A 71,723-nucleotide genomic window follows, 5' to 3' on the forward strand; every position below is an offset into this window, starting at 1 on the left:
AGCTTGACGTGGAACCAGGCATATTTCATTCTTCTCTGGAGAGAAACTGAACCTGTGGAGAGAGAGATGCCCGGTACGATCCTTGGTTTGTGCTCTAGAGAGAGGCAGAGAGGTAAAGGGAAGTGATCACTCTATAGCAAATCCAAGAAGGCTTCCCAGAAGAGGAAGAAGATGGATTTCAGGGGCTTGCTAAATAGAGGGCAAGATGCTGAGCAGTGGGCACAGGTGAGGTGGCATCAGCCCAGAGGGATGGAGTAGATTTGGGTGGGAGTAGATTTGACATGAGAGCATCAGGAGTCGTCAGACCTGCTGGAGCCCTCATTCTGCCATTTCCAGCCATTTAACCATGCCTTGCCTCAGTTTCCCCATTTTACAAATGGGGATAATAACACAAGTTCTCTTTCAGGGTGAGTAAAGAGAGAAGGAGACGGTGGCAGTGAACCAGCTTTTAAACTGGGAACTGCCACACAAACATAAATGACTTGGGTCTGGGGTTTCACAGACCAGAGTCTGAATTGCTGCTCTGACACTTGTTAGCTGTGCAGTCCAGAGACAAGTGGCTTGAGTGTTGTCACCTGTAAAATGAGGATAAAGAACCTCTGCGTCACAAGATGAATACAGGTTGCCAGCGAGAGAGCGTGTCCCTGGCACACAGCGGCTCAATTAATGCTAGGTGGGTAGTGCAGCCTGGTGGAAAATGACATCCAGATCTTGCCCCTCCTCCACTCAGCAGCCTGAGCTTGCCTGACCTCTGTGAGCCTCAGCTTCTGCAGGTAGGAAAGAGGATGCGAACCTCACTGGGCAGCCGTGAGAATGGAGAACCTTGAGCAGAGGACTAGCATAGAGGAGGCGGTCCATCAGAGATGGGACTGCCGTCAGCCAGAATGACCAGGAAAAGGCAGCGGAGAATCAACAGGCCAGAGAGCAGAGAGGAGCGAGTTTGGAGGAACAGGAGGCAGGAAGAGGAATGAGACGCCCAGGGTTAGAAGTAGCAACAAGCCCTCAGCGCCCTGCTGAGGACATTGAAGACTGCCAGGGCTGACGTTGACCCCGTTCCTCCTCACACCTTGGGGAACTGCTCTGAGCACCTTCTGGACCCAGCCCCAAGCCCAGTCTCCAGTCTGCACCACCTAGCACTGATGAATGCCCGGGCGAGGACTGCGAGGGCTGCAGCCACAATCAATACTCTAATCAACACCGCGCGGAAAGCGCCAGCGTTTTTCCCCCGCCCCGAACTTGTTGCAAGGAAGGGGAGGTTGGGAGTTGCTGAGAGGAAAGAGAGATTAACTCCAATGCTGAGAACTCAACTGGAGAAATAATTGAATCAGTGGGAGAGGAGGAGGGACGGCCAGGGAGACAACACAGCCAAGGATGCAGAGGAGACTCTGAGAGGGGGTCTGGAGGCAGGGGCCGTTTGGGCTTCACAGGCCAGCACAGGAGATTTGAGACAAGGATGCAGGCTCAGATGGCGGATGGCACCATCATCTACTTTGCAGTCCTGCCGAGACTTGAATCCCTGCTCGAGCCCACCCTTTGACCAGACAGCGTGTTATCCTCCCCCAACCCTTCCCTCCTCCTTCCAAGTCTTGCTCCAGATCCTGGATCTGAGGCTCCTACAAGGGCTCCAAAACCACCTTTCCTTCCACACAGCCCTGCAGGGTGAGATTAGGACCCAGTGAAGGGCATCTCTCTGAGTCCCCTTCTGCATGTGTGTGTGTGTGTGTGTGTGTGTGCGCGCTAAGTCGCTTCAGTTGTGTCCAGCTCATTGCGACCCTATGGACTGTAGCCTCCCAGGCTCCGCTGTCCGTAGGAGTCTCCAGGCAAGAATACTGGAGGGGGTTGCCATGTCCTCCTCCAAGGGATCCTCCTGACCCAGGGATCAAGCCCAAGTGTCTTAGTCTCCTGTATTGGCAGGTGGGTTCTTTACCATTAGTGCCACCTGGGAAGCCCTTCCTTTCTTCATCAGATCTCAGTTCTTCCTCCACGCTGGAGGCCAGAGCCTCTTGTCTGGGAGCCCAGAGCTCTATTCCAGGCCTTGCCTTGAGGGAGGGACTGGGTCACGCTGGCTCATGCTGGCTCAACTGCAACAGTGGCTTTTGTCCACCTCTGACCCGCTTACTAGGTGCCAATCACTCTCTTGAGTGGCAGCACAGTGCTGAGTGCCCAAGGATGGGTCCAGGTTTTTGCTGCCCCTTAAACCCCAGTGCTCTCTTGCCAATCTCAGGTTTGTGCCTCCACTGCCCTCCAGAAGGAAGCCTGGACATCTCCACCTGCCCCCAAGGCAGAGCTTTGCAGGCTGGGCAGCTGAACACCATGGGGGTCACAGCAGGGAGGAGACCTAGTCACAGGTATGGCTCTGCCAGGCTTGACCTTGGTGAGTTTGTTCATCTCACTGAGACTGCCCTCTCTCATCTTTACAAGGGGGATGCCTATCTCTGCCCTCCTGGCCCCTCGGAGTTTCTTATGGAGAGAAAATGTGATAATGCTTCCTGACGGCCTGGCAGAGTGGGGTGGGGCGGGTGGCAGAGTAGAGTGGGGCGGGGGGGGGGGCTCTGCCGGGAAGTGATGAACACGGTGGATATGGCTCAGGCTGCTGAGCCCAGACCACATGACATCCATCCGCTGACCACACGTGGACATAATACAGGAGCGAAACCATCAGATGCAAGCGAGGAGGCTTGTGACGAGTGGGGGATCGTGGACCCTCCTTGGACAGGACCCACACCTCATGGTTTGCTCCCTCTCACCCACTCTTGGGCATCAACCCCAGGTGTCTGTGCTTGAGCTCAGCATCAGGGCTTGGGGAGAAGGAAGTGTGATCCCAAAGCCTGGCTGATCCCACCCTGATCACATGACTTCTGCAGGGCCCTCATTCAGCAGTAGAGATTGTCCCTGGCCACCTTCCCTTATTCCCCTCCCCAGATCACCTAGAATGTCACAGCTGGGAGTGACCTTAGAGACTTCACAGTTAAAATGACATGAACTGACTTCTGGCCACTGCTCTTTACACAAAGACTGGGTAAAGTTTAGCTGACTGGGTTGTTGGGGGCCCAAAGGCCTAGAGGGACATCCTGGGGGTGACGGGGAGGGCAATGGGGGGCTGAGTGATCAAGTCTTTGCCTCCTCCTCCTCAGCTCCTTCTGAGTCAGGGCTACTCCCTCCTCTTTGATCTGTATTTTATTTCTGGGTAAAATATATGAAAATAGCATTCTGCTGCAACCCCCCACCCCGACCCCCACACACACAAAAAAACTGAAAATTGCTGCCCTGGACTCCACCACGTTCTCCCATCCTGAGCCCATCCCTGTGGCACTCAGCCTCTCCCCTGCAGACTGTTCTCATCTGTCCCTGGATGGTTCTGGGCTCTTCCTCCAGATCACACTCTCCTATGCTCCCCTGTATGCTTTTCTCTAAAATCAAAGTCAACCCTCCCACTGACCAAGCCTAATGACTAGTCTCGTTAAAGAGATAATGAGAGGGCCTTCCCAGGAATTGATGGGTATTTCAACAGGAATCTTCTGGAGACGGTGACCTAATTTACTTTAAAGGACTTGGGGGGCATCAGGGGAGATGTTTCTGGACAAGGAGGCCTTTGGGGGCTTCTTGTCCCTCTATACTGGAGCGCATGCTTAGCCTGTGTTCATGGTCACAGGCAGGGTAGAAGCAGAGCAGTTACAACTGCCCAACACAAGCCTTACACATCCAAGGTTCTTCCACATCCTATACTCCATCACTACAGTCATCTCTACAGTCATCCCATCAGATATCAACGGTCAGCATCCCCATTTTACAGATGGGGAAATGGAGGCTCAGAGCAGGTCTGTGACCCTTCTCCAGGGCCTCACATTCTGAAATGCTGACTCTCAACCTCATCTGCCTCCTTGAGCCATACCTACACGGCTGTAGGGCTGCCTGAGTCTGGCCTTTCTGATGTCAGATTCACACCCGGGGCTCTCTGTGGTGGGTGCTGCTGGCCCCGAGGCTGCCCCTCCTGCCTGCAGCCCACACCCTCCCTGTCCCATCTCCGTCTCTCCTCTATGTCCTCTTCTTCCAGGGCTCAGTCGGCTGAGCCACCACATCCCTCCATCTGTTCTGTTCATCCTCACTTTGGCTGGAGGGCCTGACCTAGTTTAGGGAAGGCTGAGTGTGTGTGTGTGTGTGTGTGTGTGTGTGTGTAGGCCCATGCTTATGTGAGAATGAGTGCACAGACAGGAATGTGCACACATGTTGGCATTTTGGAGTGTGTGAAACAGAGGCAGCTTGCAGTGGGGTGGAAAGATGACCAGATCCCAAGGGAGTGAGGCTGGGCTGGGGCACTTCAGTGGGCTCTGCCATGCATTCTCAAACTAGCATGGTATCTGGCAGGAATATGTGCTCAATAGATGCTCTCCGAGGGGATGCATTTGTCCCCATTACACACTCTGGGAAGCAGTGTCCTGGGCAGGGCTGGGGTGGGGCTTTTCCCTTCCCAGGGCAAAGTGTCCTGTTGGTTAGTTGTGTGGCAGGGGCTGTCTGAGGACAGTGTAGGGAGAGAGAGGGACCTCAGGCTTCCCTGGCCAATGTCTGGTGTGCAGAGCCTGTCCTGGACAGATAAGCGCCTCCCTCTGCCCTATCTCCTCAGGGGGAGCCGTAGAAACAGCCCAGGCCCTGGGCTCACACAGGCCAAGGATGGGTCCTGCATGGATCTGAACTTGTTGGTGCTGGGGGACCCTGGGTGAGTTGCATAACCTTTCTGAAGCTCACCATCCTCTTCAGCGAATGGAGGTGCCTCCTCTCTGCTGAAAGACCTCCAGGGGCTAAGAAGATGCAGTGAGACCATATGGGCCTTCGCACCTGGGGACTGTTGTCTGGCCTATAAAACAGGGATATTTCCCTTGAATTGGTAGAGCTTATGTGCACATTTGCAAGATGCCTCAGGTAGTCCCCCCTGCACAGTGCGTGGCACCCAACAGGAGTGCCCCAAGAGCAGCCACTTCAGTAACTAAATGGCCAGGCACCTGCTGCGCTGGTCAACTTGGTCGAGTGCTCCGTGGCCATCAGCCAAACCCACGGCTCTCTGAGGGTCTCGTCTTCCTGGGCCTCTTTGTTCCAGCTAGTTCAGCCACTGACAAACTTTACTCAGGAGTAATGTCAGCCTGCATCTGGGACAAAGTGGGCTCCAGGACTATGTCTAGGGCTGTGAGCCTGGACTGGGAGAGGGACCTTGTGACATCTGGAGGGTCTGAAGTCGACTCTTGTCTCCACCTGCTTCCTGGTGTGGAGGTGAGGAGCCAGAGTGCTGGACCAGGAGGCCAGTGGGGAAGCACATACCCCAATGACTGCTGGTCTGGGAGGTAGGGCGAGGTGAGGGACAGGCAGCTTGGCCTAAGTTGGGGACTGGAGCCTGGGGTGGGGCTGGGCTTGTGAGTCAGGAGACCCCAGCTCCACCCCTGACCTGCACTGATGTCCACAGGCAAGGCCTGCGGTTCATCTGGGCATGGGCTTCCCTGCCTATGAACTGGCGGGACCCTGCCCCTCCTCCCAGGATCCTCAAAATGCGGATGAGACATGAGAGACGGCAGATCCCTCTCCCAATGGCAGGTGCAACCTCGCTGGTCCTCTGGGCAGACTTCCAGACCTTGCCCTGACATCCTCTCACCCACGATTCCCTCCTTTGCCCTGACGACAGGGAGAACAAGAGGATTAGGTGGTCCCGGGCCCCAGACCATGGCAAGTGGCTGATGGACCGAGACCCTCCCAGTGCTCCCGGTGGCCGGGCGCTGGCCTCACTAGGAGAGCACATTTCTGCTCCATTAGGCCGGCCTGTGAAATGTGTGCCAATGTCCCTGATGGGAGCAGAAGCCGCCAGCACATAAAACATGCAGAAAAGGAAGCACTCGGTTTCCTCCTGGACCTGGTAATGGCCGTTCTGTTCCGTATCACCAGCCGTCAGAGCACGGGGCCTGGATGGAGCGGGACCCCGGTTCCCATCACTGCCCATGGAGAAACAGCCTGGCTTGTGGCGAATAAAACTGGGAAGTTGAAATACAGTTTAGGTGGTTTAGTTCAAGTTGGATATTAATAGCTCCAGGGACAGGCTCAGAAAGAAGGAGGGGAAGGGAAGGAGAAGGAAAAGAGAGAACTGTGAACACTATTAACATCCAATTTTCTCAGAGAAACGGATCTGGGAGGGAGGGGGCACTGGGGTGCTGCTGACACTGCAGGTTCCTGGGAAGCGGCTCCTGCTCCCAGGCGGTGGCAGCGGCGGGCTGGGTGGTGCTCTGGGAGGGGAGGCCTGGCAGTGTGGGGACCCCCACCTTGGGCCTTGCACCTTATAGGCCTGGGCGCATGTCTCCGGCTCAAGGCACTGCTGCTCCTCCCACATGCAATGAATGGTGCACTCGGCTCTCTGGTACCGCCCCCCACCATAGGTCTGTCCACTGTTTTGCTGTCTCTCTACTCCTCCTGCAGGAGAGGGGCCACGGCCAGACCTGTGTGGACACTATTGTGACTCGTTCATCTGCAGCTGCATGGGCGTGGGCCGCTGACTGCTCACAGCTGCCCTGTCTGCAGAGAGGGGGATGATCCCAGCCACTCCTCAGGACAAGCCATCAGCTGACCAATGACAAGTCAACGTGGGGTAAAAGGGCTGAGCCCTTTGCTGGGAGTGTGGTCTTTTTCTCGATTGATTTATGTTTCAGCACAATCCATGCATCAGGTCAAAGGTGGCCCTGCCCTGAGACCCCACCCTCCTCTATTCATTCCCTCCACTGCTTTCCTCACTCCTCTGGCTTAGCATGAAAAGCGCTCCCTCAGCAAGTCAGAAACCCGGACCTTTGCCTCAGGCTCTGCTTCTGAGGAGCCCAGACCCAAGGAAAGCTGGTGGTGTAGAGCCTGCGTGAGCCTCAGCACCCTCATCCACGAAAGTGGGGTCACGTCCGCTCATGGGGTTGCAGAGACCGCCACCGGCAGTGTTATGGGTGGACTCCTTGCCCTCTGTGAGGTACTTGGATGAGGGTCCTTGCTGTTGTCACAAACTGCCACACATTTAGTGGCTTTAAACAACACACATTCTTTATCTTAACAGTTCAGGAGGTCGCAAGTCCACCATGAGCCTCGCTGGGCTGAATTCGAGCTATTGGCTGGACTCTCTTCCTTTCTGGAGACTCCAGGAGGGTTGCATTTCCTTGCCTTTCCCAGATTTGGAGACCACTGCATTCCTTGCCTCTGTGGCCCCCTCTCCCCGTCTTCCAAGCCACCAAGGGCCAGTGAAGTCTTTCTCGCCCTGCATCACTCTGATTCCAGCTCTCCTGTCTCCCTTTTCATTTACAAGGACCCTCGTGATCACATTGGGCCTACCCGGATAATCCAGGATAATCTCCCCATCTCAAAATCCTTAACTTAATCACATCTGCAAAGTCCCTTTTGCCATGTAAGGGAACATATTTCACGGGTTTGGGGGATTAGAACGTGGACACCTGGGGGGCATTATTCTGTCTACTGCAGTCCCAGTGGACCCCGCTCAACATATATTTATTTTCTCTCCTTTAGGCATGTTATCTCATTCTTTTGAGACCCTTCCTGCCTCTTTAATTTAAAGATATTGTAGGATTAAATGGTATCATGAGGGTGAGGGAGATTTGCAAATGGGGCCTATGGAAGGAGAGAGTCTTATGGGCCCTTTTATCTCCCAATACGGTACCCCCTCTGGATTCCACAAACTGCCATCCTCTCTTCTCTTCTGAAGCCCTCCTCCCCATTCTCCTCTGTGAAAGTTTTCTGGAAATGCCTGTGTAGGAGAAGAATCTTGACCAGTTCTTGGGTGAAGATGTAGGAGCTTCTGAGGTTGTTGTGGGAGAGGGTGGGGTGAGAGGTCCGTTTATGATTAGACCCTTTTATTTCTGATAAAAGCCAGTTGCCCAGAGCATGCCAGCAGGAAGGGATGGGCGTCAGCGTGGAGAGGGAGGAATGGCTGCAATGCCTGAGATTCTGTGGGACAAGGAGTCACTTGGGATTGTGTTGCTGGCCATGATAGGATCAGAAACTTGTTCTGTGGCATCTAGCCTTCAGTGGGCTTCCCTGGTAGCTCAGATGGTAAAGAATCTGCAGACACAACTGAGTGACTAACACACACACCTAGCCCTCCAGTATTCTTTGTTCTCCTTAACTTACAGCAAAGTTGAAAAGGCAACCCGTGTCAGTTGCTCTGAGGAGAAGAGAGGCAAGGGATTTGGGTTGGAGGAACACTTGGGCCAGAAAGTGGGGTGGCCAGGAGAGGGGTGGGGGAGGGGGACAGCAGAAGTGACAGTGGGGCCTCTAAGGGTGAGATAAAGCCACGCGGGGTACTATATCCTCCTGGAAGCAGTGTCCAGTCTGAACTGAGCACCCCTACTTTTCCATCACTCCATTGCAGGGATCTGGTCGGGGTCCCTGCACTCCACTGGACTTAGAATTCCCAGAGGATGGGGTGATGCCCTTTTCTTCCTGCTTTTCAGCATCCAGCATGGTACTTGGCACACAGGTGCTGTCAGCACTTACCGAGGGAGGAAGCTGGATCGGGGAAGGGAGGCAGTGAGTTCACATGCCATCACCCTAATCGCCCCTTGGTGAGTCTGTCATGGAGAAGGAGCCAAGTCAAGGCCAATGCCAACAGCCTATATTCAGAATCTTATAATAAACTACAATAGAAAAGAATCTGAAAAAATAAATATATATGTATACATATATATATTCACTATGTATATGCATATAATTGAATCACTTTGCTGTATATCTGAAGTTCACATAATATTGTAGACAAAGTATACTTCAATTTAAGAAAAGAAAAAAGACAAACAACAACAAAAAATCTAACGCAGAGTCTCCATAGCTCTCTGGGGATAGAGCTCAGCCTTCTCTATGGCCAATTAACACGCCAAAAATCGAAGGTTCTTGAAGCTTTCCCTTTGGCTTGAAAACCACGATGTGGCTAGGGAGACAGGAGATTTGAGGTCAAGACTCTATTAGAATTCTCTGAGAGACCTTGGACAAGTCAGTTTCTTCTTCCGGACTTTCCCTTCTTTTTTCCCCCTCCAGCTTTGCTGAGGTACAATTGACAAAGAAACTTTTAAGATATTCAAAATGCACATCTTGGTGATGTGATATACACATAGATTGTGAAAGCATTCCCCCTCCTAGTTAATTATCACATCCATCACGTCCCATATTTATCTTCTTTTTGTGTATGAAGACATTTAAAATCTATTCTTTTAGCAAATTTCAATCACACAGTTCAATGTTATCAGCTGTGTGTGGGTGTGTGTATGCTCAGTTTTTCAGTCGTGTCCAACTCTTTGCAACCCCATGGACTGTAGCCTGCCAGTCTCCTCTGTCCATGGAATTCTCCAGGTAAGAATACTGGAGTGGTTTGCTATTTCCTTCTCCAGGGGATCTTCCCAACCCAGGGACGGAAACTGCATCTCCTGTATCTCCTTCATTGCAGGTGGATTCTTCATGGCTGAGCCACCAGGGAAGCCCATTATCAACTATAGTCACCAAGTTATACAATAAATCTTCAGAACTTATTCATCTTACACTGAAAGTGTATACACTGTTATCAGTCTCTCCCTATTTATTCCACTCCCCAACCTTTGGCAACCACTTTTCCACTCTGTTTCTATGAATGTGACTTTTCCCCTAGTTTTTATCAAAGATTCCACATATAAGTAATAATATGCAGGATCTGTCTTTCTCTGTCCGGCTTATTTCAGTTAGCATAATGTCTTCAAGTTTCATCTATGCTGTTGCAAATGTCAAGATTTCCTTCTTTCTCGTGGCTGAATGATATTCCTTTGTATATATGTACCACATCTTCTTTATCTGTTCATCTGATGATGGGCACTTGGGTTTCTTCCTTATCTTGGCTTCTGTAAATAATACTGCAATGAATGTGCATGTGTGCTCAGTTGCTTAGTCATGTCCTACTCTTTTCGACCCCAAGAATTATAGCCCACCAGGCCCCTCTGTCCATGGGATTTTCCAGGCAAGAATACTGGAGTGGGGTTGTCATTTCCTCCTCCAGGGGATCTTCCCAATCCAGGGATTGAACCCAAGTCTCCTGCATCTCCTGAATTTGCAGGTGGATTCTTTACCACCACACTACCGGGGAAGTCCCATATACTTCAATGAGTGTGAGAGTGCAAATATCTCTTAGATATCTTATTTTCATTTCATTTAGATATACACCCAGAAGTGAGATTGCTGGATCATATGGTAGTTCAACATGTCATACGGTAGTGACAAAATGTGGTCCACTGGGGAAGGGAATGGCAAACCACTTCAGTATTCTTGCCTTGAGAACTCCATGAACAGTATGAAAAGGCAAAAAGATAGGACACTGAAGGAAAAACTCCCCAGGTTAGTAGGTGCCCAATATACTACTGGCGATCAGTGGAGAAATAACTCCAGAAAGAATGAAGAGACGGAGCCAAAGCAAAAACAACACCCAGTTGTGGATGTGACTGGTGATAGAAGCAAGGTCCAATGCTGTAAAGAGCAATATTGCATAGGAACTTGGAAAGTTAGGTCCTTGAATCAAGGCAAATTGGAAGTGGTCAAACAGGAGATGGCAAGAGTGAACGTCGACATTTTAGGAATCAGCAAACTAAAATGGACTGGAATGGGTGAATTTAACTCAGATGACCATTATATCTACTACTGTGGGCAAGAATCCCTTGGAAGAAATGGAATAGCCATCATAGTAAACAAACGAGTCCAAAATGCAGTACTTGGATGCAATCTCAAAAACTACAGAATGATCTCTGTTCATTTCCAAGGCAAACCATTCAATATCACAGTAATCCAAGTCTATGCCCCGATCAGTAATGCTGAAGAAGCTGAAGTTGAATGGTTCTATGAAGACCTACAAGACCTTCTAGAACTAACACCCCCCAAAAGATGTCCTTTTCATTATATGGGACTGGAATGCAAAAGTAAAAAGTCAAGAAACATCTGGAGTATGTTTGGCCTTGGAGTACAGAATGAAGCAGGGCAAAGGCTAATAGAGTTTTTCCAAGAGAACACACTGGTCATAGCAAGCACCCTCTTCCAACAACACAATAGAAGACTCTACACATGGACATCACCAGATGGTCAACACCAATATCAGATTGATTATATTCTTTGCAGCCAAAGGTGGAGAAGCTGTATATAGTCAGCAAAACAAGACTGTGGCTAGACTGTGGCTCAGATCATGAACTCCTTATTGCCAAATTCAGACTTAAAATGAAGAAAGTAGGGAAAACCACTAGACTGTTTAAGTATGACCTAAATCAAATCCCTTACCATTATACAGTGGAAGTGAGAAATAGATTTAAGGGACTAGATCTGATAGAGTGCCTGATGAACTATGGACAGAGGTTCGTGACATTGTACAGGAGACAGGGATCAAGACCATCCCCAAGAAAAAGAAATGAAAAAAAGCAAAATGTCTGTCTGAGGAGGCCTTAAAAATAGCTGTGAAAGGAAGAGAAGTGAAAAGCAAAAGAGAAAGAAAAGACATACCCATTTGAACACAGAGTTCCAAAGAATATCAAGGAGAGATAAGAAAGACTTCCTCAGCGATCAGTGCAAAGAAATAGAGGAAAACAACAGAATGGGAAAGACTAGAGATCTCTTCAAGAAAATTAGAGATACCAAGGGAACATTTCATGCAAAGATGGGCTCAATAAAAGACAGAAATGGTATGGACCTAACAGAAGCAGAAGATATTAAGAAGAGGCGGCAAGAGTACACAGAAGTACTACACAAAAAAGATCTTCATGACTCAGATAATCATGATGGTGTGATCACTCACCTAGAGCCAGACATCCTGGAATGTGAAATCAAGTGGGCCTTAGGAAGCGCCACTACGAACAAAGCTAGTGGAGGTGATGGAATTCCAGTTGAGCTATTTCAAATCCTAAAAGATGATGTTGTGAAAGTGTTGCACTCAATATGCCAGCAAATTTGGAAAACTCAACAGTGGCCACAAGACTGGAAAAGGTCAGTTTTCATTCCAATCCCAAAGAAAGGCAATGCCAAAGAATGCTCAAACAACTGCACAATTGCACTCATCTCACACTCCAGTAAAGAAATGCTCAAAATTCTCCAAGCCAGACTTCAACGGTATGTGAACTGTGAACTTCCAGATGTTCAACCTGGTTTTAGAAAAGGCAGAGGAACCAGAGATCAGATTGCCAAAATCCATTGGATCATCGAAAAAGCAAGAGAGTTCCAAGAAAACATCTATTTCTGCTTTATTGACTATGCCAAAGCCTTTCACTGTGTGGATCACAACAAACTGTGGAAAATTCTGAAAGAAATGGGACTACCAGACCACCTGACCTGCCTCTTGAGAAATGTGTATGCAGGTCAGGAAGCAACAGTTAGAACTAGACATAGAACAACAGGCTGGTTCCAAATAGGAAAAGGGGTACGTCAAGGCTGTATATTGTCACCCTGCTTATTTAACTTATATGCAGAATACATCATGAGAAACACTGGGCAGGAGGAAGCACAAGCTGGAATCAAGATTACCAGGAGAAATATCAATAACCTCAGATATGGAGATGACAGAAAGTGAAGAAAGTGAACTAAAGAGCCTCTTGATGAAAGTGAAAGAAGAGAGTGAAAAAGTTGGCTTAAAGCTCAACATTCAGAAAACTAAGATTATAGCATCCAGTCCCATCACTTCATGGCAAATAGATGGGGAAACAGTGCAGACTTTATTTTGGGGGGCTTCAAAATCACTGCAGATGGTGATTGCAGCCATGAAATTAAAAGACGCTTACTTCTTGGAAGAAAAGTTATGACCAACCTAGACAGCATATTAAAAAGCAGAGACATTACTTTGCCAACAAAGGTCCGTCTAGTCAAGGTTATGGTTTTTCCAATAGTCACGTATGGATATGAGAGTTGGACCATGAAGAAAGATGAGTGCCGAAAACTGATGCTTTTGAACTGTGGTGTTGGAGAAGACTCTTGAAAGTCCCTTGGACTGCAAGGAGATCCATCCAGGCAATCCTAAAGGAAATCAGTCCTGAATATTCATTGGAAGGACTGAAGCTGAAACTCCAATGGCTACCTGATGCAAAGAGCTGACTCGTTGGAAAAGACCCTGATGCTGGGAAAGATTGAAGGCGGGAGGAGAAGGGGACGACAGAGGATGAGATGGTTGGATGGCATCACTGACTCAAAGGATGTGAGTTTGAGTAAACTCTGGGAGTTGGTGATGGACAGGGAGGCCTGTTAGTACAGGGAGGCATGCTGCAGTCCATGGAGTTGCAAAGAGTTTGACACTACTGAGCGACTGAACTGAGAACTGATGGTAGTTCTATTCTTAATTTTTAAAAGGATTCTCCATAGTGGCTACACTAGTTTACATTTCTACCAGTGGTGTAAAATGTTTCCCTTTCCTCTTACCTTTTTGATGATAGCCATGAAGCAATATCTCATTGTGGTTTTGATTCGCATTTCCCTGATGATCAGTGATGCTGAGCACCTTCTCATGTACTTGTTGGCCATTTGTATGTCTTCTTTGAAAAAAATCTCTATTCAGTTCCTCTGCTCATTTTTAATTGGATTTTTTACTTTTGAATTGTATGAGTTCTTTATATATACATTTTGGATATTAACCTCTTATCAGATTTATGATTTTCAAATATTTTCTACCATTCTGTTAGTTGCCTTTTTGATTTGTTGATGGTTTCCTTTGTTGCACATAAGTTTAAAAAATTTTTTTTAATTTATTTTTTAAAAGATTTTTTTGATATGGGCCAGTTTTATAGTTCTGAACTTGTTACATTATTGCTTCTGTTTTATATTTGGTTTTCTGACTGTGAGGCATGTGGGATCTTAGTTTCCTGACCGGGGGTTGAATCTGCACCCCTGTGTTAGAAGGCAAAGTCTTAACGGCTGAACCTCCAGAGAAGTCCCTGTACAGACACTTTTTAGTGTAATGCTTATTTTCACTTTTCCACTTGTTTATTTTTTGGACTCCAAAATCACTGCTAATGGTGATTGCAGCCATGAAATTAAAAGACACTTACTCCTTGGAAGGAAGGTTATGGCCAACCTAGATAGCATATTTAAAAGCAGAGACATTACTTTGCCAACAAAGGTCCATCTAGTCAAGGCTATGGTTTTTCCAGTGGTCATGTATGGATGTGAGAGTTGGACGGTGAAGAAAGCTGAGTGCCGAAGAATTGATTCTTTTGAACTGTGGTGTTGGAGAAGACTCTTGAGAGTCCCATGGACTGCAGGGAGATCCAACCAGTCCATCCTAAAGGAGATCAGTCCTGGGTGTTCATTGGAAGGACTGATGTTGAAACTGAAACTCCAATACTTTGGCCACCTCATGCAAAGAGTTGACTCATTGGAAAAGACCCTAGTGCTGGGAAGGATTGGGGGCAGGAGGAAAAGGAGACGACAGAGGATGAGATGGTTGGATGGCATCACTGACTCGATGGACATGGGTTTGGGTAAACTCTGGGAGTTGGTGATGGACAGGGAGGCCTGGCGTGCTGCAATTCATGGGGTCGCAAAGAGTCAGACACTACTGAGCGACTGAACTGAACTGATTTTCACTTTTGTTGCTTTCGTTTTTAGTGTCAAGTCCAAAAAGAATCATTGCCAAAAGGTCAAAGAGCTTGCTCCCTATGCTTTCGTCTATGAGTTTTATGGTTTCAGGTCCTGAATCAAAGTCTTTAATTCATTTTGAGTTGATTTTTGTGAATATGGGTCCAGTTTCACTCTTTTGCATGTGGCTGCCCAGGTTTCCCAACAGCAGTTACTGAAGAGACTAGTCTTTACCCATTGAGTATTCTTGGTTCCTTTGTTGTAAGTTAACTGACCATTTATGCATGAGTTTATTTCTGGGCTCTCTATTTTGTCTTATGGATCTACGTGTCTCTTTTTTTATGACAATAGCATACTGTTTTGATTCCTATAATGTTATAACATAGTTTCTAATCAGGAAAAGTGATTCCTCCAGTTTTGTTCTGTCTCAAGACTGCTTTGACTGTTCAGTCTTTTGTGGCTTCACACAAATTTTAGATTGTTTTCTTAAAAAAAATTCTTGTGAAAAATGCCATAGGGATTTGGATAGTATGGACATTTTACAATATCAATTCTTTCAATCCATGAGCATAGAATCTCTTTCCATTTATTTCTGCCTTCTTCAATTTCTTTCATCACTGTCTTATAGTTGTCAGTGTATAGCTCTTTTACCTCTTTGACTAATTTATTTCTATGTATTTTTTCTTTTTGATGCAACTGTAAATGGCATTATATTCTTAATTTCTCTTTTGAATAGTTTGTTAGTGTATAGAAATGCAATTGCTTTTTGTATATTGATTTTATATCCTGCAAATTTACTAAATTTCATTATTTCTCCTCCTCTTCCTTCTTTTTTTCCTTTTTCTTTTTTCAACAGTTTTATTGGGGTATAATTGACAGTAGGGCTTCCCCGATGACTGAGAGGTAAAGAATTCTCCTTCAATGCAGGAGATACAGAAGGCTAGAGTTCGATTCCTGGGTTGGGAAGAACACTTGGAGGAGGGCATGGCAATCCACTCCAGTATTCTTGCCTGGAGAATCCCATGGACAGAGGAGCCTGGCGGGCTACAGTCCATGCCATCACAAAGAGTCGGACACGACTAAAGTGAGTGAGAATGCACACAAACTGCACATATTTAGTGTGTTCAACTGGATAAATTTTGACATGTGTATACAATTGTGAACCATCGCCCCTGTCATCCCCACTGCAGATAGTTAGTTATGACAGCCTGAGCTAATGCAACTAATACAACAGCTAATACAACACCCTTGAGTGACCTCCTCCCTTTGGGTGGGGCTGAACTTATTGACTCACCTCTAACAATAGAATATGACAGAAGTATGGGAGGTCTGAGATTAGACCGTGAAAAGCCCTCAGCTCTGTCTTACATGCTTTCTCTTGTTCTCTTTCTTACTCTGAAGAAAGCTAGTTGCCATGTTGAGAGTTATCCCTTGAAGAGGCCCATGCAGCAGTGAACTGAGGGAGGCTTCTTGCCCAGCCAACAACAATAAATGTTTGCTGTTTTGAGCCGCTAAATTTTGGGTTAATTGGTTATATAGCAGTAGATAACTAATACACTACTAAGCTCTTTCCTAAAGGATTGTACTACTTTACATTCCCACTAGCAGTGACAAGAGTTTCAGTCACTCTACATCCTTGGCAACACTTGGTTTTGTCTTTCTTTTTTATTTTGGCCATTCTAGTGGATGGAGAAGGCAATGGCACCCCACTCCAGTACTCTTGCCTGGAAAATCCCATGGATGGAGGAGCCTGGTAGGCCACAGTCCATGGGGTCGCTAAGAGTCGGACACGACTGAGCGACTTCACTTTCACTTTTCCCTTTCATGCACTGGAGAAGGAAATGGCAACCCACTCCAGTGTTCTTGCCTGGAGAATCCCAGGGACGGGGGAGCCTGGTGGGCTGCCGTCTATGGGGTCGCACAGAGTAGGACACGACTGAAGCGACTTAGCAGTAGCAGCAGTGGATATGTGGCAATGTTATATTATAGTTTTAATTTGCATTTTTCTGATGACTAATGAAGTTGAGCACCTGAATATCATTTTGTGAAGTGCTTATCCAAGTCTTTTGCCCATTTTTCTAGTGGATAATTTACCTGTTTTTGATCTGTCTGGAGGGATTCTTTTTTATGCTCCTATATTGCAAATGACTTCTTCCATATTGTGACTTGCTGTTTCACTTTCTATTTTTAAATTTAAAGAATTTCTTTTTCAAATTTACAGAAAAGTTACAAGAATAAAATTAGTACAAAAAGTTCTAGTATAGCTTTTACTTGGATCCACCTTTGGTAGCATTTAACCTCATTTGTTTTATCATTTGTACTCTTCTTGCCGCATACCCTCTTTCTCTAGACACACACACATGCATACACACACACAATAATTTTCTGAACCATGTGAGAGCAAGTTACATATATGACAATCTTTACTCCCCAGTGGTTCAGTGTATAAGTGTATTTTTTTAGAATAGTCCCTTACCTGATCACTACAGCTGTTTCAACTTCAGTCAATTTAACATTGATGCACTATTTCTATCTACTCTACTATCCGTAGTCCATTTCTTTTCCAGTTGATCTACTGATGCCCTTTATAGCATCCCCCACCCTGAATACAGAATCTCATCCAGGTCAGGTATTGTTCTTAGTCGTCATGTCTCTTTAGTCCTCTTTAATCAGAAACATTTCCATAGCCTTTCTTTGTCTTTTGTGACATCGACATTTTGAAGAATACAGTTCCTCCCCTTCTCCCCTTTTAAATAGAATGTCCCTCATTGTGTTTGTCTGATATTTTCTTGTGATTAGAGGAAATACGGCACCACCGGCTGGAATAGTATATGAATGATGTTGTGTCCTTCTCCTAGTCTCACATCTGGAGCCTCACAATTTCCCTCTGCTCCTCGTTAATGATGTTAATTTTGATCATTTGGTCAAGGTGGTGTCTGGTTTCCCCACTGTATAGTTATGATACTTTTCTTTGAAACTAATGAGCAACCTATGGGGATATACTTTAAGACTATGCCAACTATTCTGCTTCTCATCAAAATTTCCCCTAGATTTAGCATCCACTGAAGATTCTTACCTGAACCAATCTTTACTATAATTGTTACAAAAGGGTGATTTTCCACCTCTGTCTCTCCCTCCACTTTTACAAGCCAGCCATCAGCATTATATTGTGAGCAGAAACTCTCCCTTTGAGGTACCTTGATTTAATGGAGTCTCACTTATTGGTTTTCTCCTTTATAGTGAATGCCTTTTGTGTATAGTTTTTTAAAAAATTGCCTACCTCAACCTCTTGAAGATATTCTCCTATGTTTTCTTCTAAAGGCTTTATTATTAGACCTTTGACATTTGGATCTTTGATCCATTTGGGATTGATTTTTGTGTGACTGATGTGAGCTAGGGGTCAAAATGGACATTTTTTCCATATGGAAATCCAATTAAGTGAAATGCTTTTATTAACAACTTTTACTTACAGAAGAAATGAATAAATACCTCCCCCCTTAAAAAATTCCAAGACATTACAGATAATGCTAAATTCTCATTTGACACTCCTTGCCTGTCTTAATCATTTCCCCAGGGCCCTGGAAGCAACCATTGTTATCAGTTTATTAGATTCTTGTGGACTTTTTTCCCTAAGCATTTACATAGATGCATATACCAGTTTCTGTTTTCTCCCCCTACCCCATAGTGTAAGCTTGTAGGAATCATTCTGCAACTTGCTTTTTTTCACTCAGCAATGTCTTGGATGTCCTTTTGTGTTGGTACATAGAGATCTCTACAGTTTTTTAAAACCATTGCACTGGATTCTATGTTGTGTATATCATATGTTACAGACTCTTACAGTACAGTTTGTTTTTATCACTCATGGATTTTTTAAGTTGATTCTAATTTTCAGGTTGGCTCTTTGGATGACTTTTATGCACACTGTATGAACCACTCACTGGGCAGCACCATGACAAAAATTAAGTCATCCCCAAAGGGAGCATCTGTGTCCAGAACCCCTGAGAAGCAGGTGCGGATGAGAACTGAAATCCCAGAGGCACTGGACTCTTCCTGGATTCAGGACAAACTAGAAAGCTCCGAGTCCGGGTGACATCCTGTGAGTTACAAAACCGGAAGTGAAACCCGTATCTTGGGAGGCTGAGCCTAGGACACAGCAGACCTCTCAGGCCACCCCTCGTCATCCTCCCTGCTTCCTGTCCCTCCAGAGCTGGACTCCGATAGGGGATATTATGAGATATAGATGGGGGTCTGCTCATGGCTCCTCCCACCCCCTCCCCCAAAGCTCTGTGGTCTTCCCAGAGGAGCCAGGCCTCCCTCCTCTCAACCTCCGATTGTTGAAAACTCCTCCGCCTTCCCAGGTGCCCCTGAGGGACAGATAAGAACAAATTTTGACGTGAGAAAAGCTGCAGCCCTTAAATCACATGTTGGGCAAAATAATCAAAGAATCTTCCCCAAATTTGTCAACGGCAGCACTGGGCCTAGCTGCTCGGTAATGACTCGCACTTGATGACAGATCTCAAGAAAATGCGTTTTGGAAGCAATCAGTATATGCTGAATAGGACCCTATTTTACAAGCATTTTATCTACTCTTAAGGACATGGGAGATGAGGAAAACAGATAAGCCTCTCTATTAATATTGATTAGACCATTATATATCTGAAAAAGAGATTTTAGTCAGAGATGATTGCACCTCACCAGCACAGCCTTCCTTCTTGAATTGAATCGTTTAATCTGCTATTCAGCACTGGGGGTGTGGGAGGGAGTATCTGCCAGCTTTGCCTCCCGCTGGGTGAGGAGGCAGAAGAGGGACTCAGGTGAGAGGAGTAAGAGGGCACCGACGTTCTTCCTTGCCCATCCACAGGGGCCCCGTAATAGGAAGGTAAAAGAGTTAGTAACAGCAGGAAGGATGGAGGTCAAGCATTTGGGAATGTCTGCTTATTTGAATGGGCCTTTTTATTATTGGGGGCTTTCCTGGTGGTTCAGATGGTAAAGAATCTGCCTGCAATGCAGAAGACCCGGGTTCGACCCCTGGGTCAAGAAGATCCCCTGGAGAAGGGAATGGCTACCCACTCCAGTATTTTTGCCTGGAGAAGTCCATGGACAGAGGAGACTGGCAGGCTACAGTCCACGGGCTTGCAAAGAGCTGGCCACGACTGAGACTAACACTTTCATTATTGATTACAAAAGACTGATAAAAAATTCAGCCCAGCTAGTAGTCAAGTTTAAACAATGAAATATTACTCATGCCATCAGATTAGCAAAAAAATATGTTTTTTTAAGAAAGCATAATACCTGATGCTGGTGAGGGTGTGGTGAAGCTGCACTCTCATGCATTACTGCATGATTGGCGGAAGTGCAGGTGAGTACCATCTTTTTGGAAGACAATTTCATGTCATTTACAGAGGACCTATTTTCTGTTCAGCACTGGGTTAAGACCTGTGTGTGCAGTAGTGAATGAAATTAAGTTCCTGCCCTCATAAAGCATACTGTTTAGTGGGAGAAACTGAAAATTCACAAGTGAACACACAATCAAATATTTACAAATTATGAAGGGCCTTGAAGAAAACAAACAGTGAGCCAGGGAGGAGGTGGGGGAGATCAATGAAGATTTTTCCAAAGAGGGGACTGTGAGCTGAATCATGAATGGTAAGAAGGAGTGAGCCACAGGAAGAGGGGAAATGATCCCAGCAAAGGAAGCAGCATATGCAAAGGTCCTGTGGTGGGAGAGATCTTTGATGAACTGAGAAGAGGCTGGGGAGGACACAGCAGATGAGAGGAACACAGCGAGGAGTCAGCTGGAGATGGGGTGAGTGAGTGACACACGAGAAGCCCTGCTGAGTTTTCAGCAGAAGTGATACAATCTGCTTGATGTTTGATGAAGAGGCTCTGGCTGCTCTGACAGTGGGTCGGGGTGAGTAACAGAGGAAGCAGAAAGGACACATAGGAGCCTATGGAAACAGTGTGGGTAGGAGATGATGGTGCTTGGGCGAGGGCCATGGCTGGAAGATTTATATCAAAACCTGACAAAGGTTTAAACTTTTAGACCCAGAACACCTTTACAGAATTTATCCCAAGGAGATAATCAGGCACACCCAGAGATTTACATATAAATATTAACACATTCATTGGGCTTCCCAGGTGGCGCAGTGTTAACAATCCGCCTACCAATGCAGGAGATGATGAAGGAGATGCGAGTTTGATCCCTGGATCAGAAAGATCCCCTGGAGGAGGAAACAGGAATCCCACTCTAGTATCCTTGCCTGGAAAATCCCATGGGCAGAGGAGCCTGGTGTGTTACATTCCATGGAGTCACAAAGAGTCGGACACGGCTGAACATGCACGCACGCATAATACATTCATTACGGCTTTAGTCAGAAAGACAAAAAAAATGAAAACAACATAAATGTTCACTCTGAGGGGGCTGGTGAAGTGACGGTACATCTAGACAAGAGCTGCCATACAGTTATGAAAATTATTGTTTTAGAAGAATGTTTAATGATACAGGAAAATACTTTATATTCTCTTAAGTGAAAAAAAATCAGGGTACCAAACTGAATGTACACTAGGATGCCAGTTTCACAAAACGTCGTGTCTGTCTTTCTTTTTATCTAAAATAAACACCAAAATGTTCATGGTAACTCTCTGGGTGACCTACGGATGAGTTTATTTTTTTCTACATTTCAGTGTTTCCTAAAATGTCTCACAATAAGCACATATTTTTGTAATTTAAAAAATACAAAAATCACTTGAAAATTATAAGCTATATCTCTCTAGAAGAGGCAAGGGGAGGGTGTGTGGGTGTGACAGGGAGTCGTGAGAGAGGGGCGGGAAGCAGCCCCTCATGTGATGCATGAGTGTAAATTCATGTCCGGCTGGAACATGTCAGCTACTCCCTTTTCTAGTCCGGGACCCTCTTGGCCTTGAAGACACCCCCTAAAGCCAGCTCAGCTCTTCCCCTCCCCTGTCCTCACCTCTGCAGGTCTCTCAAAGGCCTCATTAGTATGGCCACTGTGCTCAACCTGGCTGTGGTCAGGTCCTCTGGGGGGTGAAGAATGCAGATGCTGGGCTCCATCCACTGCCGGTTCCCATCCAGAGACATTCCCTGAGAGCCACCCCCTCCCACCTCCTAGTCTTCTCTATTCTCTAAATGGCTCAACTCTCCCCTCAATGAGGCCTCAAGTGTGGTCCCTAGGAGGGTGAATTCTGGAGCCAGACTGCTTGGGTGGGAACCAGGCTCCAGCCCTTCTCTGCTTAGTCTCCAGACCCTCAACTGTAAGTGGGGGAATAGAATAGTGCTGACTTTGCAGAGCTGAGGAGATTGGATGAGTGAAAATATGCATCACCTTTACAACAGGGTCCCCCACTTGTTGGATGGCTGCTATGGGAGTGAGGCCTGCTGTCATTCCTCCAGTTGCTCAGACCAAGAGCCCAGGGGTCTGCCTGGATTCCTCCTCCCCTCATCACAGCACCCAAGTAGTGGCAAATGCAGACCCTGTCTGTGCTTGCCCCCTGCTCTGCGCCCGTTCGTTCCATTCAGGAGCCTCTGCGGGGCCTCCCTGCTTCCATTCTTGCCTCCCTCTGATTCAGCATGCTCATGCCAGCCAGAGGGGCTTCCTCAAATGAAAATCTGGTTCTGCGACTCCTCTCAGGGGTTACAATGAAATCCAGACTCTTTATCACAGCCTGCAAGGCCCCAGAGAATCAGCCAACAGAAAAGAAATGGAAATTTAAATACTGAAACATTATTTTTACGATTACATTAGCAAAGATTTTAAAAACAGAAATAAAGCGCAGTGTTAGGTGAGGATGGAGTGAAACTGGGCTCTTAAGCAAGAACCTGCTCTCACTCCAGCATTTTGAGCTCAGGGAGGGAAGTCGAGGAGGAGACAGAGGACAAGGTCAGTGTGGCTGAGGGAAGACCAAGGAAGGAGGCGCTACAAGAAGGAAGGTGGTCTCGGGTAAAGGCTACTGAGAGCTCAGATAAGATAGCACAGAGAACTGACCATGGCTTTGGCCAGAGTGATTCCAGTGGAATGCTGGGGAAAGAAACCATATTGCAAAAAAGGGCAGAGGAAGGAGAATCCCATGAAGCAACAGTGCTTGTGTCTGTGTGTGGGGGGTGTGTATGGTGCGGTGTATGTATGTGTGCTTATATATATGTGTGATATGTGTGGTGTGGTGTATGGTATGTGGTGTGTGTGTATATGTATGTGTATGGTGTGTGTGGTATGTGTGGTATTCAGTGTGTGGTGTGTGTGGTATGGTGTGTGTGGTATGGTGTGTGTGTGTGTATTTATGATTGTGGTGTGTGTGGTATGTGTGGTGTGGTGTATGGTGTGTGGTGTAGTGTGTGTGTGGTGTGGTGTGTGTGTGTGTATGTATGTGTGTGGTGTGGTGTATGGTGTGTGGGGTGTGTGTGTGGTGTGGTGTATGGTGTGTGGGGTGTGTGTATGTGTGTGTGTGGTGTGTGGTGTGGTGTGTGTGTAGTATGGTGTGTGTGTGTATGTATGTGTGTGCTGTGTGTAAGGTATGGTGTATGTATGTGTATGTATATATGTGTGTGTGGTGTGTGTGGTATGTGTGGTGTGGTGCATGATATGTGGTATGTATGTGGTATGGTGCATGTGTCTGTACATGTGGTATGCTGTATGTATGTGTGTGTGTATGTGCACAGTGTGTATGTGGTATAGTGTATGTATGTGTGTGGTGTGTATGTGATGTGGTGTGTGTTCAATGTGTGTGTGGCATGGTGCATACATGTATGTGTGTGTGGTATGTGTGTGTGCATGTTTGTGTGTGGTATGTGTGGTGTGTGTGTGGTATATGTGGCGTGTGTGTGTGTGTGTGTGGTATTTATGTGATGTGATGTGTGCATGGTATGGTGTATACATGTATGTGTATGTGTGTGTGGTGTGTGTATGTGCATGTTTGTGTGTGGTATGTGTGGTGTGTGTGTGTGGTTTGCATATGGTGTGTGTGTATGTATATGTGTGTGGTATGTGTAGTGTGTATGTATGGTGTGTCCATGTGTGTGTGGTTTGATGTGGTATGGTGTGTACGTGTGTGTGTGTGTGTGTGTGGTGTGGGGTGCACATATGGTGTGTATGTATGTGCACAACGTATGTGTGGTATGGTGCATGTGTGTGTATATATGTGTGGTGTGTGTATGGTATGGTGTATGTATGTGTATGTACATGTGTGTGTGATGTGTGTGTGATGTATGGTGTGGTGCATGGTGTGTGGTGTGTATGTGGTGTGGTGTGTGTATGTGTGGTATAGTGTATGTATGTGTGTGTGTGTATGTGCACAGTGTGTGTGTGTGATATGATGTATGTATGTGTGCATGTATGGGTGTGGTGTGTGTGTGGTATGATGTATGTATGTGTGTCGTGTGTATGTGATGTGTGTGATGTGTGCTTGGTGTGGTGTATACATGTATGTGTATGTATGCGTGGTGTGTGCGCGTATGTGTGTGGTATGTGTGTTGTGTGTAGTGTGTGTGTGTTGTGTGTATGTATACGTGTGTGATGAATGTGTGTGGTATGTGTGGTGTGTATGTATGGAGTCTCCATGTGTGTGGTATGTGTGGTTTGATGTGGTGTGTCTATGTGTGTGCGTGTGTGTGTGTGGTGTGTGTTATGTGTATGGTGGAGAGCATGAGGAGACCAGCCTAAGGAGAACTCTAGAAGATGAGCAGGGCTCTCTGGGGTGGGAGTGGAGAGGGTTGGCTGGCAGGAAGGGTCCTAACAGCCCAGCTGAGGAGCCAGCAGGTGGGGGAATTTCAGGAAGCTGTGATGGCTGGTAAAGGCTCCGGGGGTGTGGGGCCCCAACACAGTTCATTAGAGAAGACAAAGGAAAGCGCCTGAGCCTGATGCGTTGATTCTAGATGCCAATTCCTGTCGGAGCCCTCTTCATTTCCTTGGTAAGTCAGATCACTTGGATCACTGTCATGGAGGAAATGTACTTCTGATAAGGGACATCTGTGTGATTGCGTATCTGTTCAGGGATTCTCCACAGGAGCAATGAACTGGAAATGTAAGGGCCCCAGAAAGGAGAAGACAGACACCTGTGTGTGTGCACCTGCATGTGCGTGTATGAGTGTATGCTTTTCCAGTTCCAGTTGGGAGGGCAGGAGTGGGGCCTAGGCCCTTGTGTTTGAGCCTACATGTTGAATTGTATACTCAGGTGAGGACAAGGTTGGGACTACTGTTTGGGGCTCAAAGACACTAAAAATACTTCCAGTTTCATCTTGAAGTGTGGGTATTCAGAGAGAATATGTAAGAAAACCCCCTCTTTCTACCATCCTGTGTTTCACTTTTCCTTCTAAATCCTCTTCAAGCCCACTGCCTCCAGGAAGCCTTCCTTCCCTCCCCTGCTCCTGTTGTGACCAGTTCCTTCTTTGAGCCTAAGTTGGCTTGGGCAGGTTTGTGTCACTGGAGAAAGGGTAGGGGCACACACTCCAGCATCTAGAGAAACCCTACCCTGGGCCTCTGTTTTATCATTGACACATCAGAGGTGATGAGGACTAGTCTGGTTCTGGGAGTCTCCAGTCCTAAGTATCCACAGGGAGCTTGAGAACAAGCAGACATCCTGATAGACTGTGAACATGTATCATAGATAGGATGTTATAATAGTCCCTCTTCATGCCTTGTCTAATTTCACAACAATCTCATGAGTCAGCAGGAACTGTCCCTATCCCGATTTTACAGGTAAGGCAATGGAGGATGAGCAATGTGAAATGAATTACCCAGTGTTGGCCCAGCAGGCAGTGGCCAATCTGTATTGAACATAATCATGTGACCTGAGCAGGGGGGCCTGGTCAGGAACCTGGGGTGGGCCCAGCTGGAACTGTGCCCAATCTCCCAGCATTTGAGGGGCCTCTGAGATCTCCCCTTGCCTTGCTAATTTCTCTGCTGCCTCTGTGCTCCCTAATTCTCCTAGTCTTGGAAACTCCCAGGGTCAGAATTACACACCATCATTTCTCAAGGTCAAGGACTGTAAAGGGCCAGGCAGTAATTACATGAAGAGGGACGTGGTCAGCCTTAAGGGCGGATGTTTGTTGCCAGAGTGGTGGAAGCTTCGGCTCCTGAAGAGCACTTGCTTCTTAGAGGCTGCTGCTCCTTGGCTCCAGCCAGTGGTCATCTCTTGGTGTTAGTGAGCAGAACCTCTGATCCAGCAAGAAAAGCTAAAATCTCTTGACTTTTAAAAGTTGGTCCGAATCTGTCCTGAGCAGTATTTTAAAACGGCAAGCAAATAGATGAGCAAAATACGTTAACAAAAGGAATGTACCTCTGTCAGGTGGCAAGTTTGTGATCTCTGATGTCTGTTCTCATGCTTGCCTTGCTCTAGGCATGCTCAGCTGAGATCTCCTCTGGCTACGGATGCGCGGAAAATGGTGCTGGACCCTTAGGTGGGCTCTGGGCTTGTTGAGTTTGTGATGGAGTAAGATCGACATCTCCTGAAAGAGACCACTCCCTTACGGCTTTCTCACTCCCTGGCCCCAGCACACTTCAGCACATTTTGGGGCTGGTGTGTGTGTGGGGGAGTGTCAGATATTTGTAGGAATGGGTCACATTTTCAGACCTTTCTGAGTAGTTTCATAACAGGACTTTGAAAATCAGTGTGAGATGGAACCCTGCTTGAATTAATGTCCTTCACCCTTAAATTTTTCTGAGAAGGCTGGAGGAATGGTAGTTGGCGTAGAGTGAATGTCCAACACATTAAAAGATGACCAACACACAAGGAAACAAGACACTGTGAACAAAACCCAGTAGAAACAACAGACAATAGAAGCAGAGTCCCACATGCTTCAGACAGCGGAATTATTAGACATAGACGACTGTGCTTCCTATGTTCAAAGAAATAAAGATCCAACTTGAACATTTCATGGAATTGGGAGCTATAAATACATAACATTTTTTTTAATAAATTTATTTATTTTAGTTGGGGGCTAATTACTTTACAATATTGTAATAGTTTTTGCCATACATTGACACGAATCAGCCATGGGTTTACATGTGTTCCCCTTCCTGGACCCCCCACCCACCTCCCTCCCCATTCCATCCCTCTGGGTCATCCCATTGCCCCGGCCCCGAGCCCTTGTCTCATGCATGGAACATGGAATGGTGTTCTGTTTCACATATGATAATATACATGCTTCAATGCTATTCTCCCAGAACGTCCCACCCTCACCTTCTCCCTCAGAGTCCATAAAATTGTTCTATGCATCTGTGTCTCTTATTCTGTCTCGCATAACATTTTTATATGTAATATTTTAAAAAGGGAATTCTAGAATTAAAATGGAAATAGCTGAAACTAAGAACGTGATAGATGGGTTTAATAACAGATTAGATATGGCTAAAGCAAAGGTTACTGAACTGGAATTGGAGCTAGAGGAAACTGTTTACAGTGTAGCACTGAGAAAAAGATGAAAATATGGAAAAGAGGGTGAAACAATAGAGGGAAAAATGAGGTCTGATGTATGATTCACTAGAATCCCAGAAGAAAAGGAGAAGAAGAGAGAGAGCAGGGCAGAAGAAATATCTGAATTTTCCATTACTGAGAAAAGATATCAATCTATAGATTCTAGAAGCCTCCAGAGGTGGGTTGATATGTACCAGACACAGGAAGTCTCAGCCACTCACTGACTCAGAGGGGTCAGAAACCAGTACTTCACAAATCATTCGTCCTCGATGGGAATGGAGCCAGAGGTCTCCAGCTTAGGAGAAGTGGAAACCAGAGGAGTCATGGAAGGAAAGTGTTTTGCTTAATTTACTTTATGAACTTGCTTATTTATTTATTCATCAATTCAACACAGATTAGTTGAGTACCTACTTGGCTTGAGACACTGTGATTGGCAGTTGGTCTGAAAATGGGGATAAGTCTTAGTTTAAAAGAAAAGATGTTTGTCCTCAAAGGAGGCAAGATGTTTGGGGGGTTTAGTGTCTGGGTGCCCAGAAGCAAGATGGCACCTGGAAGTGTATGATGCTGGGGCTTAGAGCCTGGTTGGGAAGAAAGGCCATTTGATAAGAGACCATCCAAACTGGTGCCTATAAGAGTTTTGGTTCATCTGTGAAGATACATATTATTTCAGGAGTCAATTTGGACTGTAAATAAGCTCTTTGGTGCTCTAAATGAAATTTGCAGGGTTTTAGAGACTCTGACTGGCTTAATATTATTTGTATTTTATTTATTTTTCTTCCTTTCTCAGGAAAATTTATTGCAATAAAAAGAGCCTGCCTAAACTCTACTAGAAGGAAAAGCCAGGGGTTTATGTGTTGACATGGGTTGCAGAGGAAGGAGGAGAGCAGCCCTGTGGAGGCCAGATGTGGTGGCCGTGGTCATTAGCGAGGCCACACTGAAGGTTTCTTCAGAGGATGAAGTCAGGACTCTAAACAGCTATCCCATCTGGAGGTTTGGTAAAGCCAGGAACACTTGAGGCACGTGCATGGTTGGACACCGGCCCCTGCTATGGCTCTCAACTTTCAGGGAAGTCACAGACCACCTTGAGAAGCCCATTACCAGAAACATACACCTACAAACCACATTCCCTGTGCAAATTCGGGGGCTTCATGGATCCTGATCTAAAAATTTTTGACCTATCCACCTCTTAGTTGTAATTTGGGGAAACTGAGGTCTACATGGGTGAAGGAATTATCCAAATTCATGCCGATAGTGGACTCTGTCCCAGGTTTCTTGATCTTTGGTCTGGGGCTTGTCCTCACACCTCCTGGCTCCCTTGGGAGCTGTCCAGCGCAGGATGGTGCTGTCTGTACGTGATGGAGCAACTCTCATATGGCGTGGTGTGGGGGAATCAAGTTCATGAGATGTGTGCTTGGGGGATTCTCAGTGGGTGGAGGATCCATGAAGAGGATCCCCTTCTGCAGGAAGGGATCTTCCTCCTGAAGGGCCTGGGAGGTCAAGTACTAACTGCTTTTCAACCCAAAAGCCACTGGGGAGTGAAAGCTCTTGAATAAAATAGGATGACAATAAAAGAGTCATTGGAGGAAGCTGATTCCTGCTGTCCTGACCTCTCATGTCAAACAGTCTCTAGAGCAGCCTGGGGCTCAGGAGACACCCCCAGATTCCCAGTGTGTCCTTAGCCTGGGCTCCTCTTTGCTGGAATCCACCAGAACAAAGTCTGGTGGCTAATCACCCTCTGGGTTTTCTCCCCTCTCTCTCCTCTCCCTCTTTCCCTTCCTCTCGCCTTCTCCTCTGCTGCAGGGACAGGGAGGAGGGAGTGTACACATGTCACACGCCAAACTCTTATTTTCTTTCAAGAAAAATTGTGATTATTAGAGATGTAATTTTTGAGTCTAAAAATATCATAGTGTAGATGCCTCTGTTCCCCCAGTCCTCTTCCCTCTCTGCTCATCATCATTCCCTTTCTTGATCAGCCCCCATGAGAACTGCACTGGGGGCAGGTATGGAAAACAGTGGCATCTTCAGCAGCTGGGATGAGAAGTGGGGGGTCTGGAGGAGTGTGGGGAGGTGCAGGCAGGGTTGGGTGAGGCTGAAGAAGAGAGAGGCTGGGGTGTGTAGGGTTCAATGTGTGCTCCGGGTGAGGTGCACTGTCAGGGAGGGCAGTGAGCAAGCCTCAGGCTCTTGATTTCAAATGGTGAGCAGTTTCCCAGCACTCTTAGCTGAAGGCAGACTTCCTCTTCTCAATGAATGTTTGATTTGGAGTTTATTGACTCCATTTGCCAGAGTATTTTCCTTAAATATTTTTTTAGTCTAATGCACACTGTATGCATCCATAATGGCTCTGGCTAATCCTGTTTTTCTGCAGAACCAATCAAGAAATTTGGATGAGATGGAATTCAACTCAGAGGCATCAGGAGAGGATGGGTGGAGATGTGGGCAGGGAGGGAGGAATGGACTTGAGAGAGAAGAGCCAGGAGGTGGGGAGAGGCAGTACTGAGGATGCACTGTGGATGCAGAGATGGAAAAGAGGAAAGACATTAGACAAGGAAGAGGATGAGAAAACATGGAAGGGTGAAGGAGAGAAAAAGGAAAAGGAGAGAAAGATGAAAGAATACATTTTGTCCAGCTTACAATTTTGTGTGGCCTTGGGAATATGGGTGAGTTAAGTCGATGGATGACTCTCAAATTACTTTGGCGTTTCCAATTCTAATCTCTTCTTGCTCTCACCCTACCTTTCATGAAAAAAGTAAAACAGTCATGTGTGTTGGACCGCACTGTCTGCTTCCCCAGCGTCCATTCAGCCCCTCTTATGCTGTTGCTGTGTTGTGCTCAGTCGTGTCGTGTTGTGACTGACTCTTTTGCGACCCCATGTACTGTAGCCCACAAGGCTCCTCTGCCCATGGGATTTTCCAGGTAAGAATACTGAAATGGTTTGCCATTTCCTCCTCCAAGGGAACTTTCTGACCCAGGGATCAAACCCATGTCTCCTACGTCTCCTGCATTGGCAGGTAGATTCTTTACCATGGAGTCACCTGGGAAGCCCTCTTCTGGTATAGCAGCTTGTTATTGAGTGAGACTGAACTCCTGGGCTGGCCTATCACTGGCCTAAGCCAATCATGGTATTCCTAGTACTCTAACCCCAGTGATTGATTGGTTGAGGAACAGAACCAAGCCAATCAATGCATAGGATTCTCCTGGCTGCTGTAATTGGTTCTCATTGAAGATTTCCAATCAGAGATAGTTGGGAATTTTGTTAAGAGGTGGGGGAAGAAAAGCTTTTTATGTCCTCCTGGTTATGAAAGAGGAAATATGGTGTCCCAGAGCTGCTGGCAATAATTTCATTACCATGAGGGAGTTCAGTTTGGGAATGAAACTGCTATATTAGGAGGGCAGAGTGGAGAGAATAACAAAGAATTGGAGCTGAGTCTTATGGTGGACGTCACAAACCTCGGGATCAAATTCATCCTGAAGCCAGCATTTCCTCTGGACATCCGAACTACACAAGCCAATAGATTCCTTATTGTTTAAGTGATTTTGAGTTGAATTGTCTATTATATATAGCTGAAAATGTACTAATTAATGAAATATCTTTGAATTTAATCTCTCCTGTTCTCCCAGCTACAGGCCTCGTGAAAACTCTGGCAGGATGTACCCACGGGCCCAGGCTGGGCAGGGCTTTTGATAGAGTTCTTTCCCCAAACTTAGCTCAGTCTTTGGAGGCAGGGATGTGGCTGGAAGGATGAGGAAAGAGGAAGGGGTGAAAGAACAGAGACTACATCTTGGAAGGTCAGACCACTCCCACTCAGCTGGGTGAGCACTTCCTCTCCCCAAGTCAACTCCAAGCCAGCCTGCAGGGCAGCTTTCAGCTCTAAGCACACATCACCCAGTCTGGTGTCCCAGGCTCACCTCCCACCTGCCTGCCAGGCTCAGCCCCTGGCCATTCTCTGAGGACACCCACACCTCTCTTTTGCCTACAACCCTAAACCTAACCACCCATAAAGCCTCCTTAGATTTAGGTCAACTTTGAACATCCTCCTTCTGCTGGGGCTTCAACAAGCTCTGCATGAAGTAGGGTGGGGGTGGCCAGGGAGGATGTGTAGTTCGAAAAGTCATAACCAGTACGTCCATTGTTTTTATGCATAAAACTGCTGAGAGTGAAGTTAACAGATTGTTCTTAACTAGTGGAATATAGTAGACAGTGAGAGAAAGCATTATTGGGGTCATGGGTGAAAAAAAAAGAAGTTGAGAACCAGCACTCTAATTGATGAGACCTCCTGCTGGATTGACCTTCCTAGGGCACTTGCCCCTTACTCATGGCATTTTCCAGGTCCCGCCTTAGGCTGCAGTTATTTGTGTATTGATCTTACTCCATCGCTAGATCATGGAACCTTGACTGCCTGCTGGAGTTGGGAGGGCCTTGAGGGATCAGTGGCTGTGGAATTTCCACCTCTTCTCCACCAAGATGCATGTGAGTGATGGGGTTCACCTTTGCAGTGTGCTCCTAAGGTTATTTAAAATCTGGGTCTGAAAGCTGTCACCCCTCACCTTTCTCTTATAGTCAAGAAAGCATAGGAAAAAGTGAATGACTCTGAAACAAGAGGTCACTGCTTGGCTTTTTAAAGACCTTAGTGAAACTGTGGTCTTGACAGCCTCATTTGTAGAGATAAATACATTTGATTCATTTACAAAGCAATGCTTTACATTGTAAGGGCAAAGCTTGGAGGTCTGAGCATAGAGTTGAACAGAGGGTGTGGGGAAGAGATACAGGAAAGGGTCCTTCCCACTCCACCGGAAACAGAGGAAGGAGGGAGCTCTCTGGTCACAGGAAGGGAGGGTGTGCACTTTGAACATCTTTGCTTCTCCACATCACCTTCCCTGGTGTCAAGTTCAGGGCAGAGTGCATGAGAGGGAGCTGCTCCCAGAGAGGTGTGGGGATCCTGAGAATATTGGCGCTCGTGTCCTGCTTTCCAAGTGTAGCCGGAGGAGAGGATGAGCTCCCAGTGGTGTGACACAGGTGAAACTGCAGCTTTGGTAGACGGAGGTATCTGGGGTGGGTCTGAGTTAGTGCTCCTGGCTGCTGTGCCCTGTATCCAATGAGGAGAGGGGGTTCCTGCGTGTCCCTGAGGGGGGCTGGCAGAAACACTGAAAGAACTGGTGGAGGAAAGAGTCCTGAGGTCGGAATGAGGCTGCCGCCTGATTGGACTTCACCTGGGGGTTTGACTGGGATGCCAGAATGGGTCAGGTGGGGCCAGAGGACATCAGGTTAGAACCGGGAACAAGGGGCCTGGCTCAAACAGCTGACGATAGCTCAGAGGGCATCGTGTGTGCTTCTTCACCCCCACCCTCACATGCCATCCAGGGAAGGAGAACGGGACAAGGAGCTTCCTTAAGGCAAAAGAAATGACAACCTAAGGGACTCTGATTCATTTTTTAAATTTTTTATTTATTAATTTTTGGCCATACTGGGTCTTTGTTGCTGTGCAGGCTTTTCTCTAGTTGCAACTCCCGGACTCTAGAGCGCAGGCTCAGTAGTTGTGGTGCATAGGTTTAGTTGCTCCTGGCATATGGGATCTTCCCAGATCAGGGATCAAACCTGTGTCTTCTGCATTGGCAGGCAGATTCTTTACCACCGAGCCATTAAGGAAGCCTGGGACTTTGATTCCTGATCGACTCTCCAAAAGAGAATGTTTTAAACTGAGTTACTATCTACTGAATTGATGCCTTTGAACTGTGGTGCTGGAGAAGACTCCTGAAAATTCCTTGGACAGCAAGGAGATCAAGCCAGTCAATCTTAAGGAAAATCAACACTGAACATTTATCGTAAGGGCTGATGCTGAAGCTGAAGCTCCAGTATTTTGATCATCTGATGTGAACAGATGACTCGTTGGAAAAGTCCCTGACGCTGGGAAAGATTGAGGGCAGAAGAAGAGGGCATTAGAGGATGACTGAATGGCATCACCGATGCAATGGACATGAACATGGGCAAACTTCGGGAGATGGTGAGGGACAGGGAGGCCTGGCGTGCTGCAGTCCATGGGGTCACAAAGAGTTGGACATGACTAGGTGACTGAACAACAACAACTATCTATTGGCAAATTGACCTCCTACCACAACCAACCCCATGGCCCCAACCATCAGCGAGAAGGGAGAACCTGGGAAGGAGGCAGCCAGTTGTGGAAAATTGTTACTTGTCTTACCTACTGAGCTGTTGAGTGTGAATTCTACCCTTTCCCAGAGTAATTATTTCAATGAGTGATATGAAAAAGAACCTCAGGGTACTATGGGAAGGGTATTGGGAGGTCTGACCTAGTTTGAGATATCAGGGAAGGCTGCCCAGAGGAAGTGATGTTTAAGTAGAATTCTGGAAGATGTGTAGGACTTAGTGGGGTGCAAAGGGTGGGCATCATTCTAAGGGGTAGGTGACCATTGCTTCTTCACCCCACGTGAGGATTCCTCAGAGTCCCAAGCGTGGGCTGCCCTCGTTGATTCCCCCCATCCCCTGGCCGGGGTCATGAGCAATGGGACGAACCCCGAAGCCCGGGGGGCTGCTCCGTGTGCCTTTTGCTTTTCTAGGTGGAGGTCCAGAGAGCCTGGGTTTGAGCCTCTGGCTAGGCAGCTTGATAACTGGTTCTCCTGGGGAGTTTGCCCTTGGGCCCAGCCAGAGCCCCCAGCACCTTGAATGCCTTTGCTGTCTGAGGAAGGCTGAGACAGAGTGGCTTCCAGCCCCGTGTTCCTTGCCAGTCCATGTGCTGTGCTGTCCAGCCAAGGGCTGGTGCGTGAAGTTGGCTGCTCCGCCTAATGGTTGGGAAAGGAGGCAATTGCATGCCTCCATCTGCCAGCTGAGAGCCTGTGCAGAGGGAGCCCATTAGCGGCCCCTCCCATGTGCCAGCCTCAATTAGCCCAGGCAGGAGCAGAGGGCAGCAGGTAATAGACTCTGCAGCCAGGTGGATGGAAGGAGGGCCTCTCCTTCCATGCCTGGGGGTCCTGGGGTGGGGATAGATGGCAATCTGCAGGACAAGGAGAAGGGCAGGTCTCCAGCTTTCTCCTTGCTGCCAGTTTGAAGGGAATGGTTTAGACTGGAATCAAAGTCACGGGATAGGACATCCCCTATCTCTCTGAAAGCATTTGGACCTGGTCTGAGTGACAGCAAGTTAAATGGCAGAGGAACATTTACAAGGAAGCTGACCTCAGAGAGGCAGGTAGGGGTCGGGGTAGGGGGATGGCAGAGATCTCGCTCAGCCTGCCAGCAAGCAGCTCTGCTGGTGACCACTGGGCCAACTGCTGGGTGATGCTTTGTGTAGAATGTGTGGGAACTGAGGTTGTGCCCAGGGTTTCCTGGGGGCTTAGGAACTCCCTTCACAGACCTCTTAGGCCCCGCAGTGGCTGCTGGGGAGTGGCCTTCCCTTTGTTCAGCCTCCTTTTCAGGGTGCCTGTGTTTCACAGAAGGTCCACAAAGAGGGCTGCCAGGAAAAATGTAGGATGCCTGGTTGAATGTGAATTTCAGATAAGTAACAGATAATTGTTTAGTACAAGCTTGTCCCAGTAATATTCAGGGCATACTTATATGAAATAATTATTCATTGTTTATCTGAAATTCAAGTTGAACCGGGCATTCTGTATTTTTTTAAGTTAATTAATTAATTGATTTCGGGTGCCCTGGGTCTTCACTGCAGCGCAAGGGCTTTCTCTAGTTGTGGCTAGCAGACCTACTCTTCATCACGGTGCGTGGGCTTCTCACTGCTGTGGCTTCTCTCATTGTGAACCATGGGCTCTGGGGCACACGGGCTTCGGTCGTTGCGGCTTGTGGGCTCTAGAGTGCAGTCTCAGTAGTTGTGGCACACGGGCTTTAGTTGCTCCGCCACATGTGGGATCTTCCCAGACCAGGGATCTAACCCGCATCCCTGCATTGGCAGGTGGCTTCCTAACCAAGGGACCACCAGGAAAGTCCCAGCGTTCTGTATTTTTATTTGCTGAATCTGACAGCCTCTTTAGAGTTTTTTCCTCAGAGGTTGGTGGGCTGATTCCTCACAGCATGTGGGACTCTGTGTACCATCCTAGGGAGGGAGCCTGCACACTGTCCTGACCCTGGACTCTGTCTGGGAGCCATCCTGGGGGCGTGTGGACTGCAATGGGAAGTCACCGAGGACCCTGGCTGCGGTCAGTGTGGGGAACCAGCCTCATCAGCTGCCTGTTCTGAGCCCGGAGCACAAGGTGAGTTTGGGAAGAGGAGATGCTGTAGGCAGAGAGGGGAGGGGCCCAGGCCCACAGAGCGCCCTTCCCAGCTCAGCAGAACCTAGAGAAGTGTCTCTCAGACTCCGTGGCTCCCTGCTCAGAGCTCTCCCCTCCTGAGATGGTGGGAATTACTCCCAATCAGACCGCCTTTCACTCTGATGAGGGGAGAACTGACCATCTATCATGGTCTCTTCTAAGCACTGATGTTGGGCTTCCTGACACAGGGGCTGCTGCCCTCCAGCCTCTGAATCTGATTTCCCGGAGGCCTGGGGAGCCATGTGGGGTGGGAGAAGAAAGGGAAACATCCATCTTCCAGTGCTCAGCCCAGGCCATGTTTAAAAGGGGGAACCGACTGATTCCGAGTGTCCTGCCTGGGGGTGGGGTGAGGGTGGGGGGCTTTGTTTATGTTTATTTTTTTGTTCGAAGTGTGAGCTCTCAGCGGGGTCTCCTACCTCACTAGGGCTCAGGGTGAGCAGGGCAAGAAGTAAAGTGCATGAAAAGAAGCTGATGAACCAGGAGACAGGAGCAGAAGACTCCTCATCAGATCATTGGAGGAGGCGCTTGAAGGAAGACTGCCTGTTGGGAGATCACAGACCTACACAGTTCATCACACACCCCCATCATACACCCCATCCTGGTCACCCCAGACACGTTTACATGCATTTCTCCCCAAGGTTCATGCTCCAGGCTTCGGCCCATCTGGTTTTAGGGGAAATGACAGGAGGGCAGCATTTTCCTTAAGAAAAGATTCTGGAGGCAAACCACCCCCAGGGGGAGTGGGGCCCCCAGCATCCACTCTTTGTGATGTGTTTTTAGTTACTTCATATCCTTCCCTGTCCCCAACTTGGACAAGCCTCTGCTGCCTCTGGGCCAATTCATAATCCCCAATTTCCTCAAAACCTTCTCAACATGGATGTCTTGTTGGAGTTGTTTGGGGCTAGTCGTGCCTGGCACCGAAGCTGCCTGCACCTTCCACACCACCTCTCTCAGCTCTTCAATCCCATAGCTGACATATTTCCTTGTTTCCTTTTGGGGCCAGCTGCGGGAAAGTTCTCTCTCTTCCCCTGGACTACAAATTCTCCTTGGAAAAGACCAGCTGTTTCCTTCCCTTTCCTCTTGTTCCTTTCTCAGAAGGTGTACAATGCCCTTGCTGAACCTCTTGTTGTCTTTTGATCTGAGAATCTTTCATAAGTATCCTTCACCCCTCTTTCAGTCCATTTCCGTCTCTCAACTCAAGTGACCAAACTGCATGAGCATCCCCGAGGGAGTGTCAGGCATTCACCCAGCGATCATACATTCTTTGAGAGTTGACTGTTGAACTTGAGGGATACAGTGATTAATCAGACTCAGGTATTCAGGGTGTCTCTGAGAAAGATGGAGGCAACTGAGAGGTGGTTCTAGCCCCGTGCCCCTTACCCTCCTTTGTTTTACTGATCCACAGGCAGTAAGTGACATATCTAACATCACAGGGCTAGTTGGGGACAGAACGAAGATTGAAACCTGCATCCTTTAACTCTTAATCCACCACATTTCCTGCAACTGTAAATTTGAGTGGAGCAAGTCTGTGTCGGGGAGTGGGACTGGGTACAAAGCTGACCCTTAATTACCATGTGAGACGTGAGAAACCACATCTTTGCTCTCCACTCCATACACCAGCTTCCCACCCACCACAGCAGGATGTAAGCTCCTTTCTGTCCACTAGACCCTGAGGCCAAAAGAGAAGCTTGCTCAGAGCCAGGCTCTGGTTCGCAGTTGAAGTAAGACTGGACAGCTGCCTGGGTGTCAGATCTAAGTTGGTGCTGAGTATCATATCTCTGGAAATGTGATGAGCTAGAGGGAGCTGTTCTGACCTGTGCTCCTGTGGGGGGTGTAGAAGTGGGTGGCTGGGGGAAAATGCTGATGATCTGCTTGGGGTCTAGGGCGAGACCTCAAAAGGGCATGTTCAGGGAGCAACAGCTGATTAGTCCCTCCATCACCTCTTGGGGTGGATGTCTAATCACTGCTGGCCCCTGGCTTGGCTATGTGGGCTGGGAGTTCATTGTTGGGGCCAGAATAAACTGCTTAGGACCTAGAGGAGAGGCCAGCCATGCCATCTAAAACCCCTTCCTGGCTCTTCCCTGTGCAGCCCTTGCTTTTAAGTGCATGTGGAATGCACATCAGTTTGACTCTGTCTGGGGCACGGTATATTTCTGTAAACCTCTGGGGAGCCCAGTTCGTTTCTTGCTGTGTAATCTCAGATGCTTATCTTTCTCTTCTATTCTTTCTGCTCAGGCAGGAAGCCAGTCTTTAAGAGAAAATTCCCCTTTGCCTGGATACCCTCGCCTACCTGTTCCAGCCACATATGCCCCACCCACCCCTCCATTCCAGCCAATCACATCAGCCCCTGGCAGCCACCTGCCAGCCCTCCACTGTTCCCCTGGGTCCTAAGTAATCCCCTCTCATGAAGCCAATGGAAGTTTTGGGGCCCTTACAATGTCCCTCTAGCAATGTTTGGAAATGGGACCAGTTCATCCACTGAAAAATTCTCTTTTTCCTTGATTTGTTTCATAACAGTATCTCTTGATTCTTTTCCTTCTTCTCCAGCTAGACTGTCTCTCCCTAACTGTACTTTCTCTGTCTGTGGGGTTTATCTTCTCCTAGCATCAGATGTCACCTTTATGCCCATCTGTTCCATTGTTTATTTATGCATCTATCCAGCAGGCATCTGCAGGTCACCAGCTAGAGCAAGCACTCGTCCAGGCCCCAGGGTGTGATGGTGAACAGACCCAGTTCTGGGTGAGCTTTCAGCTAGCATGTAGGCGGGATGTGGGAGACATGTAATAAGCAGAAAGATAAACAATGAAAACAAGGGATAGTGGTGGGTGGCTGCCCTCAGGGAGATCTCCACAGAGTGATGCTCTTGTAGGTATCCACGTGACAAGAAGGGCTGGGAGGCAGTAGATTCTGCAAACCCCAGGGTTCTCAGTGGGGAACAAGGTCGGCAGCCCAAGGAGCAGAGAGAACTTTCAGAGAGGAGTAGAGCAAGGGAGACAGGGGAGGGATGGCCCAGGGACAAGCTCAGGCAGAGCTGAGAGCCAAGCAAGGAGTCAGCATTTAGTTCTGAAGGTGAAGAGGAGCCCCTGGAAGGTGTTATGCTTGGCAGTGACCTGGTCTGATCACTGCTGGAGGGAATAGGCTTGGAGAGACAGGAAGAGGGCAAGAATAGGAAGGAGGCCTTAGGTAGGGGCTGTCGTGTGGTCCCGGGAGAAAGATGACAGGGGCTGTGAGCAGGCAGAGGGAAGAGGACACTTGTGCCCGCCTGCCTTGGAGAAGGGGAGGGCCCACAGGCGGAACTGCTGGCTGGGATGTGGGGAGAAAATGAAGGTGAAGGACAAGAAGGTTCAGGACTTCCTCTGGGGTTTGCCCTAAGCAACAGGACAAATGGTCATATGGAGCCCAAGAGGCAGAGCGGGAAGTAGGTTGTTTCTGTGGAAGTGGCAGGAGGATCTCAGCCTCCATCTTCACCCTCAAACCTGGATCCGCCTCCACCCTACAACCTCATCCCCGTTATGCTGATGGTCTCGATTCCTTTATCTGACCACCTCTGTACATCTTTCAGTTAGTTCAGTTGCTTAGTTGTGTCTGACTCTTTGCAACCCCATGGACTGCAGCATGCCAGGCTTCCCTGTCCATTACCAACTCCCGGAACTTTCTCAAACTCGTGTCCATTGAGTTGGTGATGCCTTCCAACCATCTCATCCTCTGTTGTCCCCTTCTCCTCCCACCTTCAATCTTTCCCAGCATCAGGGTCTTTCCCAATGAGTCAGTTCTTCTCATCAGGTGGCCAAAGTATTGGAGTTTTAGCTTCAGCATCAGTCCTTCCAATGAATATTTAGGACTAATTTCCTTTAGGATTGACTGGTTTGATCTCCTTGCAGTCCAAGGGACTCTCAAGAGTTTTCTCCAACACCACAGTTCAATCATCAATTCCTTGGCGCTCAGCTTTTCTTCATGATCCAACTCTCACATCCATACATGACTACTGGAAAAACCATAGCTTTGACTAGATGGACCTTTGTTGGCAAAGTAATGTCTCTGCTTTTTAATATGCTATCTAGGTGGGTCATAGTTTTTCTTCCAAGGAGCAAGTATCTTTTAATTTCACGGCTGCAGTCACCATCTGCAGTGATTTTGGAGCCCGAGAAAAGAAAGCCTGTCACTGTTTCCATTGTTTGCCCATCTATTTGCCATGAAATGATGGGACCGGATGCCATGATGCCATGACCTTAGTTTTCTGAATGTTGAGTTTTTTTTTTTTTAATAAATTTATTTATTTTAGTTGAGGGCTAATTACTTTACAAAAATATGGAATGCTTCATGAATTTGCATGTCATCCTTGCACAGGGGCCATGCTAATCTTCTCTGTATCGTTCCAATTTTAGTATATGTGCTGCCGAAGCGAGCACTGAATGTTGAGTTTTAAGCCAGTTTTTTCACTCTCCTCTTTCACTTTCATCAACAGGCTCTTTAGTTCCTCTTCGTTTTCTGCCATCAAGGTGGTGTCATCAGTGTATCTGAGGTTATTGATATTTCTCCCGGCAATTTTGATTCCGGCTTGTGCTTCATCCAGTCTGGCATTTCGCATGAGGTACTCTGCATGTAAGTTAAACAAGCAAGATGACAATATACAGTCTTGATACACTCCTTTCTCAATGTGGAACCAGTCTGTTGTTCCATGTCCTGTTCTAACTGTTGCTTCCTGACCTGCATACACATTTCTCAGGTGGCAGGTCAGGTAGTCTGGCATTCCCATCTCTTGAAGAATTTTCCACAGTTTGTTGTGTTCCACACAGTCAAAAGCTTTGGCGTAGTCAGTAAAGCAGAAGTAGATGTTTTTCTGGCACTCTCTTGCTTTTTCAATGATCCAGTGGATGTTGGCAATTTCATCTCTGGTTCCTCTGCTTTTTCTAAAACCAGCTTGAACATCTGGAAGTTCATGGTTCACATACTGTTGAAGCCTGGCTTAGAGAATTTTGAGCATTACTTTGCTAACATGTGAGATGAGTGCAACTGTGTGGTAGTTTGAACATTCTTTGGCATTGCCTTTCTTTGGGATTGGAATGAAAACTGACCTTTTCCAGTCCTGTGGCCACTGCTGAGTTTTCCAAATTTGCTGGCATATTGAGTGCAACACTTTCACAACATCATCTTTTAGGATTTGAAACGGCTCAACTGGAATTCTGTCACCTCCACTAGCTTTGTTTGTAGTAATGCTTCCTAAGTCTTACTTGACTTCGCATTCCAGGATGTCTGGCTCTAGGTGAGTGATCACACCATCGTAGTTATCTGGATCATTAAGATCTTTTTTGTATAGTTCTTCTGTGTATTCTGGCCACTTCTTCTTAATATCTTCTGTTTCTGTTAGGTCCACATATTTCTGTCCTCTATTGTGCCCATGTTTGCATGAAATGTTCCCTTGGTATCTCTAATTTTGTATTTTTTCATGATATTTTATAGTTCAACATTCAATGGGTTGAGCAGGAAATCAATCTGGGATTCACCTTCACTTCCTCCCTCCCTGGCTCACCTTTCTACACCCAAAGAGTCCCCTCATCCTGTGCTTTTGAGCTCCTAAACGCCCCTGCCAGTGCCCCAGCTGTCCTCTCCTCTTGCCTCTTGCTGTCCGCAAGCTACCCTTAACTCTGCAGATTCAACGATTTTTTTTTTTTTCAGAGGGTAAATTTAAACATGTCATTTTCTTTCTCAACACTTTTCAGTGACTCCTGTTTGGGATGAAGTCCAAACTCCTCAGCGTCCTGCCCTCTGCCTGGTTCCCATCCTTCTATGATGTGTGTGCATGGTCCTGCTCCAGCCACACAGCAAGTCCTCAAATAAGCCTCCAGGCCTTGGCCCTTTCCTGGAATTCTTCTCTACTAAGTGTCTCCCTCACACTCCCATTCTATTTCCCTTTCAAGAACAAGCTTAATTAGTACCTCTTCTTAGACTTCCCTAGACTCCTCTTCATCATGACCTCGGAGAACACAGACCCGGGATGAGCTGAGTACTCCCCAAATTATCCTCGTGGAACATGCTTGAAAGTGTTCTGGTCTCATGTCCTTGTCTCGGTGAACAATCTCATCATCATCCACCAGGTGACAGAGGCAGGAATCCTACACTTCTCTCTGCCTCCTCAGTCTCCACCACTCAACCAGCCATCAAGACTGACTTGATGGAGTTGATTGTAACTCCAAAGTGTGTCCCAGGCAGGCCCTGTTCCATTTTGCAGGTGAGAAAACTTGCCTTCAACTCTGACATTTTCCTTGGGAGGACTTACTCTACTAAGTGCAAGACCAGAAAATTATATAGTGCTGTGGAGCTTGTAACCCACAGCTGACCTAATCCAGACTCAGGGAGGGAGGGGAGGGGACATTCAGGCTAGGAGCTGAAGGATGAGGGACAGGTAACCAGAGAGAGGTGGGGAGGTGGGACGACAATAATTGTCATGAAGCAATTATTTCTGAAGTTTAAGGATGTCTGCTTCGATGCTATGGAGAACAGTATGGAGGTTCCTTCAAAAACTGAAAATAGAGTTACCTATAATTCAGCAATTCCACTCCTGGGCATATATCCAGAAAAGACAAAAACTCTAATTCAAAAAGATCCATGCATCCCAATGTTCATAGCTGCACTATTTACAATAGCCAAGACATTCAAGCAACTTAAATTTCCATCAAGAGATGAGTGGATAAAGAAGATGTGGTACATATATACAATGGAATATTACTCAGCCATAAAACGAATGAAATAATGCCATTTGCAGCAACATGAGTGGATCTAGAGGTGATCATACTAGGTGAAGTAAGCCAGACAGGGAAAGAAAAATATCAGACAACATCACTTAAATGTGGAATCTAAAACAAATGATTCAAATGGACTTAGTTACAAAAATAGAAATAGACTCACAGACATAGAAAACAAACATGGTTACCTAAGAGAAAGGGGATGGGAAGGTATTAATTATGAGTTTGAGATAACAGACACATACTACTATATTTAAAATAGATAACTAATAAGGACCTACTGTATAGCATAGGGAACTATATTTAACATCTTGTAATAACCTATCATGGAAAAGAGTCTGAAAAAGGATATGTGTGTGTGTGTGTGTGTGTGTGTGTGTGTATAACTGACTCACTTTGCTGTATACCTGAAACTAACACAACACTGTAAATTAATTATATTTCAATAAAAAAATCACATCAAAGATACAATGCCTATCTCCCTTCTAGACTGAAGAGCAGGGCTGCAGCTGCCTTGGACACCACATGTCTCCAGCACCCCAAAGCATGTGACACATGTGTAGGCATTCCATGTTTCCTGGATGAACATGCATGCCCTTCACAGGTTGTTGCATCTTTCAATCCAGCAGGCCAGGCTCCCTCTTGTCGTCCCACCTCCCCACCCCTCTCTGGTTACCTGTCCCTCATCCTTCAGCTCCTAGCCTGAATGTCCCCTCCCTCCCTCCCTGAGTCTGGATTAGGTCAGCTCTGAGTTACAAGCTTCACAGTACTATATAATTTTCTCGTCTTGCACTTAGTGGAGTGAACCATAGGACACCCGTTTCTGATTGCTAATGTCTGCGTTCACTACCCTGTGAGCTTCATGTGGGATCAGGTACTAGGTCTGGTTTTGGTCACTCCTGAACTCTCAGTGCCGGGCACAGTGCCTGAAGCATGGTAGGTGCTGGATAACTATTTGGTGACTGGATGGACAATCTCAGAATAATGGATGGGAAGCGATTTGGAAACTGTACGGCTCCCAGCCTTTCTCTGGCCCTTCTCATCTGTAACTTTGTCCTCCCTGGGAGTTGAGTTTAGATGTCATGAGGGTGGGATAGGGGGAACATGGCAGACTCTTGGTGGGCGAAGAAAGGACTTGTGCAGTTTAGAGATGACCCAAAGCAAATGTGACAATTTCCCCTCTCCTGTACACACGCGCACACACACTCGCAGTGTCACACCCGGGCCATTGAATTGCTCCAGGTTTGTGTCACTGCTATATGGCAGTATGTTCCACACATATGTGCTCATTTCAGCAGGTCGATCTTAGATTGTAAACTCCCAGAAAGAAGGAACTGGGTCTACAAGAGTCTCTATAAAGCTTCTGCGCACTTAAAGGAAGCAGACAATGAATCCATGACCAGCGAGTAAATTACATTCAAGGCCCTTTGGGGAGGCAGTGAGAGTATATATGTTAACTAGGTGGTGACTGTGGTAGCGGGTGGGAGCAGAGAACGTTCAAGGACTTGCCTCTCAGATGGTTCACTCTAGAAAGACCAAGCGCAGGAGAACCCCCACCCTCCCTACGTTGTCACCGTGTGGGGGACAAGCACAGGCACGGCTGCAAGTGTCAGTGTCCCATCCTTCCTGGAGCCCCAGGGTCAGACAAGCCCTGGAACGTTGTGCCTTGATTTCTTTTTTGGAGCTGGAATTTTCCCAGTAGCCTTTCTGGCAGATGTTGCAGAGTCAGCATCAGAAAGGGCCTTGAACCCTAAGGTTGTTGGGTTGTTGTTATCATGCTCGGTTTGAATAATTCCAGAGACGGGGAGCTCACTACTTTGCTGGGCAGCCCCTCGCACTGCTGACAGCTCGCAGCCGTCTCCTTCTTTTCCAGAGCTGACTGGGCCATGCCTTCTTGTCTTCAGCACTGTTTCTCTGAGAAACTGCATTCTTCTCCCTCTTGGAGGAAGCAGTAAGTGTTCATCAGCAGGGCAGGCCAGGGGCTGAAGGTCACTGTGTGTGATGTCTCCCCTCACCGCTCCCCAGACCATAGCAGGGGTCTTCCTCCCACATGCTCTCCCAGGCCCCCTTGTCTGTCACCCAGCTATGACTTACCTAGATATGTGTCACCCAGAGGACAGGAACATTTGATTGCTGGGAGAAAAAAGCCCTTTTTTTAAACGCCTTTCAAAAAGTGAGTCATGATTGGTCTAAAAATAGCCTGTGGAGATCAGAAGAAACAAACACACACGAAAAAATGATACTAAAAATCTGGAGTACCTAATTATAGGAGAAAGGAAATGGTTTGGCAGAATTGGGATTCCAGTGATTTTTTTCATATTTCCTTTGACTCAGACTCCGTGCAGGGAGAGTGAAATACATCAGGCATTGTTAGTACATTTCCCAACCCAGAAACTCAGCATCCCTCTATCAGGTTATTTACAACCTCCATGGGCATTCTTGAATTTGTGGTATTTGGACCCACTCCCCTCTCTGTGTTTCCCCCAGGCAACCTGTGCTCACCACCATAAACCTCACAAAAGGTGTAATCTATCAGGTGGCCCATCGCAGTTGCTCAGTCCGGGCACTGAGCAACCACCTTAGGTGAGGAAAGTTCTGTAGAGGTCCCTGAGCAAAGACTATTGAGTGGATGGTTCACATGCCCATAGCAAAGAAAAGGAGGGATCACTAGCATCGTCTTGGGTTCACCAAGCCCAGGTCCAGCCAAAATGGTCTCTTTTTGGGGTTGTTAGGTATTCTGGGCTGGTAGACACATGGTGAGCTACGGACATCACCTATCTAGATTTGAGCAAGGCGTTTTGTAAAGACTTTGATGTAACCCTTGGGGAGAAGATGGAGAATTGTGGATTAGACAGTAATCAAGTTAGATGGATTAGCAGACAAAGTACCGTGTGCGCCAGCAGTGGGTGAAGCTGCCAGGGAGCTAATGCAATCTTGGACTGTATTAATCGAAGTCCAGAGCCCAGAAGCAGGGAGATAATGGTTTGTCCCTCTGTGCTTGGCAGTGGCCAGACCACATCTGGAGCATTGCATTTCATCGCAGTTGAGCAAGGACATTGACAAACGGATGGCATTCAGAGGAGGGGGACTGCAATGCCTCGGGTGGGGGGGTGGTGGTGGTCTGTGTATCAAGACATGTGAACAGTGGTTGAGGGAGCTGGGGACTTTCAACCTGGAAGAAAGAACATCTAAGTGGATCCTGACAGCTGCTTTCAAATATTTACAGGTCTGCTGTGGAAGACAGCTGCCCTCAGCTACCCACATGATCTTCCTTCTCTGGAGCAAGACCTGAATGTGGGGCTTAATTTATTGAACACTGCTCTTTACTTTCCTAGCTTACCAAAAATATCAATATACTAGGACTTGTGCCAAACTTGGAGGAGGAAGTGCAGGATATAGAGGGGGCATACGACATTGTCCTTGTCCTCAAGAAGCTTATGTTCCAGTCACAGAGATGCATACACCAACAGCTATTGTGCACACAAGGATTGCCCTGGAGTGTAGCAGGAAGGGCACTGGATTGCTGCTTCCCATTCAGCTGCCAACTAGCTGTGTGACTTGGGGCAAATCACTGCATCTCTCAGATGTGAAATGGAATGTCTAGGGCCATGGCCCTCCTCCCCTGCAGTGCACACTAACCAGCTGGAAAACTTGTTTAAAACCAGCCTTCTGCTTCCTTGCATCAGTGGTCTGGGGCGGGATGGCCAAGTGATTCTAATGCAGGGAGCACACGGATCACTGGAAAATACTGATGGAGTTAAGAAAGAACATGGCTTCTGAAAGAAGTTTCACTTTTCTGCTGAGAGTGAAGGAGGGTGGGCTGGAGGGGAGATCAACCAGTTAGGAGGCTCTGAGGTGGGGAAGAAGGAACGCCAGAAAGACTTTAAGGTGGTGGAAACTAAAACACAGGGATGGTCTCAGTGGAGAGAAGGAAGTGGCAGGTCTTGACATACAGGGGATGAGGATGGAAAGATATCAAAATAACTTTTCCATGATAAAGTTTTGTAATTGGATTGGCAGATGGACTCTGCTTGAGGGTGGGGATGGAGAGTGGCCATAGTCTATGACTGTGACTTGTAAATTCTGACCATTGGTCTGATAACTCAGGGTGGGGAGTGGTGTGTCCTGAGCCCCCTCTGTGAAGGGTAGTCCCAGGTCAAATCCCTGAAAGATGGTAGGTTCTCCCACCAGGGGCTGGGGAGGTGAGGACCTTTGGGGAAAGGATCCCAGCTGACTAGGTTCTTGCCCAAGCTGTTTCCCTAGCCTGGCCCCTCCTCTACCAACACCCTCCCACCCCATCTCCCTCCCCCTCTTCTTGTCTCCCCTCCCCACCTTCATCCCCTTCCTCCTCCTGGCAGGGGAGTCAGGGAAATAATGAGGTAGCCCAACTGGCAGTGCACGCGCCATCAGGGTGTAGAATGAAGACGGATGACTGTAGCTAAGAGACAATTTGAAAAGGGATAAATACAGGCAACAAGTTATTCACCACAGCAATTTGTAAAGAGCGTTAAAAACCTGCAGATGGGTTGTTTCACATCATCTCCTTTTCCATTTGCAGGCTGACAGGCCGGGGTAAACGACAGTGATGGATGGCTTCGAGCCTGGCCCCTTAATCTACTGCTCTGCCATTGATTAGTTTGGCTGGCACCACACCCCAGGGTGGTCGACGTGACTGTCTCTCCTAGAATCCAGAGTCAGAGCTGGGCTGTTGGACTTGGAAGGGACTCTGTGGGGAGAAGGGCTGGGGAGAGGGCTGGGGAGGGGGTAGGGGACAGAGAGGCCCCCCAAGGGTTTGACATTGGAGACCTGGAAGCTGGCACAGAGCAGCAGGAGGTTTCTGCAGCAGAGGATGGATTTGAATAGGAGAGGATACCGGGTAGGGGAGCAAGCGGAAGTTGAGAACTTGAGTCCAGCCCTCCAGCCCAGGCTCCATGAGAGGCCAGCTCCCCTCCATCTAGCCTGGCAATGACTGGTGATGAGCCCTCAAGGCTCTTTTACAGATCCTTATTTATTTTATAGGAATGTAATGTACAACATGGGGCTTTCCAGGTGGCGCTAATGGTAAAAAAAAAAACCCTCCTGCCAGTGCAGGAGATGTAAAAGACGCGGGTTCGATCCCTGGGTCGGGAAGATCCTCTGGAGGAGGGCATGGCAACCCACTCCAGTATTCTTGCCTGGAGAATCCCCATGGACAGAGGAGCCCGGCAGGTTACAGTCCATAGGGTCGTAAAGAGTCGGACATGACTGAAATGACTTACCACGGCACAAAGCCCAACACAGTGACTATAGTTAACACTGCTGTAGGGTTTATTTATTTATTTTGTCCAAGGCATGTGGGATCTTAGTTCCTCAATCAGGGATCAAACCTGTGCCCCTTGCATTGGGAATGTGGAGTCTTAACCACTGGGCCACCAGGGAAGTCCCCAGATCTCTTATAGACTCTGTATCCCAAGTGCCCAGCTGAGTGTCTCTCTATGAATGAATCAGCAGGTAACATTCTTCCAGTGTTATAAATGGGAGGATGGAAATCCTACAGAGAGGGGGATTATAATTATCTAGGGCCTGGGAGGAGCTGATCTCAGACTGAGTTTAGGATGCCCAAAGTGAAGAGAGGATAGATGGGGGACCCTCAAGATGACACACAGGCAGGAAGGACACAGGCTGGCAGGCTGCTGCAGAGGGGATCAAAAGATTGGGAGGCATCAAAGACTACAAATTTAGGGCACGGTGAGAATGCACAATTCCCCATAGTGCCTAAGAAATTAGAGAAGAAAGATTTGAGGAAAAGATATGCTGCTATATTGGTACTGGAGAAAGCATTAGGGTCAGATTGAGGGAACTTTGGTCTTGCCTCTGTTTCCCATATGGCTCACTGCAGGGTGCTGGGCATTGACGGAAACCTCCCTGGGCTTTGCATCCTGAATTTAAAGAGAGAAATGTGAAAATAGTAACAGCTCACACTTTTAGTGTGCTTTGCTGTGTAAAGAAGTGTTCTGGCCATCGTGATGCCATTTGATCCTTCTAATAGCCGAGAGAGAGGGAGGAGGGCAAGTTTTATTGTCCCCATTTTTAAGTTGAACAAGTAGAGGCTCAGAGAGGTTAAGTAACTTGGCCAAGTTCACACGGCTTATAAGTGTGAACTCAGGCTCTAGTCTCTGCCTCTGCTATAACACATAGTTCCATGGCTTCTGGGACTTAAGTCCTTAGAGGGAAGTGGGGCTACTGAAGTATGGATCAACCAGCTTCTAAACAAACCCTCATCTAAGTTTTAATCTTTAGAACAGAATACATTTTTCTAAAGACTGGGCAATTGTTGCCTGCTGGTCCATGAGTCTGAGTGTCCCTGAGATCCCTCAGTCTTGCCAGAAGGATGATGAGAATATAGATCAGCATTGGTTTCCTTAGAAACTGACTGACCTCTGATTGAGATGACTAGTTCTGGTGTTGGCATCCTTCCTGCCTGCTCCCTAACCAAAGCCTCACCATTCTGTAAAGTTTGGTTCAGGGTGCACCTCCTCCCTGGAGACCTCCCTGATAATCATACCACATTGAGGACTCCCTCCTCTGGGAACTCAGCGTGCTTGAACCTGCACTGCCTTTATATTGCCAACCAGGCCAGATGTTCTGAGATCCGCTTAATAAATGCGATTACCTTGTGATTCTGTGGGAGAGAGTTGGACTCAAGGGCCTTTTCCAGATGGTTCCCCGCCCCCACGTCCCTGCCAGGCAATGACCCTGAGTGAGTCAGGATTAATGAATTGAGCCCTATCTGGGCAGCTAAGTACCTGTCTGCCCTTGAACAGGTCACTTTGCCCTACATGGGTCTATGGTTCTTGCCTGTAAATTAAAGAGGTGATGGTGGGAGAGACAGATGACCTGGGTCAGTGCTTGTCAGCCCTGGCTGTCTGTCAGAAACACTTGTGGAACCTCTGAGAATTCAGAGATCTGGGACTGGTTTCAGTCCTCCTGAATCAAAATCTCTGGAGAAGTGGCCTAAACATCTGGCTCTCTTTTTTCTAGGCCACATAGCTGATTTTGATATTCAGCCAGGGCTGGGAAATAGTGCCCTCCATGGAGGATCAGAACAGCCATCGGTTAGGCACTGTGCTAAGCTGTGTGCTCTCCTCATCACATTTAACTGGCTACAACTTGGCTACCCTCTTAGATCTCAGGCTCCGAGACAGGGAATCACACTCAAAAGGGTTTCTGGGGACGGTACCCAGCCTTTTTGGCACGAGAGACCAGTTTCATGGAAGACAATTTTCCCAAGAACTGGGATGGAGGATGGTGTTGGGATGATTCAAGTGCACTACATTTATTATGCACTTTATTTCTTTTTTAAAAATGTATTTAATTTTAATTGGAGGATAATTGCTTTACAATGTTGTGTTGGTTTCTGCCTTACATCAGCATGAATCAGCCATTGGCATACACATGTCCCCTCCCTCCTGAACCTCCCTTGTGTACTTTATTTATATTATTATTATATCAGTTCCACCTCAGATCATCAGGCATTAGATCCTAGAGGCTGGGGATCCCTGCTGTAGGAGAATAACACCCGTAAGGGAGTGAGGGAAACAGGACAGGGCAGAGGGACAAGGTAAGCACATGTAGTTACAAGACCCTGGCCAAGCCCAGCGCTGAGATCGAGGTCCTTCAACGTTACCTCGAGTGGAGGTAAGGGGGTCAAGCCTCTGCATCCCACATGGATAAGTCTTTGGTTGTGGGCAGCCTCTGTGGAAGGTCCCTAACACTGGGGAAGGCAGCTCCCTTTTGCCAAGGATATTGTTGGGAAGCCATCAGCAGGTAGTGCCCAGGCAGCTGGAGAACTGGAGGCCTGGTTCCTGAAGATGGGGTCTGGGTGTCCACCCCCTCCCCCAAGAGCATCTGCTATATTCTGATGCCCATTCATGGTAACAGAGCCTCAGACACTGACTTGTCTAAGGGATCCCAGGTCAAACCGCATCTTCTCTGCACGTGGCTCAAAGCCACACAGAACATTAGAAACATCTGCATAAAACCTGGAACCCTAGCTCTGTACCCCGCCGCCCCCCACACACACGGAGATACAAGCACACACTACAATACAGGGAGGGTAGAGGGCCAAACCTCAAGTCCTAGGAATAATTGTCTTAAGAGATCAAACAAGGCTGTAGTAGCAATACTAAGACAAGCCTACAGCTGTGAAACTCAGAAGTTGTGTTCCAGCATTAAATGTATCTTAATAAAAAATTGCTGTTGTTGTTTAGTCGCTAAGCTGTGTCTGACTCTTTGGTGACCCCATGGACTGTAGCCCACCAGGCTCCTCTGTCCATGGCATTTCCCAGGCAAGAATACTGGAGTGGGTTGCCATTTCCTTCTCCAGGGAATCTTCCCAAACTAGGGATTGAACCCTAGTCTCCTGCATTGACAGGCATATTTTTTACCACTGAGCCAACAGGGAAACCCTTACTAAAAAATAATTACCATTAATTTACACACCAGAAATGTTGTTTATTTTTATTGTTCAGCATAACACGTTTTGTGTGTGTGTGAGTCGCTCAGGTGTATCTGACTTTTTGTGACTCCATGGACTGTAGCCCATCTGTCCCTGGAATTCTCTAGGCAAGAATAATGGAGTGGGTAGCCATTCCCTTCTCCAGGGGATCTTCCTGACCCAGTGGTTGAACCCAGGTCTTCCACAATGCAGGTGGATTCTTTACCATTTGAGCCACTAGGGAAGCCCATAACATGCTTTAACAGAGTATAATTGTTAACAGCATTGGAAGGACTGACGCTGAAGCTGAAACTCCAATACTTTGGCCACCTGATGCGAAGAACTGACTCATTTGAAAAGACTCTGATGCTGGCAAAGATTGAAGGTGGGAGGAGAAGGGGACGACCAAGGATGAGATGGGTTGGATGGTATCACCGACTCGATGGACGTGAGTCTGAGTAAGCTCTGGGAGTTGGTGATGGACAGGGAGGCCTGGCGTGCTGCAGTCCATGGGGTCGCAAAGAACCAGACACGACAGAGCAACTGAACTGAACTGAAGGACACTGCAGGAGCCTGACAGTGCCTTTGTATCCCCCCGACTGGGAGCACAGGTCCTTCCTCTTTCTGCTTCAGGGACCCCTCCCCCAGGCCCTGGCATGGTGGGGAGGGGAGCGCTGCCCCAGACCAGCAGGGTTGGCCATCAACTCAAGTGCCCTTATTTGGCCATTGGTGGGGCTCCTTGGCACCCGAGTGCTTCCCCTGGAACAGGCCTGAGCAGGCCGGGTTTCAGCCCAAGATGGGGGCGGCCCTGCTCACTCCCATTTGATTCAAGGTCTTGGAAGGCGGAATGGGAAAGCAGCAGCTGTGAGCAGAGGGAGGCGTGCCTCGTGCAGCAGAAACACCAAAATAGACTCAGTAGTGGAGGGAAGGGTGGAGGAGGCAGTCTGAACACTCACCTTGGGCAGAGCTGGCCCTGAGGCAGCCCGGAGGGGAAGAGTGGGCTGTGGGGTGCAGATGGGTGAGAAAATGCCTCTGACCAGCAGCAGTGCCGGGGGGCCCCCAGAGCCTGGGTGTTCGTGCTCTGTCCAGGCACCCACTCCCTTGCTGCTTGCTCTCTCTCATCTGCGTTCATTCACCGATCCCCTTCCTTTGCTCACTCTTCTTATTTCTCAGACTGAGCTTTCCCGAGGGTGGGACAAGCCTGTTTTCATGCCCTGCACCTCTTCACCACCCAGCGCAGTGTCTCGCCTCCGGGACTCAATGAATGTTTGTTTATTCTTTCATTTTCATTCCACCTCAGATTCCCTCACTTTCTGTGAAGATTTTGTGTCTCTGAGGGCACACAGGGAGCTCCCAAAGGCATTTAGAGCATGAACAGGGACCTCTTCAGGGGAATTAAGAGTCAGGTCTACAAAGGAGTTTGGTTCTAGCTCAGGCGGTGAGGGGCTCCTTCCGAGTGGCTTGACCAGCCCGAGGGTCAGGGCCAGGGAGAAGCCTTCCTGGGCTGCATGCAGGCCTGGCTTGGGAAGTGCTCCCTTGGGGAGCTGGACACTGCAGTGGAAAGGATTTGGGTCTGGGGAGGGAATGGAGCACCCCAAGAGGACAGGAGTAGAGGGGAAGTCAAGAATGAGTGGAGAGAGGAGATAGATGAAGTGAGAGGACCCTGATGGGGGGACCACGGCAGGAGGCTGTGCTGTCCAGGGCTGCTGGCTGTGCCTGACCTCTGTAGACTACCTGGGAGCTTGGTTTTCTAGACTCCACTTTTGCATGGGCTAGGATGGATGTAGTGACCACTGAGAATTTGCCCACCAAGCAGTCTATCCTGACAGCCTCAAAATGACCAGGAGGAAACTGATTTTGAAAAATACACATCCCAGGAATGAATGGCTCATGGCCAGCCAGGGTGTCATGCAGGCTTATCAGCTCCCCAGTCATGAAGCTACCCTGTGACATTGTCTGTGAATGACTTATGTGTGTGTGTATGTGTATGTGCTCAGTCGTGTCCAACTCTTTGCAGCCCCATGGACTGCAGCCCACCAGGCTCCTCTGGACGTGGCATTTCCCAGGCAAGAATACTGGAGTGGGTTGCCATTTCCTTCTCTAGGGGATCTTTCCAACCCAGGGATTGAACCCATGTCTCCTGCACTGACAGGCGGATTCTTTACCACTAAAGTCACCTTGGCAACCAATTAGAAGATGAATTTGGACCAGCTAAAAATCACCTCCTCTCAAAGTAGAAAAGAAACCAGCTGGTCTCAGTTTGCACCTCTGTCATCTCCTCGCAGGCATGCGTGAGCATTCATGTTCACTCAGCTTGTGTTAACCCAGGTCCTCTGAGAGCTGGCCTGATGCTTGTTCACCATGTGGATCTAGGTCTCTAGGTCTCTTCCTGCCCCCTGCCTGAGGAATTCTGCCCAGACTCTTTCTTCTCCTGTAGGAGGGTCTTGCTGAAACTCAGTTGTGTCTGCACCATCATCAAGGGCAAATTCTGACACTGCTCAGGAGGGGCTAGGAGTTCACATGTTCACCACCTCCCTCCTCACACCTCTTACACTTTCTCAGGAGGTGTGCTCAGTCACTTCAGTTGTGTCCGACTTGTTGTGACCTCATGGACTGTTGCCCGCCAAGCTTCTCTGTCCATGGGATTTTCCAGGCAAAAATACCGGAGTGGGTTGCCAGGCCCTCCTCCAGGGGATCTTCCCGACACAGGGATCAAGCCTGGGTCTCCTGCATTGCACGTGGATTCTTTACCCCTGAGCCACCTGGGAAGCCCTTATCAGAAGGAGGGGACTCTTTTCAGGTCACAGAGAAGAGTGTGGGAGATTGAGACTCTCCTCCTTTCTATTCAGAGGCCCTCAGAAAGGAACAGCTTCCTTCACTGGCCTCTGGGGACGTGGCTGTTTGTCCCTGGTAAACAGGAGAAGCAAATAGGGATGTGAGTTCCCAGGCATAGGCTTGCAAAGGGCTGGCCTCTCTTCCCTGCCCATCTGGGCCTTGCCAGGGTGCACAGATGAGGCATCCAGGGAAAGAGGAAGTCTGAAATTCCCAGAGTAACTTGCTGCAGAAGAGTGTGGGGACGGGCCCTGTCACCTTCTCTCCACCATAGCTGACCCCTCCCTGTTGCCATCTCTCCTCCCGCAACCCCATCTGCTGGCTGAGATTGCAGTTTCCAGCAAGGACTGAGGTCATCTGGTGGCCAGAAGAGCCTCCATCACTGTGTTACTCGGACAGGAGGCAGTCATGCCGTCGGGTGCCCACCCCTGGAACATCCTCTGGACCCTCAACCGGAGGGGTGGGGGAGAGTTTCTTCACGAGAGGAAAGGCCACCGCAGCGGGAGGGGAGAGGAGGTGAAAGGTTTCTGGGACGAGCCACTCCGACGAGCTTTGGCAGTTTTGAAGGTCACTTTTTTTCCCCTTCCACCAAAGAATTTAATTAGGCTTCTATAAAACAGTTAGATTTAGGAGCGGAACATTTTTAGCTCCCCTGCTAGGAGTGCTCATGAATATTAAAGACTGAGGAATGAGGCAGGAGCTGGGCCAGCTCGCACCCTACCGGGAATCCCTGGGGACTGCGGCGCGGCGCGTGGGCACAGGAGCAAGGGCCGTTGGGTTCCTTTGGCGATGGTGGAGGGGGACGTTTCCTGCACAGCCCCTAGCAGCCCCGTGTCAGAGTTGAAGTCATCACTTCTTCCATTCAGCCAGGACCCAGGCTGGAGTGTCCTGGAGCTCAGTGCTGGCCTGATGACACAGATGACAGCAGAGGGGGGCAGGCCTTGGAAAGGGCGCTGAGGACCTGCTCCCCAGGCCACCCTCTAGGGCTCTTACTGCCCCTGAGAGGAGGGCTAGTTCCCTGGGGCCAGCTTCAAAGCTCTCCTACAACAAAGGTCAGCCACCTCCCCATCCGGAGCATGACTGGGTCATGTCAGAGAGCAGGAGCTGATCAAGTCCCTGTGTGCTCAGCCTGCACGGGGCACGAGATAGACCAGCATCTGGCCTGCGGAGGTTTCCAGTGGAGCCAGGAGACTAGATGGGCTCCCCAGAGCTGTCCGAGAGAGCAAGTGGACCAGTCCAGCTATGCTCAGTGAGTGGATTCTTAGTTCCGTGGACTATGGGTGGATGGGGGTGGAACCGGGCACCACCCAGCCAGCTCTCCCGTTACAGTGAGGCACCCCCTCCAGCTCCTCTGTGGATGACAGCCAGACCCCACCTTCTGACACATTCCCACAGTGTGCCGAGCTCTCCAGAGAGGTTCAGTCCCATTCTCACCCAGGAGCCCCACTTACAGGGTCCCTGAGGAAGGGGGGGGGGCTCCTGTCTCCTTCCATTTTACAGATGGGGAAACTGAGGTCTTGAGGATGTCAGCCCTGACATAATCCCCGAAGGAGCCAAGGTAGATGCTCAGGCCCAGTATCAGCAGGTGAGGCCACGGGAAAGGAAGAAGGCAGCCTGTTTCTGGGCTCAGGTTGGAACTGTTCTCCTGACAGCTGCCTGCCCATCCTGGTCTTAGTCATCTGCCCACAAAAACCCTCCACACAGCATGGCAGCGGCTGACGGCTGGAGCTGGGCCAGGAGCCCAGAGAGCTGTGAAGAGGGCGGTGGGTCTGTTCAGGGCTGTTTGTGATTTCAGTTCTTTGAAGGCCCAGCCAGGAAATAATCTGTCCTTCTGTTGAGGCCTGGATTTGACCCACAGAGTTGCTGAGCTGGCCAGGGCCTCACTGTCTCCCAGCTGCTGCAGCCTGGAGTGGCATTGGTGTTATCTGATGAGTCCTACGGGTTTTGTTTGTTTGTTTGTCTTGTTTTTAAGAAATAGAGGCCTTACAAAGTGTCTCATTTGTGAATGCCAGACCTACTCTCTGACAGTCTTGGTTTCATCACTGAGTTGTGTTGTGACCTTGAGCAGGATTCCCTACCTCCATGGGCATGTTTTCTCTTGAGGACAGGATGATGACAAGAGCCCCAGGGATGCCTGCTTCCAAGCATGTGAAAGTTTTTGTAAAGTCTCAGTTTCTTGATGTCTCAGAGAGGCCCTTTTCCCAGGGGGAAGCCCTACAGTCTGGGTTTAGGAGCCCGGGGATCTGTATTTAGGGTCCAGTCTCTGTCCTCGGGGTGCTCTGTGACACTGGGTTGTCTTTCAGGGTTTCTTCCTGCCCCATGTCTGGTAAGGGGATGAGCAGGAGCTGTATCTGAGGCTGTAGAGCTCCCTCTGGGCAATGAGGGGAGATGCCAACAGCTCAGGTTTGCAGAGAGCAAGCAGATATGCAGAGCAGACGGCCCCCTTTGCCCACCTGAGAAACTCGCTGCCCCTCCTCGTCCGGCTCCTTCCGCCCTCCGCCCGCTCTCACTAGCCCGCTGGACTCCCCGGCCATCCATCCGTCTTGCCTATCAGAGAGCCCAGGGCACCCACTCCCGGTCTTGTCAGCTTGAAATTAAAGACTTGCTCCACGGAGCCGGGTCCTCTCCAGAGATGCCACACTTTGATTATCTCCTCAGAAGGAGCGGCTGATTCGGTTTCTGCTGTGATGCTCCAGGGTGGGATGGGGATGGGTGTGGGTGGAGGGAGGAGGAGAGGGCTGGAGAAGATCTCGTCTCTCTGGAGCAGAGAACCTCGCAGAGCGGAGGAACCTAAAGGGCCACATCCCTGGGAGCAGACTGACCTCGGTTGCAATGGCCAGCGTGCTGGCTCGAGGGGATGTTGCTACAGTATGTGTTATGAGGCTGATCAGGATGGACCAGCTAGAGGATCGAAGACAGCAGAGGAGACTCGGCACTCCAGGTCTGCTGAGCGGCCAACCTCCCATCTTTGCTCTGATCGTTCCCATGTCGGATGTTTCTTTATATAGGAAATCCAGTTCTGCCAGGAGCCACCTCCTCTTCTCCCCAGAGGGAGAGCCTGGCTCTGACGCGTGATGTGAGGAAGTGTGGCCAGAAGGGGCGCTCTTTGGGTGCCCATCTGGGCTTCTGTGTCTGTGGAAGGAACCCAAGTGCCCACTGAGATTTCTCTGCACCTTAAGATTTATGACCCTGGTCTGAGCCCCGCCACACATCCGATGGAAATTCCGTGCTCTCTGCCAAGACTTATAAGAATTTCCAGAGGGAAGACTCTCATGAGCACCTTGGTTTTGAGCTCATGATTCTGCTGGATTCACTCATTTATGGATAGTCTTCTGACCCATACAAGCCATCCCAGTTCGGCAGTTTCAATTTAGACGTGGGATTCAATTCCCTCCTTTGAATTCTACCCCTAAACCACTCACACCAGGCATTCACCTCTGTGTCAGACTTGACTGAGTTGTGGGGAGACAGAAAAAAATGTTTGGGGGAGGGAGTTGTTACCTGTTGAAAGATGGAGAAAATTGGTGCATCTAGAAGCATGAGAGATCAACCAGTTTGGATCAAATTGATATAAATGACTTTTTAAACTGCACTTATTTAAAGTGTTCAATGTGATAAGTTTTGAAACATCACCATAGTGAAGATACTGAACAAGCTCACCCCCTCCCCCAAAGTCTCCTCTTTCCCCTCCCACCTTGGCCAACCACTGATCTGCTTCCTGTCAGTATGGATTGGTTTGCATTTCCTAGAGTTTTATATAAATGGAGTCGTGTGGTATGAACTCTTTAAGACAGAGAGGGGTTTATATCTCAGAAGTGAAAACAGCTTTGCGTTGAATATTAGACACACTTATTCTTTAAAAGTGCATTGCCCACCCCACCAAAATGCTATGCAGTGCCCACACCACCGGGCTATTCCGCTTCCCGCTGCCCCTGAATTTCATCTCAATTTTAATGCAGAGCCGTTCAGCTACCTTTTTGTTTCCTTGACTTCTGCTAATCCATATCCTTAGAGACTTATCAAGGTAATTTCCTGAACAAAAGAGAGTTCCCTCCCTAAGATCAATCCCAGTGTCAGCTGTTAGGATAAATTTTTCTATCCTCTTATGCCTTATGTGTGAGTGTGTGTATGTGTATGTAAGTGTGTGTGTGTGTGTGGGTGTGGGTGTGTGCATGTGCACACACATTGGGGAGTAGAAGCATGAGGGAGGCAAAGGGGGCTATTTTTAAAAAACATTTATTGATGCCAGATCTCCCTGGTGGTCCAGTAGTTAATAATCTGCCTGCCAATGCAGGGGACACAAGTTTGATCCCTGGTCCGGCAAGATTCCACATGCTTCCAGGCAACTAAGCCCATGTGCCACAACTACTGAAGCCCACTTGCCCCAGAGCCCTTGTTCTGCAACAAGAGAAACCACCACAATGAGAAGCCCATGCACCACAAATAGAGAGTAAACCCCGCTGGCTGCAACTAGAGAAAGCCCAAGCAGTGACTAAGACCCAGCACACCCAGAAAGAAAGAAAGGGCAGTATTGGCATTCGAAAGCAAACAATTCATTAAAAAAACATTGGTTGATGCCTACCTGTACCAGACGGACTTCCCTGGTGGCTCAGAGGTTAAAGCGTCTGCCTCCAATGCGGGAGACCTGGGTTCGATCCCTGGGTTGGGAAGATCCCCTGGAGAAGGAAATGGCAAACCACTCCAGTATTCTTGCCTGGAGAATCCCATGGACGGAGGAGCCTGGTAGGCTACAGTCCATGGGGTCGCAAAGAGTCGGACACGACTGAGCGACTTCCCTTTCCTGTACCAGACACTAGGCTAAGTCCTTTCATACATTACTTCACTTAGTCCTCCTAGCAAATATGTGGCATAGAAATAAGAATTCACTTCAACAGGTGCAAAAGTGAGACTTTAAGAGACTAAATACATTGTCTACATGCATGCATGCTCAGTTGCTCATTGCAACTCCATGGACTGTAGCCCACCAGGCTCCTCTGATCATGGGATTTTCCAGGCAAGACAAAGACAAAAGCAAAACTAAGCCCCAGGTGTCCTGACCCCAGACTTGGTGCTCATTCCTCTGCACTAGGAATGATGAAGAGGTTAAGCCTGTGTTTCACAAGTTGGTTGGGAGTACTGCTTGGAGGTCTGTGTGGAAAAAGACAGTGAAGCTGAGTCCCAGTTCAGTGGAAGGCTGGCACCATTGATTAGTGATGTCTGTCACGGGTGTGGGTGTGGAGGTGATGCTGGTATGTCATCTGTGCTTTATACCACGCTTCTTCGGTCTTTCCTGTAATGCAAAACTGTTATTACTCTTCATGAGCAGGAGATCCAATGCCTTGATCTCTGAAGGAGCACCCACAGGTTGCCTCCAGCTGGTTGACCCCATCTGATGACTCCTCTCCAGCAGGATTTCATGCCTGACCTTGGTCCTCACACCTGAGTTGCTGTCTAGGGGCTCCTCACATCCTCTCTCCAGCCCTTTCTCTAGGAACCTGGCCATCTTATTTCTCTCTCAAGTCTCACCACTCCATGCCAGGCAGCCAGGGCTCAGAGCATGGCAACAGAACAGCACTCTCAGACCCCAAGGTGAGTGTTCTATTTACCCCTCTCTCTCTGACACCACTTCTGATTTCCTCTCTCAGTTCTATGGCCATCCCTGGTCCAGTCATCAGCGCCTCTCATCCACATCACTACAGAAGCCACTTCCTGTCTGCCTCCCACCAGCCCACTCTCCTCAAGGCAGCAGGAAGCCTATTCTAAAACATCCTTGGGATCATAGCACTCCCCACCTCTCAACCTCCTGGCGTCTTCCATCCTGCTAGCTTTCAACTCCTCACCATGGATGCCTCTGGCCTGATCTCTCTGCTCCAGCCATGCTGCCCTTCTCCATGGATGCCAACGCTCCAAACTCAAGTTTGCCTCAGGCCTTTGCACCTGCTTTAAATGCCACCTTCCCGACCATCCTATCTAAAATCAATGCTCCCTCCCTCCCCTTACTGTCACTTGCCCTCATTTCCTTCAGAGCACTTATCACGAGATAACGATATGGCAGACCAGAAGCTCACAAAAGCTGTCTTTCTTTGTCTATCTTTCAGTCTAGAATAATGCCAGGCACCTACAGAATACCAAATAGCTGTGGAAGGAATACACTCAAAGCGGTTTTGCAAGCATGCATTTTATTACAAACTTCCTCAAATTGTTTATGAAATAGGAGAGGAATAGTCATAATTCATGGAAAAGATATGAGTATCTAGCTGACCTTGGGCAAACCATTTAACCAGTTTGAGCTTCAGTCTCCTTGTTTGCAAAAGAGGGTGTGGATTGTCTTGCTTACCCAGAGAGCTGAGCACGTCGGTGACAGGGCACAGGAAGCATCTGTCCTTGGGCTGGACCACCACAAGGCTTCTCGGGAATTTTCCTGGAACTGAAGGGCCGTGGTCAATACTCTGCACTTGCTGCCAAGTGCTATAGCTTTGGGCCTCTGAGCCGCCTGTCTTTCCCTGACCCAGACCAGAGTCAGAGGATGGCAGGGCCTCTCCCCAGCCCCCCATCTTCCCTTCTCCCTCCCTCTCTCCTTCTGTACCCCCCTCTTTCTGTCCAGTTCGCAGATCTAGCTGGGAGCTCCTTACTCACTTCCTGGGAGCCTCAGAGCCATCGAGTCAAAAGTGCTGTGCTGGCCCTTGGAGCACAGCTGGAGGATGAGCAGGAGGTGGTTTAGGGGAAGGGACACCCCTTCCCAGGGCTTGAGGAATGGCTCTGGGTTCTGTACCGCTCCCCCTCAGAGCAGCTTGGTGGAAGCACATTCTTCTCCCAGGTCACCTCTCAGACCTCTCCTCCACTGATCCACACTCCCATCACACCCATCACCTTTTACATAAGGGATAAGCTCCTGGGGGAAATGCAGACAGCGCTGCCTCAGGTAGGAAGGAGGCAAAAGGGGTGGGAATGATTCTCCCCTGGAGGACATTGTGCTTAGGCTTGTGCTTACGTTTAGTTGCTTAGTCATGTCCGACTCTTTGTGACCCTGTGGACTGTAGCCCACCAGGCTTCTCTGTCCATGGGATTCTCCAGGCAAAAGTACTGAAATGTGTTGCCATTTCTTCCTCCAGGGGATCTTCCCCACCCAGAGATAGAACCCGAGTCTCCTGTGTCTCCATTCCAGGCAGATTCTTTACCCACTGAGCAGTTAGGGATGCTAATGGTTCCTTTTTCCTTGGCACCACCTTTGAGCAATGGCCTCTCGGCCTGGGAGTGGCCCCCAGAATACTATCTGGAGAGGCAGTCTGGCTCAGGTAGCCTCCCACATCTCACTCCTGCTGGTGGAGTCATCGAGAAATGGTCCTTGGTTTGCCTGCCTGGGAACAGGCTGATGCATCCTGAGACTAAGTGCTAATGGAATGTCAGGACACGGGTTCCACTGGTGACAGGGTGACCTCAGGCAGGTCACAGCTCTCCTTGGGTCTCAGCTCTGTCTGCTGGTAATGAGAGATTGGAACTAGAGGCCTTGGGATGCTGTTTGCTTTAGGAGACTAAAACTTCATCCAGAGCTAAGGTGCTATTGATTGTTCTTGTCCGACTCAGGTGAGCTGCCTTCTGTGCCGAATTCCCAGCTTCCCAGACCCCCTGCTTTTCAGTGCAGGCAAGGCCCCCATCAGCTCAGCAGCAACCTCGTCATCACTATCACCATAGCTGTCCTTTGTCACAAAACCACTCTTTGCTGTTTCCATGCCTCGGTTCCTCCTCTGTGCAGTAGATAACACTCGCTTTCCAGAGGATGAAATAGAGATATACTTACATAAAGTTGGGAGCGACCAAGCCAGGATTTTGCCCTGCTCAACCCACAATGTTGAACCACACACTCATCCTCTCCAGCCTCCTGCCATGGGGCAGAACTTTGCATAAATGACCCACAGTGGTGGCAGGAGATGAGGGGCCTTCCCTAGACGCCTTGGAAAACAGGGCGAACACGTCCCATTGCCTCTCCTAGGACAGTTGGCGAGGATCTGCATGTTTGCAGAGACACCGGAGTTGTGATGGAAAATGTTATCCTAGAAGGAACTTCTGCCAGCCACGGCATGTTTCTTGAGAAGAGCAAAGGGCTGGCGAGGTAAGCGTGATCCAGAGACAGCCCACAGGGACAGGCCTGAGTGAAGATCAACAACACGCTGCTGGTGAGCAGGGAAAGCAGAGAAGCTGGGATGGGTAAATAAGGAGACAGATGCTGAGTGTGGAGCTAGGGGACCCAGCATGGGAGGGCCTGGTGCAAGGAAGCTTGCCTGTGTCCACGGTGATGCTTGATAGACCCGGACAGGTAGGAAAGGGCAGTGGGACAAGCCTTTCAATGTTTTTGCTCTGTTTTGAGATGAAAAGAGATGGAGGCTCTGAGGCTGGTTGCCACCTTATTTTTTCCCAGCACCTTGTTCTGAAAAGCCTGGGGACCGGAAACAGCCTTGTGCCCCCTTGCCGGCTAAGACAGAATTCCTAGAGGAATCCAGCTCTCTCTCACATGACAGACACACACCTCAGTTCATACAAGCAGAGGAACAAAGAAGGAAATAAACCAACCAAGAGGTTATACACCAGTCCGATGGTTTCCTTCTAAGGCAGCATTGCAAATAATAATGTAAGGTACCAGCCTAAAATAAGCTGTCGTCATCTGCCCAGAGCAGGAGAGGGAGTTAAGGCAGTGGCATGGGCCTTGTTGGCCCCTCAAAGTCTAAGGAAACCTAGAACGCCTGGGGATGGGGTTGCTGAGAGCCAGCCTCTTTTGCACCTTAGAGTCTGATGTCACGCTGGGGGATCCAGTGCCAAGACTTTCCCTAGGGCTCCAGCTAGAAAGAACAGAGACAAGGCAGAGGCACACATCCTCTTTCAGATGGTCCCAGAGAACTAGTGAGCACAGTGCCACTCAGGGGTCTGCCAGCCCCTCCAGGGACAGCAGCTAGGTGTCAGCAGGGGTGGGAACGCACGTGCCATCAGTAGGTCTCGGGAAGACACATCAATCTGATGGCACAGCCTGTTCATTTGTATCCATTTGGTCTTCTCCTGAGATGTTGGGATTCGTCTTCATTAGGAAAGAAAGGAGACATCTTCTGATGAGATCTGAGGGGCCACTGCACCTTCATCCTGCCTCACTCAGGAGCCGGAGCCATGGCTGGGGGTGGTTCTTCGGAGACCTCACATGGGGGATGAGTCCTTGTCTCTCTTTAAGAGAAGGAAAGAGTCTGGACAAAGGGATTTCTGGGCAGAGGGTCTCTGACTTCATGTGCACCCCAGGGAAGAAACTGAGGACTATCTAGCCCTCAGCCTGGGGGCCCTGTGTTCTGAGGACAGATGCATTAGTTATCACTTGCTGTGTAACAAATCATTTCAAAATGCAGTGACTTAAAGCGGCACTAATCATTAATCATCTCTCATGGGGGTACCATGCTTAGGGAAGCCTGGTTGGGAGGCTCTGGCTCAGGGCCCCTCATAGGCTGCTCTCATCTGGAGGCTGAGCTGGTTCAGGGCCCTGTTTCTAAGGAGGTCCTCTCACATGGCAGGCAAGCTGGTTGCTCTCATCTGGGCTCTCAGCAAGGGCTGCCTGGGTGTCCTCTTAGCATGGTGACTGCTTCCCCCAGAGTGAGCCTTGCAAGAGATTGAAGGGGACAGGCTGTCACGACCTAGAATTGAAAGTCACGAGCCGTCACTCTCATTGTATTCTAACTGTCACATAGTCCAGCCCCGATTCAATGGGGGAGGGTCCACACAAGGTCTAATTTCAAGGGGATCAACGGGGCCATCTTGGAAGCCAAGTATCACAGCATGGATGACAAAATACTTGGGGTAGGGATGGCATTAGGCTTAAGGATTGGAAGCCTAGGGAATGGGGATGAGGAAGTCAGAAAAATCTGGGGTTAAATTCTGATAGTCTCCCACCAGCTGTGGGACTTTGGGCAAATGACCTTGAACGTTTATCCTCTGCTTCCTTGTCTGCCAAAAGGGCATGAGTCTCCCACATCATGTTCTGCCCGAGGTGTGATGAGGGTGTGTGCCACGTGGTCAGGCTCAGAGAGGATGATCCTTCTGTTCTTCCAGGGTCATGTCCTCCCAATGCCAGACAAAACCCATCAGCTTCCTGATCATCTATCATTCCCCTTCTGATGCCGCTGACCAGGATGAGGAGGTTCACAAAGGTTCCTGATGCCTCTTCCTGGGAAGTCCTAGAGCTCCACCCACAGGGGCCCCAGGGCTAGGGATCGAGGACATGAGTCTTCCCCTTGTCTTGGTCTGGTCGAAATACCCTAAGATGGCTCATGGATCCCTAATTTTGCCTCCTTTGCCTGCCAGGTGAGCTCCCTTCCCTGGGTGATCACAGACCTAGGAGTGTGGAAGGGAATAGTAAATAGCTAGTGTGGTGTGTTTGGAGTGTAAAGTTTGTGGTTCTGAGAGGTGAGGCTGGGAACACAGATGGGGGCAAGTTTTCAAAGAACTTTATTCCCTAGCTGAACATCATATCTTTTGTCTGTGGATCCTAGGCAACTACAGGAGGTTTCTAGGCAGAGGTGGGCACCATGATCCAAGTTCTGCTTTAAAACAACCAACAGGAGGAAGGTCTGGCTCCAGCTTTCTTCTCCCTGCTCACACCATCATTATTGACCTATTCACGGCCACCACCCAAACCCACCATTCAGGGAAGGCCTGATGGAGCTGCACCACCAAGTTAATACAAACCCCCAGCCCCGGTGCTGAGCCAGCCCAGGAGGGAGGCAGCTGTAACAAGAGAGGAAATTACAGATAAGAGAGGAGAAATGGCCACAGCAAGATGAAGGGAAGGCAGGAGCCGGCAGAAAACAAACCAAGGTGTCAAGACAGAATCAATAACTATCACCGCGAAGAGAAGAAGATGGGATTCATTACCGAGAGGTAAAACAGACATTACCCAGCCTGCCCACGCGGCTGGCTGCACAAGTGGAAGAACTTTCAACTTGGCAAGTGCTGATGGTGGAAATACTTAACAACACAGCATCGTAGGAGAGAGAGCAGGAAAACCGAGGGAGAAGCAGAGAAAGAGACACGCGGGGAGACAGAAAGAGAAAGGGGAACATGCAGAGGGACAAACATGGGTGGAATTTGATTGATTTTGTGCCTGGGTTCTTGAGCCTAGGGTGTCGAGGAACAGGAACCTCTTATCCTTCGGAGAGCTGGGACAAACCTGACTGCCCAAAGCGAAGGAGGAAGATGAAGTCCTGGAAGCTAACACAGATCTGTTGGAGAGACCTGTTGGAAGAGAACTCATGACTTGGATGAGAGGCTGAAAGTTGAGCACATTCACATTAGCCAGCTTATCCTGTGCAGAGAGAACTGGAAGCCGACTCACAGGGTGGGACTCTTGCGAATGTGTGCAAAGGACAGGAGTCCCTGTGTCCCTAATCGGGGCTTACGGTCCTCCCTCCATCCTGGTAGCGGACAGGGCAGAGTCTTCCTCCACTTGGGTAGGGAGACAGAAGCTTGTGTGCTAAGTCACTTCAATCATGTCCAACTCCTTGCAGCCTGGACTGCCACCCTCCAGGTTCCTCTGTCCATGGGATTCTCCAGGCAAGAATACTAGAGTGGGTTGCCATGCCCTCCTCCAGGGGATCTTCCCAATCCAGGGATCAAACCTGTGTCTCTTATGTCTCCTGCATTGGCAGGCAGTTCTTTACCACTAATGCCACCTGGGGAAATGTCAAATCTTCAGGCCACTGGAACTGCAAAGGCAGAGATGCTGGCAGGTCCCAGAGGGGCTGGATTCTGTACCAGGCAGCAGGACAGGGTTAAGGTCAGGGATGAGCACCCCAAGGGTGGGTGAGGGAAGACTGTTAGAGCCAGCTTCAGGAGCTCAGGGAAGATGGGGTGACAGCCAGAGGGACAATCTTCAAGCCCGAGTGGTCACCATGCAAGACAGAGTAGCAGAAATCCTGACAGGCGGGCAGAATGATGGAGGGGGCAGCAGGCAGCCTCGGGGTGGTCTGCTGCTGGTAGCAGGATCATAGCCACGGGGAGGAGGCCTGACACTAGCAGGACAGAGATCCAAGCCTGGAAAGGCTAAGGTATCAGGGAGGCCAGAAAGATAAGGCCTTAAACAAAGCAGATTAAGGAGCAAAGCTGCTGCTGCTGCTAAGTCGCTTCAGTCGTGTCCAACTCTGTGTGACCCCATAGACGGCAGCCCACCAGGCTCCACCGTCCATGAGATTTTCCAGGCAAGAACAAAGCAGATCCTACCTTATCAGTCTCACAGGCCATGCAGACCGGCCCTGGGGACCATAATGGTGTAACCATCAGGCCAGAACTGCCAAGATTGTCCAGCCCTAAGGCCAGACTTGGGCATGTGGCAGAACCTGCTCCTGGAGGGGGAAGAGTACAAAGGTGGAATGAGTAATCCCAGCCTTGGGAATGGGAGGGTTGTACAGACCAGGGCCTGGCCAGGTCGAGGCACCCAAGGCCGCATCCTCAGTTCTGCCTGTATCTTCTCCACCCCAGCAGTGGCTGAAGGCTTGCAGAACTATGAGCAGGGCAGCTGTGGGCAGGGATGTGGGAGGCCTAGAGGCTGAGGGACCCAGGAGGAAATTGGTTGGCACCTTGTGTCCCTAGGCATCCTGCGCCCAGGAGGTGGGCGCCTGATGCGGCTTGCCTGGAGGATGCTAGAGGCTGCTTTTGGTGCTGGTATTTAAATTGTGTACCTGTCAGGGCCAATCTGGAGTGTGAGCCAGAGGGAACTGGGAGAGCATCCCGTGCCTGGTGCACTCACATTGCAAGAGGACAGGCCCTTAGCCACAGGTTTCCTGTTCACTCATCCCTCTTTTGGGACGAGGGGGGGCAGTGAATGATAATACCCCCCACGGATTGTTATCTCTCTGTACGGTACGCTTACCGTGTGCCAGTCGGTGTGCTCAATGCCACATGTGCTTTATCTCATTTGAACCACATACAACTAATGTTCTGTCCATTTTAAACAGGAAGAAATAGTTCCAGAGGGGTGATAGAACTGGCCCAATATCACACAGCCTTGAAGTCGTAGAAACCAGATATGAACATACGCGGTTTGGCTCCTTGACCTCGTGATGTCGTCTTTGTCTTAAGGCCATCCTTAGGCTCTTTGGATTTCTTTAGGTTCTTAAGGATGCCTGCATCCCACCCCTGTGTCCCTCCCACGGTGGAGCCCTGTGGTCCCCTCACCCATCCTCGTCTCGGTCTACCTGCATCCTGGTTTCTTTTTCCTTTCACTTTATTTCTTTCTGTGTTGTCTCTCAGTGTCTACACCTCCTTTTCTGTCATCGCCTCCTTCGCTATTTTCCCATGTTTTGCCTCTGTCTTCCTATATTAATTTTGTGGGTTCTACATGTCTGGATCTGCCTCTGCCTCCTCCCGTCTGTCGTTCTCACACACCTTGCAGAAAAGCTGGGTCTATTTGGGAGGATTTGCTTGGCAGATCTCCTAGACTCAGGTATTTCCTGTGGGTTCTGCCCTCCTCCCAGGACCAGCCCCTTCCCTCTCCCTGATCCCAGCTCAGAGCTGGCGTAATGGGCTGGAACCGCCCCTCCAGAGCAGACAGAGGAACCGGAACCTGGGCTCACCAGAGCAGCTTTCAGGGCAGGGAGGGGCTTGATCTCAGGCACTTAGCGTGGAGACAGCATCCTTGGCCTTTGGTGGGGAGAGTGAGGGGCTGGGGAGGAACAGTGGGTTGTTGAGCTGAAAACACATGGATACTCACAAACATCCAGTTAAAACGATTAAACTGGTCGAATATAACGGTTTTTCCTAGCAGCTTGATGTGCTCCTTTCTCTCCCTGCAACAAAGAGGCTCAAGCTCGGTCCCCACCTCCTGCCATGATAGCAGCATCTCCAGACAAGCCCCTCCCCATCATGGGTCCCAGGGGCCCTAGGACTAACTAGTGTTTGGAGTGACAGGGCCAGACTCACTCAGTGCGTCTGCACATGCCCCCAGCCTGCCTGGACCACTCCTTCCCCTTGATGTGGCCTGCTCCCTCACATTCCTCGAGGCCTTTGCTGGAATGTCACCTTCTCTGCCAGACCTTTTTTGGAACCCTCATTTAAAACTGCCCCCACCACGCCATCCCTCTCCCTTCTCTGCTGTAATGCACTCATCTCCTGCTGCTACTGAATCAGTTTTCTCTGTTTCCTTCACTTACATGTGATCCCCACAGGAACAGCATTTGTCCATCTGACTTACTGCAACCCCAGAACCCCCTTGTACAGCCTGGTCCATAGTGGGTGCTCCGTAAACATTGGTTACACAAGTGGTTACGCTTTTATGCCTAGACTGGAAATGTTGCTGTACCATGGGGATAGTCTTGCAGTCTTCCTATGTTTTTAAACATTTTTATCTGCTTTTCAGAATTTGAGTTATTTTCTTTTGTGTCTTTTATTTCTAATTTGCATTCAGCCTGTTCTTCCTACTCTGTACAACTTTAGGATAACATAAATGGTAATAAAAAGTTGAAAACAACCTAAATACCCAATAACAGAGATTAGTTGGAAAATATCTAGTATTACAAAACAGAATATACAATAGTACTGTATCTTTGTAAACTAGATCTGATGATGTATAGATATTTATCTCTCATTATTTGGCAAAACATTTTCTCAGAAATATATATTAATAGCTGTTAAAGGAAACTCTGGTGTCGAAGAGTTTAGAAAACAACAAAGTTAAATAGGTTTCTTAACTGTATCTCTCAAGAGCTTCCAATTCATTTATAATGACTGTCACACTGAATATTCATTATAATGAATGCTAAGAAGCTCCAAGAAGAAAATACAATATGTAATATTTTTCAGATTTTAACCAGGTTTGTTGTTGCCATTAATGTTCTTGTTTTATAACAGAAGGGACTAAAGTTCTGAAACTTTCTTTGGAAAGTGGTAAAAATTGCCTGAATACACACACAGAATTCAGAAATGCATATACCAAAGCGCTCTGAGTGGTTGTGTCTGAATGAGTGGGTTTATAATTGTTCCTTATGCTCTTTTCACTTGTCTGTATTTTCTTTAATGTATATTTTTTTGTAATAAGATAAAAAGCTGCTGCTGCTGCTGCTGCTAAGTTGCTTCAGTAGTGTCCGACTCTGTGCAACCCCATAGACGGCAGCCCACCAGGCTCCCCCGTCCCTGGGATTCTCCAGGCAAGAACACTGGAGTGGGTTGCCATTTCCTTCTCCAATGCATGAGAGTGAAAAGTGAAAGTGAAGTCGCTCAGTCATGTCCGACTCTTAGCGACCTCATGGACTGCAGCCTACCAGGCTCCTCCATCCATGGGATTTTCCAGGCAGGAGTACTGGAGTGGAGTGCCATTGCCTTCTCCGAAGATAAAAAGCATAAACAACTAAAAACAAAACAATAAAAGAAACTCTTAAAAGATCCAAAATTTTTCAATTCGATGTCCCTTTCCTCTTTCTAAAGTTTTCTAATTTGTTTTCAACCTGCTCTGGGTTTGTTTTTTGGCAAAGCCATTATAATTTTTATTTTGAAAATTAGTTGAAAATGAGTTTCCAATCAACAGCTCATTTTTTTAGGACCCATTCATCATCTTTACCAAACAGTCATCTCGGGACCAAATCAGGCAGGAAGATGGGAGGAGAGACTTGGAGTAGGAGGTAAAAACGGATCTAGGAACAGACAGGAGGAAAAAGAGAGGGAGTGAGGCCGGCAAGGCATTCCCTGGTGGTCCAGTGGCTAAGACTGAAAGCTTCCAATGCAGGGGGCCTGAGTTGAGTCTCTGGACAGTAAACTTGTTCCTATATGCCACAACTAAGAATTCTGCATGCTGCAGCAAAGAGTAAAGATCCCACATGCTACAACTAAGACCTGGTGCAGTGAAATAAATAAATATTTTAAAGAGAGAGAAGATGGGAAGAAATGGGAGAAGAGAGCAGAGTTGGAGCAGTAGAGAAAGAGAACTCAGAGACAAGGTGGAATCAGCAAGAGAAGAGATGGGAGAGTGGGCAGCCATCGGACAGTCATTGGAGTATTGTCCTGTGCTGAGCGCTGGGGAGGGTGCTCAAGACATAGCGCCGAGATCACAGCAAGATGGGGAGATGGGGAATAAACCATTTCAAGAGAGTGTTTCGTGTCATGAAGCAAGGGCCAAGAGGCTCGGAGAGGCCGCCGTCAGCACAGTGAGAGGAAGTAGCAGATGCCATGTGAGCCACCCTTCCTCCCAGAGGGCATAAGTGGGGTCCCTAAGCTCCCACCCAGGGACTCCATGCAAGAGGCTTTGGGCAGTCACCTCGTTAACCTTGTGGGTGGGGTGAGGAGGGCTGGACCACTTGTCTCAAAGCTGCACATGCATCTCAAGCAATGTGCACTGTTTTACAGAGATTGTTATAAATCTACAAAAACAGTGGTTTTTTTTTTTTTTTTTTTAAGAAACACTCTTATTCACATGCTTTACAGAAGATTGAAAAATGTCAGTTGCTCACATCAGAGAACACATATTATCGATGAGATATGGAGACCAGTGGAGGTTATGGAGCGATCGAAGCTGCCTCCATCCTCACCCCAGGGCACAGCCTGTGTCAGGAACTGGTGCGCCATGTCCTGCTCCAAGCCAGGAAGGGGGTTAAAATGGCCTCGAGGTCCCGTCCACCCTGCCAGTCCCTCAATCTGAACAACTTGAGTTGTCAGTAGAGTGTCTAAGGTTCCAGGCTCCATAACCAGACCCCTCACTGGGAGTTCTGGCTGCATCTTCCCTTGATTAGACTGTGGCCAAGTTCCTTCACCCTCACTCCCAGCCTCAGTTCCTCCTCTGTAAAATGACAGGAATAGTATCTGCTTTGCGGTATCAGTTAGTATCGGTTACGATTTCATGTGCTTATACAGGACTGACCCGTGACGGGTTCTCAGCACATGTTCACTAGTAACACTAGCAATGACTTTATTTTATCTGTCAGAGGAAAACTGTGATGCTAAGATGATGACTGTGCCCTCTGAACACTGGGCTTGAGACACAGACTCTATCTTCCCCACCAAGTTTCCACACTTTTCTGCCTTCGTGCCTGCGTGTGTGCTGTCTTTTCAGTCGTGTCTGACTCTGCGACCCCATGGACTGTAGCCCACCAGGCTCCTCTGTCCATGGGATTTCCCAGGCAAGAACACTGGAATGGGTTGCCATGCCCTCCTACAGGGGATCTTCCCCACCTAGGGATTGAATCCATGTTCCCTGCGTCTCCTGCCCTGCTGGTGGACTCTTTACTGCTGAGCCACCGAGGAAGCCCCTTTTTTGCTTCGGGCAAATCATCAGCTGCCTGCATCCCTAGGAGAAAGGGCAGGGGGAGCATCCATTCTGCAGGGAAGGAGCTGGGTCTAAGGAGCTAAGGGAAAGCACCCGCCTCCCTGTCCCACCTGGAGAAGCCCCGCCAGCAACTTGTGACAGATGGCAGCACTTTGAGTGACTACTTCAATTTTAACTCCTTTCGATAATTCAGCGCCAGAAAGCCACATACTTTAAAACAGTCCCCGGATCATAGATCAACCCCAAAGGCCAAGTCCAGCTCAGTTAATAACCTCTAGAAACACCATCCATCACTGGGGGCAGCCTGTCCTTAGTGCTCTCTGTACGGATTTCTGGCAGAGACGGATGGCCCACTTCTCTTGGCAGCAACTCTTGGCTTGTTTGCATCTTGCCTTTTTATAACCGGAAGCGGACATTTCTGAGCTGAGCCCAGGGTGGAGATAGGAGTTAGGTGGGTAGCAGGAGCAATGGAGTGATTGCACCTTAGAGAGAGGACACGGCTGTCTCTCCCTGCCCCTCTCAGGAGACACTCCTCCTTTCTGACCTCTCATGGGCCTGGCCTATGAGCTTTGCTCGGCCCCCTAGTATCGGGGAGAAACCCTAGAAGGCCTTGGCCTCTCCTGCAGGAGCTAAGAGTCTGCTTGCTAGGGTGATTGCAAGGGGAGGGCCTAAGTGGCAGAACCATGGTGTGCTAGAGTGATGCCAGCTCCCCATTGGGTAGGGGCTGCTGAGTGCTGACAGCCAAGTGTTCTAGAGGCTGGGCTAGTTTCTGGAAGCTGTCTGACCAGGGGTGATGTCCTCTCTGATAAGGATGCCTGGGGCCTGAGGGAGCCTACTTCCTGCTATCTTTAATACCCAGCCCTGCTGCCACATCCCCAGCCTCCTAGACTGTCACTCCACTGTCCCTTTTCTAGTCCTCCCCTACACCCTGCCAAAGGCCTCTTGAAGTTTAGATACCACTTTGATCACAACCCTCCTGTGCACAAAGCGCATTTCCAACGGTCCCCTAGGAAATAAGGCCCAAGCTCCTTAGCCTGGTGCTCAAGCCCAGACTGTTGCTGCCAGTTGATTCCTTGGCTGAGGCCAAATGAGTCTTTCCTCCCTCTACCATCACTATCCTGTACATTTCATT

The 71,723-nt window shown here is 48.6% G+C and overlaps 1 non-coding gene across 1 annotated transcript; it reads right to left on the bottom strand.

The window, feature by feature from the left end:
* Positions 1-39,567: 39,567 nt before the first annotated feature.
* LOC145528003 (U6 spliceosomal RNA) lies at positions 39,568-39,674 on the bottom strand. The gene has a single exon (XR_014070083.1). It is a non-coding gene; the product is annotated as a U6 spliceosomal RNA (small nuclear RNA).
* Between the last annotated feature and the right edge of the window lie 32,049 nt (positions 39,675-71,723).

Source organism: Giraffa tippelskirchi, chromosome 11 (genome assembly GCF_054371585.1).
Source record: "Giraffa tippelskirchi isolate mGirTip1 chromosome 11, T2T-mGirTip1v1.2.pri, whole genome shotgun sequence".
In the NCBI taxonomy this organism is placed as follows: domain Eukaryota; kingdom Metazoa; phylum Chordata; class Mammalia; order Artiodactyla; family Giraffidae; genus Giraffa; species Giraffa tippelskirchi.